The 72,089-nt window shown below is 42.6% G+C and overlaps 2 protein-coding genes across 7 annotated transcripts in view; both read right to left on the bottom strand.

Moving 5' to 3' along the window:
* Positions 1-28,172: 28,172 nt before the first annotated feature.
* Positions 28,173-43,326, bottom strand: CHRNA9 (cholinergic receptor nicotinic alpha 9 subunit). 2 transcript variants are annotated; one of them, XM_061583888.1, is made up of 8 exons: positions 43,250-43,326; positions 40,354-40,541; positions 40,132-40,209; positions 37,416-37,561; positions 34,850-35,004; positions 31,836-32,008; positions 31,476-31,583; positions 28,173-30,319 (listed from the first exon to the last, which is right to left on the bottom strand). In XM_061583888.1, exons 3-8 carry the CDS (start codon positions 40,187-40,189, stop codon positions 29,751-29,753), a joined length of 1,209 nt encoding a protein of 402 aa, XP_061439872.1. In that variant the 5' UTR covers positions 40,190-40,209; positions 40,354-40,541; positions 43,250-43,326; the 3' UTR covers positions 28,173-29,750. The 2 variants fall into 2 exon arrangements, with proteins under 2 accessions (XP_061439872.1, XP_061439871.1); XM_061583887.1 differs by having other exon boundaries at positions 31,476-32,008.
* A 25,094-nt stretch (positions 43,327-68,420) lies between these two features.
* RHOH (ras homolog family member H) overlaps positions 68,421-72,089 on the bottom strand; it is a 25,613-nt gene continuing 21,944 nt past the window's right edge. For 4 of the 5 annotated variants that reach the window (XM_061585509.1, XM_061585507.1, XM_061585508.1 and 1 more), the window contains one exon: positions 68,421-70,008. In XM_061585509.1, coding sequence (XP_061441493.1) covers positions 69,245-69,820 — 576 coding nt within the window. In that variant the 5' untranslated portion in view covers positions 69,821-70,008 and the 3' untranslated portion in view covers positions 68,421-69,244. Of the gene's footprint in view, positions 70,009-72,014 lie in introns of all 5 variants that reach the window. The other variant, XM_061585510.1, reaches the window with a different exon arrangement.

The raw sequence follows: 72,089 nt of genomic DNA, 5'->3' as shown, positions 1-72,089 counted from the left end.
GTGTCCTTGTAGCCAGTACACAGACCAGAATAAGGAAATGTACAGTAGTTGGCACATAGTCCTTCTTAAACTAGTTTTCCAACTTTTTGCAAGTAGCTCTAGTCATGTGATCTATAGGGAAAGAAACTGAGACTTATAATCATTTTTTCCACAAAGCAAGGTGCGTTTGGAAAATAATTGTGGCTGTTAGACTACTATAAATGTGGTGGTTTGACCACACACATAAAAGTTGATATAATTTTGTTATAAATCTTTTTTTAAAATTGCTTAGTGGGAACCTATTATTTTAAATTCTACTTTGACATTTAAATTCCCAGCACTGCCAATGGTGTAAAGTTCTTTTTAAGATTTTTCCAGGTTGACTGTCATTGACAGCTTATAGCCATGCAGTATATGCAACATGCATGGCAATAGTCCTGCTCAGGGGGTGGGTAGGATATGATGACTCCATGCTTGCATGCAATAGTGGCAGACAGGAAGGAGTATGCAGGACTGGCTAGCTCCTTCCTCTGCCCTCCATATCCCTGCACCTTGAAGAAAGCGAAGGCCATCATCATTCACCCACCCAGTTTCCATCCCATCTGGCTCTTTCTTGCCCAGCAGGACCAATCTGGAGGAAAAGGCTATGAGTAGCTACTAGCCATGATTCCTACGCTCTGCCTCCATAGGTGGAGGCAGTATGCTTTCAAATACCAGTTGCTGGGAACTGCGGAAGGGGAGAGTGTTCTTTGCACTTGGGTCCTGCTTGAGGGTTTTCCATGTGCTAGTTGGCCACTGTGAGAACAGGATGCTGGACTAGATGGGCCAATGGGCCTGATCCAGCAGGCTGTTATTTCTTATGTTCATCCCAAGTCATTTTCCACCTGGGGCAAAAAGTAGTGTTTCCACCCCCATTCCAGAAGCTGACTACACTGGCAGTTCAATCTTCTTTCAGCACTGGAGTTGGGATTGTGTCCTCCACCCCAAATGAGGACAGCAGGCTAGCCTGGGGGGTTCAGGGCACATTGATCTGTCCTCCAAGCCCTTGGCACCACTCTCCTCCAACTGTCCCAGCTCCCGCCCAAAACAAGTAACAGGTGGGCTTACTTGCAAGTAAATAAGAGAATGTTGAATATAGCAGTCTAATGGTACAAATTCAGCAGCTAGGAAAGAGCAGACTCTAGTTCAAGTGGTCTTACAAGGCAAAGGAATAGCATCAATAAGTCTGATCCAAGAGGAAGGACCAAGGTCCAGGAGTTCGAGATTAGCAGCAAAAATTCCAAGACTGCACTGGAAGTTGCTCCAACAATTTTCCTTGTCTACCCACCAAGCTTATAAGCAGAGGTGGAGAATGCCCTATCCCTGGAGGAATTCCTGGCCTTCAGGCAGGTGCTCCACCAAGAGGATCAGATCTCTTCTTTTCTCCCTGGGAGGCAACACCTGACCTGCCTTCCCCTCTGAATCCTCCCACTCTGTCAGAGCAGGTTGCACAACTGCACCCTCCTCATGCTCCATAGGCAAGGAAGGAGCAACCTCTGGGTCTCCCATCTCATCAGTAGTTCTGGGCACATCTAGAGGCAGGGGGCAGGAGCTTTGTCAAGAGGGCTCTGCTGCATAGATTCATCCCCCTTTCCTATTGGTCGAAGTCTTGGTCCACAAATGTCTCCCACTCCTGGTCTGAATCAGAGTGCTCAGAGGGAACCATGACATCCACCTAGAATCTGTCATCAGAGATGGCCATCTCACTCTGCCTAATGGTAGAGCTGGCACTATTGCCCAGCTTCCTACCCATCACTCTTCCTCTTGACAACAGCAAACAGCACTGCCAACAGCACTTAACTTACTATATGGAAGGTGCATGGCTGGGGACTGGGATGCTACATGCCCCAGTTGCTCTCCACACACAGAAAAAACTTACTTTTCAGAAGTATGCTACGCTTTAGAAGCAGTGGTGTGCATCAATAATTGTTCCATATCCTGCCATTTTAAAGCTCTGTGACAAGGAACCAAGTATCACATTGCAACTGTACAACAAGACAAAATCTGCTACTTACATTACAGTTTTAGGCTGTAAACACACTAGTCGTCAGAATAAAGCGTTTCCATTGGCCACACCTGGAGGGGGAACAGGTTGAACTGCCCATCAGTTGTGAAATCTCTTTAAAGCTGAATTTTAAAAAAACGCACTCAAGCTGCTCTGTTCAGGTTTTACAGTAAAAAAAGGGGTGGGGTTTGACTAGCGTTGTATGCCCCCTTTTCAGAAGAGAGAGGTGGAGATACACTGGAACTGGCAGAACAGTGAGTGTGTTTCTACCTTTAAAAGTTTCTTCTAAATGGCAGTTGTATATTTGAAGATCCACGCATATGTAATGTGAGAAATATCAACCACACGCACATCTCTGAGAGAGAACCCATGGATACCATAACTGGAAAAGCATGCTTGGAGTCTTTGGAGTTTTCTCCCATAGAAAACAGACGTGCAGTTTTGCTGTATGTGCACATGTCTTCAGAGCACACCTATTAAATAAGACTAAATGTAGCAGCTTCAGTAGAATGGCACAGATTAAATCCTGAAGCTGCATTAACCCTATATACTCTTAAAGAGGATTTGTGGTCGATTGTGCTTCCATTCTCATGGATATGTACTCTGAAAGATATTTCATAAAACCACCACAGTATAGATACTTTATTGTACACTTGTGCAAGAATGAAAGAAAATTCAAATATCTCGCATGGGAGTGAGACAGGGCCATCAGTGGGGATTTTCCTTAAAATGATGTTAGGGGTTTTCCAGGAGGTTTTATGTGCTTTGCTTTCAGTTCAATTAATCCCTCAGCCAATACTGCACTGGTTCCTATGGTAATGAAAATTAGCAAAATGAAATTAGTATATTGAAGCAGAATGGCAAAGAGGTAACTTTCGTTAACAGCATCCGCCTTAGCATGCAAACCTGTGCATGGGTATTGTGGAGTAAGCCCCATTGATTTTAATGGGGCTGATTCCAAAGTAAATGTGACTCCTAAAGCATTTCAAGCTGTGCTCATCTTTTGATCGGGAGAGATTTGAAACAGGACATAGGGAGCTGCCTTATACCGAATCAATCCATTGTGATCTGTATAGCTCCATATTGTCTGCACTACCTGGCAATGGCTCTCTGGGGTTTCAGATAGGGTTTTCTCCCAGCCTTTCCTGGAGATGCTGGGGACTGAACCTGGGATCTTCTGAATGGAAGGCAGATGCCCTGCCTCTGGGTTATGGCCTTTCCCCATAGTTTTTATAAGGTAGATGAATCTATGTCAAAACACACACTTACGAGTTAATATTTTGCTACAGGTTGTTCCATTTGGGCATTTACTACATTTTGTTAGTACTTTTGGGTATTTATTTTTTATTTTTGCATAAAGATATCCCATAAAACCCTGCTTGTGTTTACTTTTCTCCCAGTGAAGAGCTGAGTATCGCTTGAGAAGTGTTTGGCTTCCTGTTGTTTGGTGGTGGTGAGAACACACCTACCTCCAATGCTACTTTCATTTCACTTTTATCAACATGCTTCTTTCTAATGTAAATTAGCATATCTTTGCAAGGGATCATGCCTTTTAGCTCATCAGTCAAAGAACCTGATACCAAAATCATATAAGTAGCTGGAAAGTCTCATCTTGATTCTGTTAGTCTTTGGATTTGACCCTAAGGCATCATCAGCTTTGGAAACTAGTCATAAATGCTAGTGCAACTGGAAGAATAAAATAGTATGTGGCACATATGAAAAAGGTAAGGGCCACAAAAATGATGTGCAAGAAGTTAGAAAACTGAGAGAAGGAATAAACTCTAGCACCTTCATCTTTGGTCACATCCACACCATAAATTAAAAGCACATTTAAAACGCATGGCTTCCCCCAAAGAATCCTGGGAACTGCAGTTTATCCATCACAGAGCTACAATTCCCAGCACTCTTAGCCAACTGCAGTTCCTAGGATTCTTTGGGGGAAGCCATGTGCTTTAAATGTGTGATGTGGATGTGACCTTCATTGGTGTGTTACACCAGCAGTTCTATAACCTTCTTTTGGTGAGAAGGAAGATGACTGATTAATTAATTATTAATCTTGTCTTGCACATTGAGCCTTTTTTCAAATATAATGCATGTTCCAAAGGAAGACTGCATGTAGTATCAGAAGCTCACATGTATCCTCTGTGGCTTGGTTACCTTTAATGTATTTCCTCATTCAGTTCCTCCTTGGTATTTGCATAATTACACAATACCTAGAATGGCAATGCTTAGCTAATACCACACTGTTTCTTGTGAAGCACAGAGAGCACATTACAGGAATCAAACGTACCTGCATGGTTGGCTTTCCATTCTTTTCCTCAAGGTGGGGGGGAAACTACAGTGCTTTTGTCTTGTTCAAGTGTTTGCTTCACTTTTCCCTCAATACAGGGTGTTGTTAAAAAGACATATGACAACTAATCAAAGCCACCCTGTTTGTCATGATATCCTGCTATTTACTTTATATCAGAATCAGGGCTGGGCCCAGATATTGTACAACTCTGAAAAGAATCACACCTTTGTACCTATCAGTTTCTCATCACCTCTTACCAGATGTATCCCTTTAAACCAGAGCTGTGCTGAAAATGTTTTTTTTTTATGATTCGTTGGATGGGTGGGGGGCAAAAAAAACCAAACCTCCTGAAAGACTTATGTGGGGAATACATTTTTTCTGAAATATCCAGGGGAGGGGGGTGCCATTTATCTTCATTAAACTTACAAGATGGACAACAGTTTTCCATGTTTTCCTTTTTAAACTTGTTTTTTTAATTTCCTGTTCATATCCCTGCAAGCTGCACTTCCTGGACTGCTTTGGGAGTGACATCATCATCTCACAAGGCACTGCATTGCTCCCAAGTCATTCAAAGCAATATGGGCATTGGGAAGTGGTGACACAGCTTCCTGCCAGCCACACTTCCTTGTGGGACCCAGTAAGATCAGCAACAGCCCCTTCTCAAAACTTTCAGAGGTCAGGGTTCAAATCCCAGTGAGCTAAGAGGGGAATTTGGACCCTGATCTCTGAAGGCTTTGGGAGGGGCCTGTTGTTGATCTTACTGGAGCTTCAGGCTTGTCATATAGTTTAAAAGGAAGTGTCAAAGGGTATTATTGAAACTGGGAGGTGTGAGTTTACGGGATAATCCTTCTTTTCATTTATATAGTGCCTTTACGTGCACAATAGAATTAGCATATTCATTTACTTTACCACAGATTAAATAGAGAAAAAAGGAAGATGTTAAGACAAGATTTAGACAACATAGCAACGTGCCCGCATTGTTTGCTCTCTTTTTCTCAAACTGCTATATTGATGATAGGCAAAAGCAGCATGGCACTGTAAGACACTCTCAGGCTAAGAGAATCAACAAAATCTCAGCAAAATATTTGGGAGCAGCCCAGAGGATTGCGCTACAGCAAAGGGACCATTTGTGTCCAACAAACCATTTTTATTTTCTTGGCATGTTGTTCCAAGGTTTGTAGGCATCTTTTGTGCCCCCCCATCATGTAGCTGGCTGCCCTCCTGCATTCTCACAGCTGTTCTTCCTTATTGCAATCCAAAAACAAATCCAGTCTGTCAATATAACAAAAATAAGACTGGTGCTTTTTGTGGATGTATTCTGCAACATGTCATTGATGCAATAATGCTTTAGTAATGGAATTATACTGGCCTGTCCACACATCATTCCATTTTATTTGTTGTTCTGCCATGCTTTCCCAACGTTACTGCATTATTGCCATCTGGAGGGGCACTCTTGCAGTAGAGTGCAACAAAAGGGGAATGCGCATGCATGCACAAGCACACACACACACACACCCCTCTGGAACATTTGTGGTAGAAAAAGTTACAGGATTTCAGCAGGACATTATGGGACATGCATTGATTGGAAACAAAGCAATATGTCTGCCCCAAAACTTTTGCAACACAAACAGTATTGAAAGCAGGGTTACATATAACTGCACCGATACCACCATGAGTACAAATCATCATGAACGCACAATAAACAGGATGTTTGGAAGGGCTCACTGTTGGGCGTTATATTTCAATAGTGCTTTTGTGAGCATGATCATTCCACAATTAAATACTTTTAGCCTCACTGACTGAGTGTTAAGCACATGCTTAACAGCAAAATCCTTTGCATGCCCATGCAGAAGAAGCCCCACTGAGGTCTTTAGGGCTTACTCCCAAGTACCACAGAGGGTTGCAATGTCTCTCTCTCTCATTGAAATCAACAGTCCTAAATTGTATATTTCTGAATGTTGCTTTCGCTGGAAATGGTGTTATAAATAAATCATGTAGGTTAGGGAGTTTTAAAAAGCAACATTGACATCACTGGAAAGAAAATGTAATTTTGTGAGAATTGTGCTAGATGGAAGAACATGACTGGCTTGTATTGAACAGCTGAGTAAGCATTGCACATAAGCATGATCTGAGGACTCTACTTCTTTTACTACACCCAAGGAATTAGCGTCATCTAACAAACTGCAGGACTCCAATAAGCTCATGGAGCCCTAGAGCAGCAGAGGCTCCACATTCATTTAAGTAGCAGGGAATATCTAAATCTTACTGGATGCAAAGTGCACTTCTTAACATTGGCATAAATGGGGCAGCCAATTTAACTGAGCCTACATCCAGACTGCCATTATTTTGGAGAGAGATTCAATCACATACTGACAAATTCAGGTTGCACAATTGTAGTTGACTAGCATTCTCGTGCTTGCTGTTGCACAGGAATTCTAAGAAACCAACAAATCAGTGCAGTTTTAAAATCAGTGGTGAAAATCAGTGCAATGTTGAAAGATTCAGTCCACCATCTTAATTCAAAATGGTGCTCAATTGTATCTAAATATAGAAGAAACGCTGCTCCTTGATCTCAGGAACCATCTTGCAAGAACTGGTTCTGCTATCTTAAGAGGTGTTCAAATGCATAGTGAACAATTTTCCAAAATATATAGTAGACTGAGGGGTCTTGCACGACAAACCCACTTCTCTGAAAAGTCAGACTTTTTGTGATAGGGAAAATGTCAGGAAAATGCACTGGAAAGCATGGGGTAATATGTGCTTTGGTGAAACATCCTCTAGCCTTTCTCCAAACGAAGTGGAACAAATGCCCATTAAACAGCCAACTTCATCTAAGTTCCCTGCAACCAATTCAGGATGAATTCTTTATAAACAGTTCACCTGGAACTGCCATAACTGAACTGTCTAAACATTTTTTCTTGTATCTAGGTATGAATAACTGGGTCAGGTGGAGGGAGGAGAGAGGGAGCACAACCTAGGATCCTAAGTGCCTCTAGAACTAAAGCTTAATAATTTCCTCAGCAAGGAATTAAATGAATAAGAGGGGGGAAGTATTTTGTGGAAAAACTCAATGTAGGGTTTGAATGCCTCAAATATGTCACTCCAAAATAGGTTTGGAATGTCAAGGTCTGTTATAGTTCTTCAGTATGGACTCCTGGGAGGAATGGCAGAATATTAATATTAATATTAATAATAATATCCTATCAAGTGGTCTTGTACAGGAGGGCCCCACTTACCAGCGCTTCGCATTCCGGCATTCCACTAATGCGGTGGCTTTCAATTAGGGGAAATTCCCCGTTTTAAAGCCATTTTTGCACTTTTGCGGCATTTTCGTGGCATTTTTGCGCGATGCGTCCCATTATACTCAATGGGTTCCGCTTTATGGCGATTTCCACTTTACGGCGGCAGTCCGGAACGGAACCTGCCATATAAGCAGGGCACGCCTGTATTAATTCCTGAGACAAATGTCAGTTTCATTTATTCTCATGCCCAAGAACATATACACTCTCCAAAGGTTAAGAGGAATACAAGAGACACTAAGTGAATGAATAAAATTAAAACCATATTAAAAGGTGTTTGTATTAATGAAACCAGAAAGAAATAATATGGCACAGAGGAAACTGGAAAAACCTGCAAGGTGATCATTTAGTAAATGAAAGTAACAAAGGGCAGCTTTGTAGAGCCAGTAATGTCATTCTAGAAACCCAAGGAGCGTAACACAGTATGAAAACCGAGTCAGCTTAACAAAAAATCACAACAAAGGTCAGACCATGCTACAGGCAAACTGATGTAGAAAATTCCTCTCCCCAGGGACCTCTGGGAATTGTTAGAAGCCTGCATGTTTACCCTGCAGAGCAAATAGCAGCCCTTTCCCTGTAGGCAGTAGTGTGGGCTGTTCACAGAGGAGGAGGGCAAGGGAATGGGCAACAGCAACAGCAGTGAGGTAGAAAGAATCCCATTGAAGACATCTTGTGCTCCCTGCCCACCAAAATACTGAGCTGGCACTGGAAACTGGGAGCAGTTTCTTTTGCTACTTGGGGCCATATGAAGTGGTTTTGGAGGAAGGGCCGTTCCAGCTGGCAAGATGGCTGTCCCTGGCCTAAAGAAAGATACTCATAGCAGCTGTCATAACAACAAAGATAAACACTGGCAGATCTCGACAAGGACATTGTTCCAGGATCGACAGCCCTCTAAAAGTACTCTCCTACGACCTCACTGTCACCTCCCTCGTACAGGGAATCTTGAGGAGTGTTCCACCAGGAGACCTCAACAAGGAAGGAAGGGGAGAGCTATTGTAAAAAGAGAGGCAAACTCAGATATATGAAAGTCCCAGTTAACACAGGCATTTGCTACAAGGTAAGTAGAATGATTCTTCCGGAGAGACATGTGACAAGATCCTTCAGTACACAGTCATTGGCAAAACCTGTTCTGAGGCAAAAGTTAACATGCTTGAATTTAGAATCCAGGCATTTCCATGAGTGAATGTCAACGCTGACCTGTAAACCTGGGTGTGGGCTGTACCACTTCAGACTGCAGGGAGAGGCTCCCATGGTTCAATTCTCTGCCACACAAAACATTCCCTTGCATAGCTCAGCGGTAGAGCATCTGGCTTGCATGCAGAAGATCCCAGGTCAATCCCTGGTGTCTGCAGGAAAGGGTGGGCTATACTCCTTGTCTGAAATGCTGGTGAGCCGCTGCCTGTCAAAATAGACAATACTGAGCTAGATTGACCAACGGTCTGAATCAGAGTACAAGACAGCTCCCTGTGTTCCAATAATGAAAAAGTACCAAATCTAGGAGGAACGTCGGCTGACAGGAGTCTTGTTTTCAGGATGGAGGGAAAGTTGTGTGTAGAAAATCACAAGAGCCTCTGCCCGCAATCTGAAACGGTGTAGCCCAGACACAAGTATATTATTACCTGGGTGACAACAATACCTCTTTCTACGTGGCTTCAGGCAATGCATTAACGTATCGGGCATACTTGTCTCATCTATAACATGACAGCTCACATGCACCACAAACATTTAATATGTAAATGGTTACAAGGCCCTTTGAAGATAGGAAGTTCTATCTGAATGTTGAGGAGTATTGCATTCAGTCCATTATCAAGGTAATCGCGGTCTACTCCCTACCCTTTTCCCTGGCATGATGTACTTCAGTTGCTTCCCTCCCTTTTCATTACACAACTGGTTAGGTAGGTAATGTTTTTGTTTCACCGTTTATTGCCTCATCAAGCAAAGGTCATGACTGGAAACAGGCTATTAAACTATAAATTATTTGATCCAGTCACCAACAGATTCTACGACCCTACAATACTGTCACAGAGAGATGAAAAGTGAGCCCCAGAACTGCTAAAACAATAAATATGGAAAGGGAGATCTCTTATTTATCACATTTGCATCCAGTCCATCCTCCAAACTTAGGACAGTGGGGATCAAATTATCTTAACAAACGTCCTGTGAAGTAGGTTTGAAAGTGATGGCGACATTCTCACAGCTGCACAGTGAGGTTCATTGCTGAGCTTGGATTTAAGCCAAATCTTGCAGGACATTTGCTGTGTACATGAGATCACACTGGCTTTTTCTTTCTTTCGTTTGTTCATCTTCCCAGTTTAGATTTCACTGAAACAGCTGGAGAAGCAACAGGTATGGATGGATGGGCAACTATACCTTTCATGCATCCCTCAGTGGAGGGCAGTAGTATAGTGCCAAATTTAGAAGTGCAGGTTCCCTTGATGGTAGTCACAGCTACACTCCCTCCTCCCTTTTTTTGTTCATTTGAGAATGAGATCCTTGTTAAAGCCTTCTCCCACAACAACAGATGTTTCAAGAAGCCAATCATCATGAAAGGGGGGGAGTGTTAGCTACTGAGAAGAGTCTTTCATGGTGTTTGGCTCCAATCAAGAGGGAAGGACAAGGAAGCATGTTAGAAGATTCTTCTCAGTGGCTAATACACTCCCCTTTCACACTGATTGACTTGTAGGATGCTGGAGACATAAGGACCCTGGTCACAAAAATGTAAGGAGCTTAACCCCCCCCCCCGAGCCCAGACAACTACACCCCTGATAGAGGGGACATGTTACCTGTGAAGGACTTGTCTCATCTAAAGCTCCAAGACTTGAAAGGCTCAAGAAGCATGAAGCTAGACTTCACAAAGTCAACAAGGAAAGGAATATTAAATCTAATTCTCACCAACGGGTGTGATAACTTTCTGGGATGTACCACTTCAGACTGCAGATGGTGGCTGATATCACTGAATCCTCCTCAGTACCCCCCCCCAAAAAAGACCCTTCTGCATGTCAGGTACAAGATGGCCTCAAACACCCCCCACACACATATGTGCACACACATTGAAAGACTCTGATTGAACCAAGTCCCCCCCTCTTGCATGAAGGAGCTCTATGTGCATACATCGCACACTGGCTGAATATGTGGGCAATGGGGTAGGCATTCACTGCATGTCTTACTGCTGGGGAGCAGGATTAGCCTACATGGCTCCATGATCTCCCTCAATACATTGGGTGAGGGGCCATCTGAAACACCCTATGGTAAGCAATCAGCCTATATTCTACCCAGAAGAGAAGCTAAAAAATGGAATATTCAGTTTGGGGTGACAAATGAACAGTCCTGTGGGCTGAGGATGCAGAGTGTGTGTGAGGGTGTTTTACTGACGTATCTCTGGAGCCTGAAGTATACCTGCAGACAGTCTGGTTTGGATGGAGCCATTTGTCAAGTGAGCAAGGAGAGTCAAGGGTGCCATCTTTGGAGCCTTGGGCCTATCTCTTCGTAGCCAATAATTCACTGGGGAAAGCAGAAGACCAGCTGGCAAGCTTTTCGCTGCTTGAATGTAACCTGCAGTGCCCTGAATCTCTCATAAGAACGTAAGAGGAGCCCTGGTGGATTAGATCAAAAGGCTCATCTAGGCCAGCATTCTATTCTCACAGAATTTATTTATTAAGATCAATATATCGCTTAACTGTAAAAAAAACCCTCTAAGCAGTTTACAAAAGACATTAGAATTATCGACAAAACAGTTAAAGACAATTAAAACATTTTTCAAACAAATTAAAAACAGCAACAGACCAAATAAACACGTCAGCATCTATGCATCTGGATAGGCTTGCCTAAACAAAAAAGTTTTAAACAGGCACCAAAAAGAATACAGTGAAGGAGCCTGCCTGATGTCAATAGGCATGGAGTTCCAAAGCCGCCACACCAAAAGAATGATTTCTTACAAGTGTGGAAGAGATATCATGTGGCACCTGTAACAGTGCCTGTTCTGAAGATCAAAGTGCCTGAGAGGGCACATATGGAGTAAGCGGTCCTGCAAGTAAACTGGTCCCAAGCTGTTAAGGACTTTTATACCAATAGTAACACCTTGAACTTGACCCGGTAACACATCAGGAATCAGTGCAGATCTCTGAGCAGAGGTGTTATATGCTGACAGGGTCTCACTCCTGTCAGCAATCTGGCTGCAGCATTCTGCACTAATTAGAGTTTCCAGGTCAAGTGCAAGGGAAGCCCCCATAGACTGCACTGCATTAATCCAGTCTTGAAGTCACCAATGCTTGAACTACTGTGGTCAGGCTCTCCCAGTCCAGGAATGGTCATAGTTGTGTTACTAAGTGCAGTTGATAAAAAGCACTTCTAGCCACTTAGACTACTTGAGCCTCTAGTGATAGAGCCTCTAGTGATAGAGCTGGATCCAGAAGCACCCCCATCCAGGACAGGCAAATGACCAATCTCTCAGACATGGGAACCACTCACCCACAATGCTTCTGTCTTGACAGGATTCAAGCTCAGTTTATTTTCCTTCATCCATCCCACCACTGCGTCCAGGCACGAGCGTGTGCACAGTCTCTCCTGATTTGGATGTTATGGAGAAGTAGAACTGAGTGAGTGTCACCCAGCATACTAATGACACCTTGCCCCAAATCTCCTAATGACCGCTCCCAGAGGCTTCATATAGGTATTAAATAGTAGAACTTCCTATGGGAAGTTCACATGCAGGACCTGAGTGAGTCAGCTCAGCTGTAAACATTGGTACCAACTCTAGCCAAGGCTTGGAATAAAATAGATATTGTTTCCCCTTGCTTCATGGATTATAAATCTTGGCGGTGGTGCTTGTGGAAACTATATTTGCTTTGGATTCATATCCATCATAGATATTGGATCCCTTATGGATTGCCTTTTCCTCTTAATTTAAGGACCAGCTGCAAAGATTCAAGGATGCAGATATAAGTTATTAGATGTTAATATTATGTGAATTAATTGTGAGAAAACAATTTATTTTCAATCTTATTCTTAGAGTTATTAAAATATGTAAGATGATTCTAGTCTAAGGCTGCAATCATTGGTGGACTTATCTGGGTGTAAGACTTACTGAACTCAGGGACTTTCTTCTAAGTGTTACATTTCAGTGTCTGAAGTGTCTGGAGAAGACTCAAAAGCACTTTATTTATTTATTTATTACATTTATACCCCACCTTTCTTTTCATGATAGAAACCTAAGGCACTTTACATATGGTTCCCAGGCGGTCTCCCATCCAGGCACTGACCAGACCAGCAGACTGGTGGCTCAAGCTACATTTTAATCCCCATTTTCAGTCCTACCCATTTTGTTTCACAGCATCTTACCAGAAAACTAGGTGACACTAAGGAAGGTCCTAAGCTGCTCTTCTCCTTAGTTTTCTATGTGCACTGAGATCCTTTTTTTTGTATGGAGGAGTATGGAGCATTCAACTGTATAAGATTAACATGTCGTCCAAACCCTGGATTATGTTTAAGGTCTGTCCTCCTTAACCATGGCCTATAGCCAATTCTGGGCTACAGATCATGGTTAAGGAGAACAGACCTTAAACACAATCCTGGATTCAGATGACATGCTAAGCCAAACCTTGGCTTAGCTGTCTTCCTTCATGGATCTAAAAGGCCCAGGGAAGAGCAGAGCGGGTGCGAGCTCCTCTCTTGGTGCCAGCGCATTCACTTGGTCATGGTAGGCCACACTCTGGCTTACTGTGACATGAGAACCAGGCCACTGGTAGTTTACAAAATGATTCATACTGGAAAGGAGGACTGAAGCAAAATGAAAAGCAGCGTTAAATTCTGTGGCCAGGATTTAAAGAGTATTCTAACTGCACCATCAAAATGCAGTACTTCGTAAGAAACAACAGGATAGATACAGGACTGATATGGATTGTGGCTAACGTTGTGTGTACAACATTTCCCAGACCAGTGGTGTTAGCACACTAGATGCAGAGTAAACAGAGGTGTGGGGCGTGCGGTGTACATAGCCTGTGTGTGAGGAGACACAGCCAGTAAGTATAAAGCTAAATGGATCGATGTTCTGACTTCCTCTGCTTCTGATGAAGCATCTTCCTCTGCTTCTGAGTGGAAAAATTTAAAAAGCAGTTTGTGATATAGCATGGGGCAGGTGGGTGGGGAAGAGTGTCAAAGGGGGAAAAAATGACTGGGCTCATCTAAATAGTAGCTCTTTGGATCCCAGCTGGCAACAAGATAGAGAGTGCCACTTTTAGTTATGAAAATATGAAACCAAGATTCTTTATTACACAACAGAACCTGTTGACCTTTTATCCAACGAAGTGAAATGAAACTTCAAACTGTCCTGTACAGATCACAGATAAGATTTTCATCTATTTGTGTTTTTTTATTCAAAAAAATAGTGAACCTTGGAACTTTTTGCTTTGTAATAAAACTAGAATCTCTTATTTTAATAGCATGCAATTAAGTATTGCACACTAAAGATAATATTGCTCTTAAGAAGATATTGCTTAGGGGAAAAGTAAACAAATGAAAGCTAGAAAAGCTCCAGGGAAAAGTTAGTGATAAAGGTCTGACAAGGCTGTTTTTGTTCATCTCAAATGGGCACAATCCAGTATTTTAAACCCAGCAAACTTACATGGGCTTAACCGTGTGATGGATTGTGGCTCTTGTATGTGAGAGAGATTTCTAGTTTCTAACTCTGAAAAGTGATTAGCATTCATTTTAGAAAAAGTAAAGTATTTGTAATAAACTATGTAAATAGTAAAGTAAATGTAATATTAAAGTAAATGTAAAGCTGCTTTACATACCAAGGGAGATCACTGGTTCCTCTAGTCCGTTAATGCTTTCTCTGACTGGAAATGGCTCTCCGGTGCAGTTTATTCTAAGCTTCTTTTCCTACTGCACAAGCAGCCAGCACACTGCCCGCCCCTAAACTTGTCAAGTAATTTGTCCCATAACATACTATTTATGGGGCTTTTTTGTGACAGTACTCACCAGTATGGAGTACCTGCACCTCTTTTTTTGCTGCCCATGCCAGCCATTTGGTTCTGGCACCCACAGTACTTTTATCAATATAGGAGTACTGGCACCTTGTTTTTCACCCCCCTGAAAAACCACTGACTAGCAGCATAAGGTTATGAAGATTTGAAAAGAACCAGTATTTATTTTAAGTTTCTATTTCTTTTTATCTTTTCTCATCTATTTCATTTTAGAAACTACTTAGCTCTTTATTAAATCCCATGTGTTGAATTGCACAAAAACTTATTTCACACTGCACAATTTTTTTTGACACTGCACAAAGTGTGTCTAGCTGCACATTAGAGTAAACCTTGCTCCAGTGTCTTAGGCAGAGGTCTTACTAGGTGACACTAAGGAAGGTCCTAAGCTGGTCTTACAACAGTTCTTCCCCTTAGGATCCATTTAATTGGAGATGTCAGTCACTGAATTTGAGAACTTGGGAACCTGTGTGACAAAGTGGATTGATTCTAACTGTTAGGAGTGTCAGACTAGGACCTGGGAGATCAGGATTCAAATCCCCACTCAGCCATTAAGGTCACTCTCAGCCTAATTTATCTCACAGAGCTGTTGTAAGGATAAAATGGAGGAGGGATAACCATGTATGTTGCCTTGAGCTCCTAGGAGGAAAGGTGGGGTATAAATGAATTAAATTTGCAGGAAGCCAGATTTCGACTGGACATCAGGAAAAACTTCCTAACTGTTAGAGCCATACGACAATGGAACCAATTACCTAGAGAGGTAGTGGGCTCTCCGACACTGAGGCATTCAAGAGGCAGCTGGACAGCCATCTGTCGGGAATGCTTTGATTTGGATTCCTGCATTGAACAGGGGGTTGGACTTGACGGCCTTATAGTCCCCTTCCAACTCTACTATTCTATGATTCTATGATAAATAAATAAATAAATAAATCTCCTCATGCAAAGCATGTGCTCTATGCCAGTGAGCTATGGCTCCTCCCAAGCAACTTATGTCTCCATATTTAGTCACTCTACAATTAGACCCATGTGTAGTTCATACACACCTTAAAATGGGGGGGGGGAAGACCTGTGGCTCTCCAGATATTAGTGGGCTCCAATTCCCATCAGTCCCAGCCAGCATGACCAATGGCCAGGGATGATGGGAAATGCAGCCCAACAGCATCTAAAGGACCACAGGCTCCCCATCCCTGCCTTAAAGGAAAGGACATATCTGTACTGCAGACTTAAACTGGTTTTACAGTCATGGCGTCTTCCCAGAGAATTCTGGAAAACAAAGGCTGCATGTGCATCATACATTTAAAAGCACATTACTCTCCCCAGAGAATTCTGTTACGGAATCCTGTTAAGGGTGCTGGGAAATGTAGCTCTGTGAAAGGTAAACTACACTTCTGAGGATTCTTTGGGGGAAGTAATGTGCTTTAAATGTATACTGTGTTATGTATGCAGTTACAGTGCTCTGGTGGGGAAAGCTAGCGTAGACCTGAATAAAACAACTCATAGGAATTGACAGATATTTTTGGATCATTGAAGAAGAATGTCTTCCCTTTTTGGCACTCCTTGCAGAAATGTAATACAATTCTACACATGTGTTTTCAGAAGTAAGTCCCATTGTGGTAAAAAAAACATTACTTCCAGGTAAGTGATTATAAGATTGCAGCCTTGTTATTGTGTGCCCTCAGTGACATCAACACATTTTGTGATGTCATTTATTTATTTTATTTTATTTTATTGCACTTGTATACCGCCCCATAGCCGAAGCTCTCTGGGCGGTTTACAGCAATCAAAAACATTAAAACAAATATACAATTTAAAACACATGTTTTAAAAACAATTTAAAACACAATTTTAAAATTTAAAACAATATAAAGACAATTTAAAACACATGCTAAAATGCCTGGGAGAAGAGGAAAGTCTTGACCTGGTGCCGAAAAGATAACAGTGTTGGCGCCAGGCGCACCTCATCAACATCATTCCATAATTTGGGGGCCACCACTGAGAAGGCCCTCTCCCTTGTTGCCACCCTCCCAGCTTCCCTTGGAGTAGGCACCCAGAGGAGGGCCTTTGATCTTGAACGTAGTGTACAGGTGGGTTCGTATCGGGAGAGGCGTTCCCTCAGGTATTGTGGTCCCAAGCCGTGTAAGGCTTTATAGGTCAAAACCAGCACCTTGAATTGAGCTCGGAAACACAGGCAGCCAATGGAAGCGGGCCAGAATCAGTTTTATATGTTCGGACCGTCTGGTCCCTGTTACCAATCTGGCCCCTGCATTTTGCACAAGCTGCAGTTTCCAAACCGTCTTCAAAGGCAGCCCCACGTAGACCGTATTGCAGTAATCTAATTTGGAGGTTACCAGAGCATGGACCAGTGAAGCCAGGTTATCCCTGTCCAGATAGGGACGTAGTTGGGCCACCAACCAAAGTTGGTAGAAGGCACTCCGTGCCACCGAGGCTACCTGAGCCTCAAGTGACAGAGATGGTTCTAGGAGAACCCCCAAGCTACGAACCTGCTCCTTCAGGCGGAGGGCAACCCCATCCAGGACAGGTTGGACATCCACCATCTGGTCAGAAGAACCACCCACTAGCAGCATATCAGTCTTGTTTGGATTGAGACTCAGTTTATTAGCCCTCATCCAGTCCATTGTCGCAGCCAGGCACCAGTTCAGCACACTGACAGCCTCACCTGGAGAAGATGAAAAGGAGAAATAGAACTGCGTGTCATCAGCATACTGATGGCAACGCACTCCAAAGCTCCGGATGACCGCACCCAACGGTTTCATGTAGATGTTGAACAGCATGGGGGCAGAACTGACCCCTGCGGAACCCCATACTGGAGAGTCCAGGGTGCCGAGTAATGTTCCCCAAGCACCACCTTCTGGAGGCGACCTGCCAAGTAGGAGTGGAACCACCACAATGCAGTACCTCCCACTCCCCACTCAGCTAGTCTCCCCAGAAGGATGCCATGGTCGATGGTATCGAAAGCCACTGAGAGATCAAGGAGAATCAACAGAGTCACACTCCCACTGTCTCTCTCCCGACAAAGGTCATCATACAGGGCGACCAAGGCTATTTCCGTGCCAAAACCAGGCCTCAAACCTGACTCAAAGGGATCCTGATAAACGGTCTCATCCAAGAGTGTCTGGAGCTGGCCTGCAACCACTCGTTCCAGGACCTTGCCCAGGAATGGAACATTTGCTACTGGCCTATAGTTATTAAGATTTTCTGGGTCCAGGGAGGACCTCTTCAGGAGTGGTCTCACTACTGCCTCTTTCAGGCAGCCAGGGACCACCCCCTCTCACAGAGAGGCATTAATCACTTCCCTGGCCCAGCCGGCTGTTCCATCCCTGCTAGCTTTTATTAGCCAAGAAGGGCAAGGATCCAGCACAGAAGTGGTTGCACGAACCTGTCCAAGCACCTTGTCAATGTCCTCAAGCTGCACCATCTCGCTGTGTGATCCCTGGTTGCATGGGACAGCCTATTAATCAAATCCATGTAAGGAAAAAAACCCCATGAGACAAGAATAGCTCCTGTGGAGAAGCAGCCACAGAAAACTGGTATTGTTTAGGATTGGCAGGTGGCATAGTTGAACCACTGAAATGGAAGAATGTCTGCCACACAGAAACTGCTAGCCAAAAATCAAAAGTGGAGAATGTTCAGCTACTGTCTACCAGAATTGTTTCTGAACCCTCATCAAATTACAACTCCCAGGGTTGTTTGCAGAAGCTGTGAGGATGACCCCTGTATAACTATAAACCCAATCTACGTTTGCAGAGTTGAGCTCTTAAATGGGAAGATGTCAGGACCAAAGAGGGAGAGGTTTATACCATCTCCTAATGTGGCCCAACCCTGGATCATCATTGGATATTCCTTTCCAACACTGGAGTTCTCTTTCTGATATCAGAGGAAGTTCTGTTATGTTCTATGGCCCATGGAATGCCCTTCCAGGGATAATAGGTTTTCAGCCTAGGAAGCTGGTTTGCTGCATTGTTTTTCAAACAGTGGGACCAACCAGTAAGCCTTGGACCGCTTTCAAGTGAGCCACAGTGCCACAGCCTGCCCCACCCCTTGGCCTTTTGGTTGGTCCAATGTTGCAACTCTTATCGTGTGTAATAAAAGTGACTGGAGGGAGAGAGATTTGGGGGGGGGCAGAGAAACAAGGTCTCCCTCCTCTGAGGGGAAAGAACTAGAGGAGTTGTTGAGAAGGAAATCAGAAAGAGAAATACAAGGCCGATATCTATTATCATTATTTGAAGGAAATTACAACGAAAGATAAAAGGTTAACATTTATTATCGTTATTATCTGTTAATAAACTGGGAATAGCAAGGAAGAGGGTAAGAGAGGAAAGCTGTTATAAGAGGAAGAACTGAATGTAAAAGGACCAGAAAGAAGGTTTGAAGAAACTGGCTAGTGTGTGTTTTTTTTGGGGGGGGGGAGAATAAGGTACAAGTTGAATGGGAAAGGAGAATGGGAGAGGCAGGAGATGGGTAAAAATTACAGGAGATGGGTAAAAATACTTTGAGAGGCATGTGGGAGCAGAAAGGGAAAAATATAAATGACAAAGTCTTCCCCACTTAGAGTCTCTGATCAGCAAATTCTACTTCATATGTGGAAACTGAGTCACACTACCTCCAGTACTTGGCTTAAGGAAAGCTGAACAAGGGAACTCCTTGCCACAAGGAAAACACTGTGGCAAAGAATTTAGCAATCTCCAGAGGCGAATTAGTGAGTAATTGCCAGCTGGTTATGCTAAACTCTGCCTGCATCTGCCACCATTTTGTGACTGGCTCTGCCCCTGCATCACCATTTTGTGACTGGTGGGCCTCAGTAAATTTCAGCTATGTCCAAACAAAAAGTTTGAGAGGCCCTGTCTTACTGTACAGTACACATTGCTTTACCCATCCCTCGGGGAAAGGAAGTTACATATTAGGAAAGGATGAATAAAGGCAACCAGGCACAATTTGACAGGTCTGCATTTTTAAGAGTGGCATGAAAGGCAGAAATTTAATGGATGAAACTTGTCTGGACATGGAAATACAGTGTGAGGGAAAGCTTCATCTGTTGAATTTCTGCATACCAAGCAGCTGCCAAAGGCCCAAAAGTTGTGCCAAAAGATAGCAACAAGAGGTCTCATACAGCATTAATCTGCTGCCCACAGTTTAAACATGTGCTGCCCAGAACCACATTGCAAAGAACCAGGATACCACAATGTACTCCTCTCCTATTTTAACAGATATTGAAAATACAACAGAAAGTAGTCTTGTAACTAATTCGCAGTCTGTTAAAAACAACATATTCTTATTTATCATTTTATCCCGTGTAAGCCTTCCCTTTTCCCTTTACTGTCACAATCTGAGCATAAAACATGCTTTGTCTTGTTCATCATATGGTATCTTTATTAACTGGATATTGAGATCCCCTCCCCCTTTATTAAAACATTATAACCCTCTCACTTTCATTTATGCTTTTAATTGCATCATCACAAGAAAAAAAACAAAAAATTAAGATTAACAGAGGAAAGGAGGGATTTTAACACAAGCAGGGGCGAGGGGATTACAATCATACTTCATTCCCTAGGCAGTGTTCAGGGCCCTCATTCAAGTAATATGTTTTTGAGAGTCCCAGGGTAAAGGAGATCTGGTTTGACTCCATGAAGGTGGTTCTAGGAAAGCACATTTCTGCAAAAGAAACAGATTAAGTGCAAGGGCAGTCTGCTGTACGTTGTACAAGGCTCTGTTTGCTTTGGCTGCTTTTTCTGTGTGGGGCTGACTCTGGGCAGGGTTTTCACAGCCTTGATTCTAGCAACCGCAATCAACCTGTTACCAAGTTCGCCTTTCTGCTGACGTGGTTGCTTGGCTGCCAGGCTGCTTGACTTGCTTGTCCTCTCTCCCCAACCCAGGAGGGGCTTCTTTTCCCCTGTGACCAGCAAGCATATTTTAAAATTCTCCAATCAGCTCCCTGGGTGAAAGAGCAAGCAAGAAACTAATTGAAGTGACTGCGCAAAAGAAGTGCATTGGAACCAGCTCTAGAAGGAGGGAGGGAGAATCACTTTATGATGTTCCTGTTTTTTCCTCATTCCTCTCATCTAGTATTCTAAGACTATAATTTTACTTACGTGCCTCCAGTACACTAGAGCCACTTAGTGTGTGGCAACAAAACAAATTGGTAACATAAGCCAGTTACCGCAACTGGATTTAGCCAATACAGTTCTGTCTCTCCAATCCAGGATGGATTTCCTCTCACCTGGCTGGAAATGACAGAAGAACAACAAAAATACAGAATGAATGCTTCCAAAGAAGTGAAGACCGGTGTGATTAAAAAAACATTTTGCTGTTGTTATTTATGGTGGTGGCTGGTGCTCATTGGAACTGGTAGGGCAGAAGGCAGGGAGCCCAACAGTAGGTGAAACCAGAGGCAATGACAGACAGAACTACCCCCTGGCTGGCTGTAAGTATGAAGGCAGGGGTTGGGTGACAGCAGCCTGAAGTTGGTAGGGCTGTACCCCATTCACCTTAATAGACCAGCCTCCACTGATTATTTATAAGGTTCAAGCTGCAACAATCATAGCTGAGTTGTTTGGTTAATCTAGCAAAGTGGCCTTGGTTTTGATTCCCTGGCCAGGAAAGGTAGAGCATATGAATTTCAACTGAATTTTGTTCCACTGACACAGAATCAACGGGATTCAAATCACTTTGAATTAAAATTCTCCCAGCTTCAGCGGCTTGGGGATCAAACTCTGCAGGGTCATCCAAAGGTTATGCTGCATCAGGAGCTCTGTTTGAGCATATCCTGCTTAATCCTAAGAATGGTTATTCAGAAGCACATTCCATTGAATTTGGTGGACCTTCCTCCCAAGTAAGGGCACATAGTATTGCAGCCTTACTCTGATAAGGTTTGGACCATTTTATATGTATATATTGGGGTAGATAAAGACAGCAATGAATCTTCTAAACACAGCAATGAATCTTCTTCAGTGGAGATCTCCTGGAGTCCCTTATGGCCTCTCTCCGGCCTGGTGTAGATCAAGGGTAGAAACACACTCACTATTTCACCAGTTCCAGTGTGTCTCCATGTCTCTCGTCTGAAAATGGGGGCACATGATGCTAGTCAAACCCCACCCCTTTTTCCTGTAAAACCTGCTGGGAGCAGCTTGAGTACATATTTTTTTAAAATCAGCTTCAAAGAGATTTTGCAACTGATTGGCAGATCAACCTATTCCCCCCAGGTGTGGCTAATGGAAACACTTTGATCTGGCAAAGAGGAGTCTAACGCTCCTCTTCCCTTCCATGGTTTTCTTTTAACCATCTTTAAACATTCCATTGCTTAGTAGCATGGCACATGGTTCTGCCTGCAAAAGGTTCCATTCCTCTCATTTCCCATTAAACGTAGCAGTGATGTGAAAGGTCTCTGCCTCAGCTCCTGGATTGCTGCTGCCAGTCAGAGCACACAGTGCTGAGCTAGATGGACAAAAACAGCTGACAAAATAAGGCAGCTTCCTATATGCCAAATAAAGGGCATCTGCATCGTTTGTCTGTAGGAGATGTGCAGTGGTTTCCCAATTCAAAACAAAACACTCAGGAATACTTTATTAGTCACAGCATCAATATGTTTCCTACACTGAGATAAGGTGTCAAATCTGTCCTATTTAATGGCACAATCCACCATTTGTATTTTAATTTGTATTTCATATCCACACCATAAGTTTAAAGCATATGGCTTCCCCCAAAGAATCCTGGGAACTGTAGGTTACCCCTCAAACAGCTATAGTTTCCAGCAACTTAATAAACTACAGTTCCCAGGATTTTTGGGGGGAAGCCATATGCTTTAAATGTGTGGTATGGATGTGAAATCCAAATTAAACTACAAATGAGTGCACTATTTGTTTTAATTGTTATCCAGTATTCACAGAGAGAACATAGTGCACATTTACCCCCTAGTGGTCACACATATTTTAGAACATGCATTGTTGTGCCTGTACATTAACATTATACGACTGACCGCAGAAGGGTGTGACCTATTTTGCTATCAAAGCACAAACGTTTAAACTAATTAATGTGGCACTACAGAATACTCAGTTTTTTTCAATGGCATATGTATGATGCATTGGCTGAGTAAGAAAACAGACTCTTTGTTGCTTCTCTGTTTCCCTTTGGGACATAAATGCTAAGACTTCAGGAGTTCACACAATTTTATCAGCAGAAAAAGATCATTTCAGCCTAGATAATCATACATTGGGAAGGATAGATAACCACCCTGGGCTCCTGCCGGGAGGAAGGGTGGGATATAAATCAAATAATAAATAAATAAATATCTAAATGGCAGATTAAACCAGTTAGCCAATCTATAATGTATTGTGCTCTGGGCAATGATGCCCCTGCCCGACTGGATGACCAGGTATGGTTCAGTTGCTCTGAGAACCAAATAGTTTGCAGTTCACATTCTTTAAAGGAAGGGAGAGTTGTCTCTTTGACTGGAATTACTTGAAGGAGCTCCAGTTCCATGCTGTAGAATACTAGTCCAGCAGTGATTTGCAGGCATCCTTGCTGCAATAACTTTCAGACATTTCTTGAAGACTTTGAATGAAGGAAGGAATGAATCTTTATTTTTACCCCGCCCTTTTCCCAAAACTGGAACTCAGGGCGGCTTACAAATAAAAAATACACATAGGTTAAAAAAACATACAAAAATATACAATTAAAATAGAATTAAACTATTCGTGACATTAAAACCATGAAACATACACTTAAGATACTAAGACAATTTAAAACATTAAGAATAGGACCATAGAACAATACAACAGACCTTATGAGGCCCTATCTTAAACATCTTCTAGTCCAAAAGCCTGTCGGAACAAAAAAGTCTTTTTAATGCTGACAGGCCTATTCAGCTGTTTACTTTCTTTTCAACATGAGGCAGTCATTTTTTTGATTTTGTATTCTTTTTATGTATCTTATGTTTTATTGTATATTTGTATATATTGTTGTACACCAACTTCATATTTTATTTTATATATGGTTAGCCACTGTAGAAACATAAGAACGTAAGAAGAGCCCTGCTGGATCAGGCCAAGGCCCATCTAGTTCTGCATTCTGTTCTCACAGAGGTCAATCAGATGCCAATGGGAAGGCTGCAAACAGGAACAGGGTGAAATCCCCCACTTGTGACTACCACCAACTGTCATTCACAGGTATATTGCCTCCAACACTGGAGGTAAAACATAGCCATCGGGGCTAGTAGCCATTGATAGCATTATCCTTCATGAAATTATCTGATCCTCTTTTAAAACCATCCAAGTTGGTGGCCATCATTACATCTCATGGGAGCGAACTCCATAGTTTGTGTGAAGTAGTACTTTCTTTGATATCCCTTGTAAAGGGAGCATAGGTCTTTTGTTAAAACCACCAGCATTTTCTTTATTATGCTTTCATGATGACTTGTGTTCATGATGCTATTAGGGCGGTCACACCTGATCTGGTTCCAAAACTGTTTGCGCATGCAAGTTTCAGGGGAGATATATTGCTTTGCTTCCACTCATCAATATATGACCTGTAGCTACCTGCTGAAATCCTATAACATTTTAATATCACAAAAGTTTGGGGAGGGGGGTGCCCTTCCAGATGGTAGTAATGTGGTAACATCTGGGAAGCATTGCAGAACAACTAAAAAAGCAAAATCAAGTGCATGCAGTCCAGCAAAAATCCACCACTAATGCACTATTATCGTGCTAATGACATGTTGCAGACTACATCTGCACACACACACACACAAAGTCCGGAAGAGCCAAAAGCAAAAGCTGATCACTTTATTGGCGACTTAACTTTCTTGACAGCAGGGGGAGCAATCTTTGCTTCTAGCACCATAACACCTGTCAAAGCATTGCAAAAAACTCTTTGAATATGTTGCTATGTCTAAACTATCAAAGAAGGAAAAGCAGGCAGGAAAAAATGTATTCCTGAAACACTGGTCTGTACCTATGAGTGACTGACAAAATAATAACCAACCTGCTTTTGTCATTAGATTTAGATACTGTTAAAACAGGGTGATGTATCTTGTAAAACAGGATCTTCCTTGTAAATATTTGCATGCAAATACAAATATCTCAACACATTCTGAAAGCTGAAACCTCTCACAAGATACCTCTCATCCCTGAGCTGTATAACAAGGGGGAGAAACCTCAGGGCTAATTTGAGCACCTACCATGCTTTTGCATAGGTCCCATTCATTTCAACAAGAATATGCCCTGCAGATGAAATCTGTCTCCCATCCTTAATGCCACCTCAAATCTATTTGAGGCAACCACCTTACCTTGCCCTACAAAGGCCTTTTGAAACAATATCTACTTTGGGAATCAGAAACTAGAAATCCTTGAGCCAAATCAGCCCCCCTGGACAGTGCTGCCATCATCCCCAATTTGTCAACCCTGAGGCAAGAAAGACTAAAGATTGGACAGATATACACAATTTTGAACCAAAAGCAGCTTAGGTGCTTAGCAATGTTTTTGCTCTCCTACGTACACAGCAGAAACAAATGTTTTTTTCAAACTCTTGGGCTGGATTTGTCTTGATAAGTCAGAAGCTGAGCAGGCCTTACCGAAATAATATGTGTATTTTAACCACACAGGCCAGCTGTACTAATTGTATTATTTACAAAGGACTGTCCCTGTTTTCTGATAAAATAGTGCCTCAGTTTTGTCGCCTTTTGCTGAGATGTTTAAAATGTTGTTAGTGTGAGTTGCTAAACTTACTCTTCTTTAGGTCCCTCCCCAGATCTCTAGCAATTAAATACTCTGCTTCTCCCCCATATCTAATTTTAGTGCACATACATGTAAATGCAAGCCAATGGTCTAAAATACCACTGCGGTCCTTCAATCCTTGAATAACCACCTATTCCGCGAATCAGTGTTGCTGAATGAATTACAGGTTATTCTATAATTAAGACAGACAGATCTATTATGAGATTAAACATTCTGTGAAATGCTTTCAAGAAATTAAGTGAACCTGCTTCAGAAGCAAGCACTAGTCAAGCTATTGAAAAGCAAATCAATAAATGCATAGACAACCAGGTGGGGGGAAAATTGGTGGTGGCAGCATATTCCAACAGTAATCCTGTGCAAATAGGTGTTACAAGTATGTGTGTCCCCCACTGCCCCTCATGAAGGTGAGCTTCATGTAGCATTAAAGGTAGTGTAGAGCCAGTGTGGTGTTGTGGTTAAGGTGTTGGACTACAACCTGGGAGACCAGGGTTTGAATCCCCACACAGCCATGAAACTCACTGGGTGACCTTGGGCCAGTCACTGCCTCTCAGCCTCATGAAAACCCTATTCATGGGGTCACCATAAGTCGGAATTGACTTGAAGGCAGTACATTTACATTTTTAGAGCATGATGAGGTTCAGTGTCTAATGCCATATTACACCTTGATCACAGCCAATTTGCAATGGATGAGCTTCACAAACTCTGCTAATGTAATAGGGTGGCAGCCTCTGTCTCCTCCCAATAATTCTTGATGTGCTAAGTCAACTGTGGACAGTAGAAAGGGGAGACATAGACCAATCCCTAATTTCTCTGTGTATGAAGGTGTGCTCTTTAATATTAGGTTATCTCTGCAATCCTAAGCATCCTTAAATTAGTCTCATTGAACTGAGTCAGACTTACTTCTGAGAAAACACGCTTAGGATCAGACTGCAAGAGGCAAAGGGAAGATCTCAAGCTTCCTACTCCTGCCACACAGTTCTGATAAGTTATTTGAATTATGTATTCCATTCAATGTCTAGTTCAACTTTTTATTTCAATCTGCCCTGTGTCTTAATGTTCTCTTTAGGTTAATTTTCCAGCAGCAGCACCACATTGTTGGTTTCCAAGGATGGTGAAAAATATGCTGTAGTGACATCAGATGTGAAATAAGTTGAATGAGGCCTCATGTGGGAGAGAGCCCTTGACATGGCAGTCCCTGGTTATTTTGTTGAGGTATTTAAGCAGAGGCTGGATGGCCTTCCGCCAGGATGCTGTAGTTTCAAGATTCCTGCAGTGGGTTTGACTAGATCAGTCTTCTTCAACCTTGGATCCCCAGATGTTTTTGGACTACAACTCTTATCATCCCTGACCATTGGCTGGGGATGATGGGGGTTATAGTCCAACAACATCAGGGGACCCAAGGTTGAAGAACACTGAACTAGATTACCTCCAATATTCCTTCCAACTCTATAATTCTATAACACTGGAATTTATTAATTGGTGCCCAGGACCAATGTGGCAATCCTCTATTTGCCTCCTTGCACATCGTCCTGCAAGAATCATGAATGCACAAGACAGAGTATTCTCCATCCTTTCTTTTCCTTTCGTTTGTCTGCTCCTGCATTTATAGTTAGAGTGCTCCTCCCTTCTGTCATCAGAGTTCAGTTGAGGAAAATGTGACTTTGGGGGAAAGAAGATGCCATGAAGATAAGCGGTGGGGTGGGGTGGGGAGGGAGAACGTTAGCATTACACACACACACACACACACACACACACACACACACACACACACACACACACACACACACACACACTCCTTTGTAATAAAAACTGGGCTCCTCTCATACCTCCTGTAGTATTGGAAGGACTGATAGACTTGCTTTTTACCCCAACAGCTAATTGCACACTCCACTGAGTTGTGTGATGTACCTTCTTTCAAGGTTCATACCCTTTTGCAAATGAGGACAGTGGACATTTTTCATCCCCTTGTAACTGATAAGCTTGCACTCAGTGTGGCCCTTTTCTGTATGCTACTTTTAACATTAGACCTGGCCTTTGAGGCTTGCATTATACATGAGAGTCCTGATACAGTTACATCTTTAATTATTCGACACAAAAGGCAAAGCCTACCATTAAGAATGCTATGTTTCATTTATATGATCATCTAGATCACCTTCCTCCAATGAGTTTTTAGGGTGGGGCAGAGGTACAAAGGACAATTACGAAGGCATAGCTTTGCAGCCTGGTTGGACCTCGCAGCATCTTAAATTACAGTTTCACCAGCATGTTCCCATTAGCTGCAACAATTATGAAAAGTTTTATCACATGACCTCTTGACTGGGATCTCTTTTCGGTGCCACCCTGCATTGGTCCATCTAGAATATCAGGGTTTCCAAAACTACAACACAGATAATTTAACTTGTTTAAGAGAATGCTTAATGGCATCAGTTTTAAACTTAAGCTACATTTGTAATTTAGAGCATGCTGCACTAAAGCCTGAATCCAGCTGACAGATTCATTGTAACATGCAAACACCAATTTCCAGATTTTGTCCAGCAAATAACAAGGTAGGAATTACAATGCATACAAAACAGATTAGACACACACAATAGGAATTTAGGAGGCTCTGCTTAGCAAGTATAGCACTTCTACAGTCTCATTACATAGTTCATTTTAAATATTGGCGAGTCACACCCTCAGAGAAGTTGGGCTACACATATGTTGGCATTAACATAATCTGGAGAGCAGCAGAAAAAGAAGCTAATTGGGATTTAAAAAATGAAAAATGAGTTCCTGGCTGCAAGTTGAGTTAGTTTAAAAGTGAGCCTCGAGTCTAGACATTTTCAGAAGGCCATGGGTTTATAAGGCATTGTTTATTTTGCTTGTATTTACATTAGAAACTTTTACTATACAGATGAACATCAAGGAGAGCTCATCTCATCCAAGAGCCATGATCAATCTAAGCATCATTCATAGCTATCATGTTTGGGCTATGGGATGTCAAAGAGGTAAAGAGCAGAACATGGGAAATGCAGGGTTTTTGAGCACAGCATACATATGGCAGAATGAGGGCGGGGCATGATCTGTAAAGCCAGTACTGGGCTGTGGAGAACTCCAGTTATCTTTGTCATCCATACTGGCTTATTTCAGTGCCAATATTCACACGGCTCACACCTTCACCATGCATTTAAAGCACATCCCTCCCACAAGAATCCTTGGAAGTGTAGTTTACCCCTCACAGAGCTAAAGTTTTCAGTACCCTTAACAAACTACAGTTCCCAGGATTCTTAGGGGATACCATGTGCTTTAAATGTATGTTGCGGATGAGACCAACCTTTATATTAGCTGATGGGGTTTGTCAAATCAATCATGTTTTTCTTCCACATATCAAAGTTGTACACACAATTCTCAGCTGAGCAATAGTTGTAGTCTTTGATCTACTGGATCCATTCAGAGAAGATAATCGAGGGTGCATACCAAAAGACATAAAAACAGGAACCAACAGTTTTTATCTCTTCCCACTCCTTTCTCTCTTCAAATTACAGGTTTACCTGAAGTTGCAATGAACACTGATACTCTCTCCAGTGTGGACTCTTCTTCTATGCTTCGTGTGGGTTGCCTCTCTTTTATGCTTTGTGTGTATGATTATATATTAAACAATCACACAGCAGCTGTTTTTTAAAACGACCCATTTCTTTGTTTACAAGCAGAAAACAGCCTACTCCTTAGAGTGGGGAGAAGGGCACTTTGTGATATCAAAGACACTCAGCTAATCACTGTTCTGCTTGGTTTCTTCTCCAAAGTGGTGTTCCCCTCCGAGCTGGATCCTCATGAGAAAATTGTACATGTTGCAACAACATGGTGAGAGTACTTCCCAGAGATTAATGGCTCCTTTTTAAATGTACATTTCTCCTCTTACTTATTCTTTAGATCTGCTCTCTCCAAGGAACTTGGGGTCAATGTCATACTATTTTATCCTGACACCAACCCTGAGAGAGAGTGGCAGAGAGTGGCTGGCAGAAAGCTACCTAATGAGCTCAGTGAAGATATGAATATCAGTATCCCCAGTCCAGCTCTAGCATTCTCTTCTCTATCCCGCTGAGTTTTCTTGGAGACACTGGATTTCTGTAGCCTCTTTCTTCCCCTTAGGACATGTCCATCACAGTTGGCAAAACTAAACATGCATCTCAGGTCTATACTGATTTACTTGGGAGTCCAATGCAGTTTATTTCCAAGTCCAGGGTGTTTCAGCTTGCAGACTTTAATCCTAAATGCACATAATTTGCCCACTGGGAAGGAATGGATTAGAATGAAGGTTTTTTTGAGGGGGGGACATGTCACCCACTTTCATCATGACCTAAGGTTTTTAAATATAACACTATGGGAGGACCTGAGGGCTATGTTGTCTAGTTATAGCCCTGGCTATATTTCTTATTAAAGTGCTTTGCCAATAATCAAAACACTCATGAAAAAGACCATAATAAAAAAAATCCACATAAAGAATCTGTCCATCACTTTTGCTACTTTTTTCCACTCCACTCCTTTTGCGTGGTTGGCTTTGTGGCGCCTCACACAATTAGCAATATATTCAATATTCTTGATCAGTGTTCTGTAACAGGAACAGCAGCTAACAATATCCCTGGTATTTTCCCTCTGGACTCCATAGCCATCACAAATATCATCTGGCAGTTTCTTTTGGAGGTCAGTGTCATTATTTCTGATCTTAGCAAGTTGTCTCCTTGCCCCTTCATATTTTTCTTGCTCTTTTGGACAAATATTCATTTTTTCCAACTTTGGGTCTTGCTCTTTCAAACCTTGTGAACTTGTGCAATTTTCACCAACATCATAAACAAAGAAAATCTTTGACATGTAGTCCAAAATGACCACCCTTGCCCACTGTGGAACAGGTTTGGCTCCCGATCCACAGTAATGGATATTCATTATAATGATTGTCAGTGCTGTGGATGCTGTGATCATTGTCATAGTAGCGATGTAATATTTACCTATGATGTCAAACAAAATTTTGCTAAGACAGTTGAGTTAACAAAAAAAATCATATCACAATAGTCATAACCAGAATCCAATGTTATGATGGTGTTAACAATTACCAGAACTGGTATTGAATTTGGCTAGCATTATCAGACATTAAAACCCACTGAACACTAACCATCAGTCAAAATGTTATCTGCATCATTAAGAAGATTCTGTATTGTCACATTGTGTTTTGAAACTGCAACATTTCTTTTTTAGGAAATCTGCCTATTTGTGAAATGTTACTTTCATAAGAATTGCCTTATTTATTATCTATGTATATTCCACGTTACCTCCAAGGAGCTCAAGGTGGCATATAAACATGGTGTCATCCCCCCACCGATTTTATCCTCACAACAACCTGTGAGGTAGGTTTGGCTGAGAGATAGTGACTGGCCAGTGAGCTTCATGGCCCTATGGGGATTTGAACCCTGGTCTCCCAGCTCCCAGTCCAACATGCTCACCACAATACCACACTGGCTGTCAAACTAAAGGCTCCCCCCAGTGAACTCCTCTGTCTAAAAGCAACCAGCCAGATTGTTTATTTTAAAAAAACTATAAATGATTCCACAGCACTGTAGAACATGCTAAATTAAATAAAATACAAAAAACAACTGCAACAAATCAAGTATTACCAAAATGGCAAAAGCAAGAGTCAGACCTAATTACATTAAGGGAGCAATCCTACCCTCACAGGCTTAAGGGTAGGAAGTAGCGTAAGTGTTGATCTGCTGGTGGAGACCTTACTAAACCGAGGGTATTATCCCATCCTTGCAAGCCACTTATACTGGGTACATTAGGTTGGACCAGACTTAATCATGCTTAGAGCAGTCCTATTGATTTCAATGGGTCTACTTCAAGCATGGCTAAGTCTGCATTCAACCCAATTAGTTTCGAAGCAATGCATTCAATACGAGGAAAGTGACTTGCATATGTAAGTTTCATTATTATATGAAAGGTTCATAACATCTTCGCTCCAAGACCAAGGAACCGAGTTCAGTGTCATCACTTATTCCAGGGACCTGGTTTGCTACTTAGCAGGCATCATCAAGTAATAGGCCACTTACAGTTTAATTGTGTAATTGCTGTTTTTTTTGTCAAAAATAATATAAACATGCAAGTACCTACCGATCAAGGGCACATTTTCAGAAGGGGGCATGCTCTCTGCAACCATTAGCTGAAACACGGTCAAAGCAAGCAGAACAGTAACTCCTAGAGACACTTTTTCTCCAGAGTCTGCCGGAAGGTAGAATCCCAGTGGAGCCAGAAAAGATATCAATAGACAAGGAAGCAGCAGGTTAAATATATAGAAGGATGACTTCCTTTTCAAAATAAGGGTGTATGTAACATCTGGATAAGGCTCTGAGCAGCAGCCATAGGTTATCACGTTCTTAACAGCTGGCATGCCATGAATCTCCCACTCCACATCTTCTATAAAGTCTGAAAGGTCGCCGCTGTCTAAAGAATTGAATATATCTACCTGATTACCATTGTAGGTCCAAGAACCAAAGGTTAGATTGCACTGCTGGCTATCGAAGGGAAAGTAAGATACGTCCACCACACATGAACTTTTTGTTATAGCTGGTGCATCCCAAGTAATCTTTCCATCATACCTCAATACAATATTGGTGTTCACTGGTTCAGAAAAGTCATCATCAGCCCTAACAAACAAACAAAAACATCCCATAAGCACACATACAAAACAATAAGCTGGTGCAGTAGAATAATTAAGGGCAACCCTTAAGGCTTAAAGCAGCCCTTCTTCAACTGGGTGTAAAATGCAACACTGTCCAGAATCCTCATTGGTATTACAAATGCCTCAGCAGCAACCTCTTTCATATTAACAAGGATCCAACATTAACATTAGAGTGTTCTCAGGTAAGATGTCTGAATCTCCCTTGGGCAATATTTATGTTAACATTTGTTTCTTCATACGGAAGAGAAAGCAGAGGCATTTGTAATACCAAAGAGGATTCACTGTAGTTAATATTACATTTGCTTACTAATACAACTGAAGCAAGAGCCATTTTAAGGCTGCAGCCCTAAACCTACATCTGGGAGTAAGCCCTAATGAAGTCAATGGGACTTACTTCTGAATAGGCATGTATAGGATTGTGCTGTAAGCCTCATGTGAAGAAACATCCATACATAGAATTTATTTTTATATAAATCCCATGATAGGATTTTGCTGTAAGCCTCATGTGGAGAAACACCCCTAAACAACACAAGAGAGGCTCAAAGGTGATTTAGGGCACAGGTGGCTCAGGGTATGGTCTAAAGGCACATGAGGCCACCACATTCCTGAAAATAAGCAGGTCTGGTCCATGCCTGGATGGGAGACTGCCTGTGAACCACATGTATACTGCCTTGAGTTCCTTGATAAATGAAAGGCAGGATATAAATGGAAGAAAATACACAAATAAGTTTCCAGTTCATATCTCACCTATGATTTTAGGAGGACAGACTTCACACATCATGTTGAAAGTGTTTTTGAACCTCCCTCCTGCTGTTGGTGTGCATGTGTGAAGGACAGAAGTGTTGTTTTAAATGTGCTTATAATTAGGTTTTTAAACTGATTGAAGGAGATGTGGGAAGCCAAATGAGCAACCACCTTTCAGTTGTATGTCCTTCACCATCCTCATCCTGCTGCCCATATAAAAGATAAACTCTACTTAAAAGGTCCCCTCACTTCCCGTCCTCCCCCTTACATGTACACATTGTCTTGATTTATTATGATTCATTTTATATTGTTTGACTGTATTTAGTTTTTTTCATTTCTTTTTGGAAAATTCAATAAAAACTATTAATAAAAACTGTACTTAAAATGTTTTAGATTCTGAAAACACTCTGAAAAGGTTTACTAGGAGTCAATATTGTAATGAACAGGCCAGGGTGTAAATTGGTATCAATAGGCAGATTCAAAGCATACTTATCTGTTTGCTAGACTGAAAGTGAGCTTTTCCCTTTGCACTTTTTAAGCCGGGCCCAGTGGCTTTCAAACACCTTTCAGTATAGACACATGCAATTTTTAAAATGATGGTATACATACTTTTTCTTATGTAGATAAAATATCATATATGGCAACCATATTGTGTCAGTTTCAAGGGGCTTATAGTCTAGAAGTAAAGTTCCCTGAAGGGACACAAAAAATCTAATTTCCTATCAAAGGAAAGGAAATAAAAGCTTTGAGCAACTAAAAATCACATTACTTCATAATTTGGCCAGATGAAAGAAAGCAATAGATGGCTTGCATGCCTTAAGTTCACAGGCTCATTTAAAACTGAAACTACATACATACTTTTTAATGGCTATATACCTGTTGTGTATAGGCCAGTGGTGGCTGGCGGCTCCATGTCAGTGATGCAGTGGGATCAGTGGATTGCAGAGTGCTGCAATTTAGTCTGAAATTCCAAGGAACTGTCCACGGTGCTGAAGTACCTTGGGCAGCTCATTGAAAGTTCAGACTAAAACCTGGAGTGGATCCCATTGCGCCACTAATGGAGCCACCAGCTGCCACTGGCCTATACACAATAGGTTCTTGAAAGTTTGGACTAAAACCCAGAGTGGATTCCACTGCCCCGCTGACATGGAGCCGCCAGCCACTACTGGAGGAGAGTGAATGGTCTCAGCACTATTTTGGGGTCCTGAATACCTCTGGGCACTGCAGCTGATGCATTTCATATGAAGACTTACAAAAACAGCAGATTGGGGGCCACGAACATCATGCCCAATTTGTTTTTCTTCCCTCCTTGTTCTGTTTTAACATCTAACCCACTACAGCATTTGGGAGAGCACAGAAGCATCTTCACCACTTTGTGACATTTGGGTTGATCCTAATAAATGTAGTACCATCCTGTGGACCAACATGGCTTCCTATAATTTTGGCATTCCCTGCTTAGGAATCTTGATGGAGAGTCCCCCAATGACTTAGAGCAGCCTTCACAAACCAGGCATCCTCCAGATGTTTTGAACTTCAACTCCCATCAGCCTCAGCCAGCTTTTGGGAAAAGGTTTGTGGAATGGATGTTGTTCCTTATTTTCAAGTGTTCCTGCAGGCTGCCAACTACCTGAACCTATTATTCTCTGGTTTTTATTCTTGGTTTGGCAGTGCAGTTTCATCTGTGGCCTTTTGCTATTGATTCTTCTGGGGTGATTTAATGGAAACTGGACCCAAATGATCTGGCACAATATTTCAATTGCCTTGGTTCCTGCTGATGGTTGGATCTTTTCTGAGAAAGGTAGTTTTTTTGGGGGGGGGGTTGGCCAAATCCTTTCTTCCTCTTAATCAACGTCCCCACAGAACTGCTGCCCCTGGGCAAGATCATTTGTGCTATTAGTACTGCTGTCCTAATTATCATAAAGCTCCCTTCCCCCAGAGGCTCACCAGATCCCAAACATGAATAATCTTGGGGTTGGCTTTGAAGAACAATGAACAGACAAATAAGTGAAGTGCTGTGTTCTTGTTTGCACATTTGTAAGAAACCTTTCCCAGCCAGACTTACTTGTTATAAAGGACAATATCTGGCCTCCATACAAGATTGCTAGGAATCCGGATAGAATCCAGCCCATCATAGTCATCTTTGTCCCACTTCAAATAGGCATCATACCATGTTTGTCGAATCCATAGGTAGGCAGTCAGAATTTGGTTTCTCTCATCCTGCAGTTTGACAGTAGGCCTAAATTTAGGAACTTAGGAAGCAGTCTTATCCTAAGTCAGACCATATACTCTCTACCCCAGGATGGGCAATCTTTGGCCCTCCAGATGTTGTTGGACTACATCTGCCATCATCTTTGACCATTGGCCATGCTGGCTGCAGATGATGGGATCTGGGAACCCAACAACTTCTAGGGACTACAGGTTGCCCACCCCTGGGATACACTGACTAGCAGTGGTTTAACTGCCAGCGTTTCAAAGCCCTAACTGGAGAAGTCCAGGATTGAACCTGGGACCTTGCACATGAAAAGCATGTGCTCTAACACTGAGCTACATCCCCTGTCCATGAGTGTGCCTGCAATCAATGCACACAGAGATTTTTAACAAATGTAGATCTAAATGTGATTGTACTATTCTGTAGCGACAAGTAATGCTGATTCACAGAAAATTTAACATAGTTATCAGCTCCGTAATGGGATTGTGGATTGTGCTTTATTTGTCACACAGTGGCAGCTTTCCATCATGTACAGACACAATGAGTAGCTGCAGCCAGTCCTAGCTGCCTCGTACATGTACCTTTACAAAATGTGCATCTACAAACACATTTTCTCTTCTCCCAGGCATTTTAGCATGTGTTTTTAATTTGTTTTTAAATTGTGTTTTTAAATTGTTTTTTGTGTTTTAAAATTTGTATAATTGTTTTTAATGTTTTAATTGCTATAAACCGCCCAGAGAGCTTTGGCTATGGGGCAGTATATAAAAGTAATAAATAAATAAATATTTGCTATATGCATGCATTACATTTTTGTGGGTTCATAAAACTGAGTAGAGCATAGAGGAGTCACAGCTCAATGGCAGCTTCATTCATATATACTGCCTAAATCAGCCTTTGCCAATCTGGTGCCCTTCAGACATTTTGAACCACAACTGGAAATCAAGCCCTATGAGGAGAGACTAAAAGAACTGGGCATGTTTAGCCTGGAGAAGAGAAGACTGAGGGGAGATATGATAGCAAGTTGCAGGAAGCCAGATTTCGACTGGACATCAGGAAAAACTTCCTAACTGTTGGAGCCATACGACAATGGAACCAATTACCTAGAGAGGTAGTGGGCTCTCTGACACTGGAGGGATTCAAGAGGCAGCTGGACAGCCATCTGTTGGGAATGCTTTGATTTGGATTCCTGCATTGAGCAGGGGGTTGGACTTGATGGCCTTATAGGCCCCTTCCAACTCTACTATTCTAAGATATGATTCTATCAGCCCCAGCCAGCATGGCTAGTCTAGGTTAACTGAAACTAACATGACTGATTGATTTCAACAGGATTTAGGCATTACTAATTATTGGCACACCGGGAAAGAATGTGAATATGCCAACCAAGAATAAGTACTGACCAGTGTGAAGGGCCCACACAATCCAGCCCACTGATATGATTACAACATTAACATTATTGCAATATCACACCAGAGAAGGTGTGTGTGTACGTGCCTGAGTGCGTGCGTGCATGTGTGCGTGCATGCGTGTGTAAGGGAGAAAGAGGCAGAGACAGAGAGAAATGGGCCCCAAATGTCTCCAGATTATGATCAGTATATTCTTAGGATGGAAGTGCTTGCCTGATATAATCAATATTGAATGACAAAAAGATATTAACTCATCTGTAGCTCAACTATTGCTTCTTCGTATAATGAATGTGTATACATTTCCTAGTGGAGAATTGGAAATGAGAATACATTATTTTATTTATCAAAATTTATATACTGCTTGTTTGTAATAAAACCTCTAAACAGTTTACAAAAATGTTAAAATTATCAGTTAAAACAGTTAAGAACAAGTCTTTAAGACATTTAAGATAGTTAAAATTAACAGTGAATATTTAAGATCAACAAAATTAACAAGCTAAAAAAGATTAAACATGTCAAGTTACTGAAGTTAACACATGAAAATGCATTCTGCCCTCTTCCTTCACATAGTATTATCCAGTATCACCAAGTAGGCCCCCACCCTCTGGAACTCTCTCCCTTATGATCTTCGTCATGCCTCCTCCCTGATGGGTTTCCGCCAAGCTTTAAAGACCTGGCTATTCAGGCAGGCCTACAAGAATTTTGGGGTAGATTAGCTTTTTGATATATTATTGATGGTTGATGTTAGAGTAATTGATGATTGTGTTTTTATATTGTATATTGCATTTTATTGTACATTGTATTTTATTTTATATTGTGTAAGTCGCCTAGAGTGTCCGTCAATTCGGACAGATAGGCGACTAACAAATAAAATTTATTATTATTATTATTATAGAACTCCTAAAATATGAAAAATCAGAAATGCAAAAGCACAAATGGTAAGCTCCTGAGATTCAGAGTTAGCAAACAAGATCTGGGGCTTTTCCATTCATAGAATATTGACCTCTTATACTTACCATGTCTTTTATTTGGGAAAGAGTGATCTGAAGGGTGACATTCAGGACCGTGTCTGTATCCTCCACTGGTCTGAGAGCATTTGAATAGCTTTCAAAAAGTTCATTAAAGAGCATTTGAGCGTATTTTCCTTGTGCTGCATCAGCAACTGAATGAAATGAATATATTCAATTTTAGGTAGTTCAAAGAAGTGTTAATTGCATACTTATTTGGATTCAGGATCTCTTACAGGAATGTAACTTCCAGAGGGGTAATCATATAATCTATTGCAGCAAAACACCAGAGTGTTGTGGTTCCTTAAGGGCTAACATATGTATTATGGCATAAGCTTTTGTAGACTAGAGTGCATTGTCACCTATTATTTTTATTTATTTCATTTATGAATCACTTCCCAGCAGGCAAAGGTTGCCAACCTGTTGCCCATTGATGATATAGCACCTGCATAGGCCTTCAGTGGCACTCTAGCAGGGAGCCCAGACTCTGAGCTTTCATTTTAAAAGAAAAAATAAGGCTCTAGCCCTCCTAGAAAAAACATTATGGAGCAAAAAGTACAGGTACCCTTCTAAGCAATTTCTGTGTAATGAGCCAGCCTGGCTGCTACTGTCTGTCAATGTTGTAAGCCAATGAGTGAAGAAACAGCTGTGATTGGTAAGTGAGTTATTTGGACACCAGGCAATAAGAATCCCTGGGGTCCTAAAGAGCTGCTGTTTTGCCCTCCCTTTTCTGTACCTTTCCTTCTTTGGTTTTTTTCCCCTAGTCCTTGGAATCCCCATAGCTTGCCCTTCCATTTCCCCTAGCAACCAGGACGCATCTTTCCTGTGCTAGGCTTCCCTGAGATCAGGTAGCACCTAGAAGTTATTTTTGCAAATACTGCTACATAATAAGTGCGGGTGAATGTTAAAGAACTCCCTCCCTCCAGAAGGCAAATGTGAAAACTTTGCAAAGAGGCTTAGGCATGTCCCCTGTTTTGCATGAGCTAAAGACCAGGGACTCATTAAGAATTCACTATGTAATTATGGCATATGTGTCTACTCAGAAGTAAGTCTGTTTGTGTTAAATGAAGCTTACTTCCAGGTAAATGGGTACAGGATGGCAGTCTAGGCTTTGATTTGGGGAAAACAGCTATATGGCAGGCAGAAATTCAACAGATTGAGTCTTTTGTAGTATGGAAAATACAATTATGGGAAAAGCTTGCCATTACTACTTTCTAATTTTGTGTTATGCCATGCCCCCTGTGGCATAGGCTTGCCAGGTCCATGGCCTGAGACTGATCCTGTATCTTTAGGAGAAGAGAAAGTCAGCCACGTGCAGGTGTTCTTGCAACTCTGTAATAGGAAAAACCACAAGGTGGAAATCTCCTTCCCCCCTCCACAACTTTTAAAGATACAAAAGACCTCTTGGAGGCCGGGCCCACTTTTATGCTGCAAATTGATATAATGGCAGTATATCAATATAGTCCACGATTATCTGTGAAAACCAAGAACACTGGGCCTGGCAACCAAGAGGTCTTTTGTATCTTTAAAAGTTGTGCAGAGGGAAGGGAGAATTCCACCTTGTGATTTTTCCTATTACAGTGTTGCAAGAACACCTGCACTTGGCTGACTTTCTCTTCTCCTAAAGATACAGGATCAGTCTCAGGCCAAGAACCTGGCAACCCTACTGTGGCAGCCATTTTGTGTTATGTCATGCCCCCATAGCAACCATTTTATTAATAGTGCCCCCAGTGCTCTCTCAAAATTTGAAATGTGCCCTCTAGTCCAAAAGGGTTGGTGACCCCTGCCATGAGGCATCCTGAAGCAATTACAGAGACCTTTCATCTTCCTTCATCTGTCACCTAGAGGCAGCATCAGGTTACCTGGACTGTTTCTATCCCAGGTGCTAATTGCCAGAAGGATAACTTTAAGAACTGGTGCCTGCACTTGTTTTTTCCTCCTCCCTTCCCATCCCATTTTCCTTGTCTGTCATGTCCTGAAGTCTGTTAAGCTTGAGGGCAGGGGCTGCTTTCATACTGATTTTTCTTAGTCACTCTGGTAGACTTTTTGGCTAAGGTATATGATAAAAATGTTTTCAGAAAAACTGCTAGAAGGACAGCACATGACCAATTCCTGTACCCAATAAACTAAAACAGGTGTATTTTGTAGGATTTTGTGACTCTTTTCAGGACAATGAGGGAGGCAAGTAAAGAAGACCTTTTAGAGCCTGCTCCAGGTGAACTCTTCCCTCTCTCTACACAACCATCTACCCAGTGGTTGCCTGTGGGAAGGATCCTGATTACTTTTTTGTTGATGCTTGCTTGCTGTGATTTTTAATGTTATTTGTAAGCTGCTTTCTTGGAAGGATTTGTATTTTGGAAGGTGGAATAATAATAATAATAATAATAATAATACCTCTTTTCCAAATAAAATACTACTACTACTACTAAATCATAATAGTTTACTAAGCACTTAAAATGATGGCATGTCTACACTAGAAATGGAAAGCAATTACAAAGCTTTTTTACTATTACAAATCCAGCTCAAGGGATCCTGGGCTGGATCACTAATACAGAATTCTCAGAACCTCCCAAAACAACAATTCCCAGAGTTTTAAAGGAAGCCATGGTGGTTAAAACTGCAGGTGTTAAAATTCTGTCCTAATTCCATTTCCTTCAGTGAGACCACAGGGCCATATACACCATCACCCTCCTTCATGCATCCTGCTGTAGAGGAAGTCTCTTACCATGAAGAATTCCTGTTGTAAATACCAAGGAGAGACAGCAGACCAAGCTGGTCTTCATCGTGGAAAAAGTTTGTTCCTCTAGGTGTAGAGAAATAAAGCCATATATATCTCAAGCCCATCTATGGGTGGAAACATTCATTCCCACTGCACCCCCCCCCACCACCACCAAGCATAAAGCAATAGATAGAATTAAGTGCTGTGCTTAAAGGCTCCTTCCCCAACCTTTGGCAGCCTGGTGGTGTCCTCCGGAGCGCCAGCTGTAGTCAACCACCCTATGTTTTCTCGATCTGTCAAGGCCCTTACAGAGCTGGTAACCTGAGAATTACGTGCTGGGTGACAGTGAAGGGATATCACCATGAAACAATTCTGCTAGAACTCATTTCAATCCACACTGCTCACATTTCTTCTCTCTGTCAATACAACAGTAAAAGCAAGAATAAAATCCTGTTCTACTAGGATTGCCAGGTTCATGGTCTGAGACTGATCCTGTATCTTTGTTTGCCAAAGAGGTATTCTATATCTTTAAAAGTTGTGCAGGGGGAAGGGAGAATTCCACCTTGTGGTTTTTCCCATTATTTATTTATTTATTATTTATTTATTATTTCAATTTATATACCGCCCTTAGCAGAATAGCTCTCAGGGCAGTGAAGAAACAAGATAAAATACAATATATCATAGTAAAAAATCACAAAAACATGTACAAACAAACAACAGAAAGCACAACAAAAATTAAATACAACACAAATTAAGAAGGATACATATTAAAAGTAGAAAGATTAAGAAAATTAAAAGATTAAAATGCCTGGGAGCATAAAAAGGTCTTTACCTGGCGCCGGAAAGATAGAAGTGTAGGCACCAGGCGTACCTCTTCGGGGAGGCTGTTCCACAACTCAGGGGCCACCACAGAAAAGGCCCTAGATCTAGTAACCACCCTCCGGGCTTCCCGATGAGCTGGTACCCGGAGGAGGGCCTTAGATTCTGAACGAAGTGAACGGGTAGGTTCATAGCGAGAGAGGCGTTCCACAAGGTATTGAGGTCCCACGCCGTGTAAGGCTTTATAGGTCAAAACCAGCACCTTGAATCTCGCCCGGAAGCAAATAGGGAGCCAGTGCAGACGCGCCAGAATAGGTGTTATATGCGAAGACCAACTGGTCCTCGTCAATAGTCTGGCAGCCGCGTTGTGCACCAGCTGAAGCTTCTGAACTGTCTTCAAGGGCAGCCCTACGTAGAGCGCATTACAGTAATCCAATCTTGAAGTTACCAGAGCATGAACAACGGAGGTGAGGTTGTCCCTGTCCAGATAGGGGCGTAGTTGGGCTACCAGACGAAGATGGTAAAATGCATTCCGTGCCACCGAGGCCACTTGGGCCTCGAGAGACAAGGAAGAATCTAAAAGAACCCCCAAACTACGTACCTGTTCTTTCAGGGGGAGTGTAACCCCATCCAGAACAGAGTGAACATCCACCATCTGAGCAGGGAGGCGTTCACCAGCAGTGTCTCGGTCTTGTCTGGATTGAGTCTCAGTTTATTAGCTCTCATCCAGTCCATTATCATGGTCAGGCAACGGTTCAGCACATCAACAGACTCACCTGAAGAAGATGAAAAGGAGAAATAGAGCTGCGTGTCATCAGCATATTGATGGCAACGCACTCCAAAACTCCTGATGACCGCACCCAGCGGCTGCATGTAGATGTTGAAAAGCATGGGGGACAAGACCGACCCCTGAGGGACTCCACAATGGAGAGTCCATGGTGTCGAGTGATGTTCCCCAAGCACTACCTTCTGGTGACGGTCCATGAAGTAGGAGCGGAACCACTGCCAAGCAGTGCCCCCGACACCCAACTCCGCGAGTCTCCCCAGAAGGATACCACGGTCGATGGTATCAAACGCCGCTGAGAGATCAAGGAGAATCAACAGAGTCACACTCCCCTGTCCCTCTCCCGACAAAGGTCATCATACAGGGCGACCAAGGCTGTTTCGGTGCCAAAACCGGGTCTAAAACCGGATTGAAACGGATCTAGATAATCGGTTTCATCCAAGAGCGCCTGGAGCTGGCCGGCAACCACCCGTTCCAAAACCTTGCCCAAAAAAGGGACATTTGCCACCGGTCTATAGTTGTTCAAGTTATCTGGGTCCAAGGAGGGTTTCTTTAAAAGAGGTCTCACTACTGCCTCCTTGAGGCTACCAGGGACTACTCCCTCCCTCAAGGAGGCATTAACCACTTCCTTGGCCCAACCGGTGGTCCCAGCCCTGCTAGCTTTCACCAGCCAAGATGGGCAAGGATCCAGAACAGACGCAGTTGCCCGAACCATTCCAAGCACCTTGTCCACTTCCTCGAGCTGCACCAACTGAAACTCATCCAATAATGAAGGACAAGGCCGTGCTCCGGACACTTCAATGGATTCATCTGTCGCAACATCGGAGTCAAGATCCCTGCGGATACATGCGATCTTATCTTGAAAGTGTCCAGCAATTTCATTGCAGCGGGCTTCCGATGTTTCCGTAGTATCGTGGGGGCCAGAGTGTAAGAGCCCACGCACGACTTTAAAAAGCTCCGCTGGGCGGCATAGGGATGATCTAATAGAGGCAGCAAAATAAAGAACACCTGCGCTTGGCTGACTTTCTCTTCTCCTAAAGATACAGGATCAGTCTCAGGCCATGGACCTGGCAACCCTATGTTCTACTATTCCCCCAAGTTTTTCTTCCACCCCCACCCCCAGACTGTGCTCAAGATGCTGTGCCTTCTGCAGCGCAATGAGCATGCTGTCTTTGGCAGGCCATTTTGGACTTGTGATTACATTTTCAAATTTAGAAGCCAATATTGTAAAACAAAGGGAGTCCCTTACTTCTACATTATCTGTAGGTAGGCCTGGGCCATTGCCCTACTAATTATATATGCAAGAGGAAGCATATTAGTATGTAGAGGTTGCAGGGGGGATTCTAGGAAGAATCACACAGAGAGGGGTACCAAAGATGGAATTTCCCCCATCCTCTGAACATGAGACTACTGAGGTCTAGGACTAAATTGGTGGCTTCCTACTCACAGTAAAAAGGCAAGGCAGGCATCCCTGGATGCATTTTGGAAGAAGACTTCAAGTGGTATGTATGCAAGGCTTACCTGACCTGGTTGTTTCCATTTCAGACATGGGTATTGTTAGTTTTCAATAAAAGGTTTGCTGAAATATGTTGAACTGCTCTTCTTTTTTGTGGTGTACGAACCATTTCCATGTTATTCTTACCTTTGGTACCAAAGCTTCTATTAAAGAAATAATGTCCAGGAACACATTTCCTTTGTTAAGTGAGGTTTTACTGTATAGACCAGAGGTGGGAAAACTTTAGCCCTCCAGATGGCCAATAGCCAGGGATGATGTGAGTTGTCATTCTGCCAAAGGCTCCCCGCACCCCACACCTAGTGCAGACATACACTTTGTCTCAGTCTTTGAAGGGTGGAAGTAAGAGTTACCTGGAAGAGATAAGCAACCAGAGGTGGTGGTGTCCACTGTACACTCTCAAAATTCTAAATGCACCTACAGGCCCAAAAATTGAAGTAAAACAGCTCAGAGCAATAACTAATAAGGGCAGCCCAAGGTCACCCTGAGCTAGGAGCCAAATCCTGAAAGAACCTATATCTTAGGAGACAGATCCTAGGAGAAGGAAGCGTATAGAAAGCTAGTTTTCAACACCACCCTAGCAGGAAAGCTTCAGGGGACACTGTAAACAAGGCTAAATTCCAGTCAGAGAGAAGGGGGAAAAGGAAACGCCACCGATACATACAGGGAGAGAGTCAGCTCAGTCCTTGCTAAAAAGGGCAGCTTCAGCCTTCCTGAAACACAACCACAAGCTCTGTTTCCCTAGGTTAAAGAAAGGTCAGGCTGTTCTAGCTGGGAAAACAACAAACACAAAAGACTTGCCTGGAAGGCGCAGCCCCTTGCTGAGATTAAAAGCAGCCAAAAGCTTAAACAGCCCCGCCCCTCACTCAGGAAGGAAGCCTGAGAGAATACTAAAGAGTTAAGCCCCAGCTGATAGCCATCAGCCTCAAGTAACACATCATTGGCTGGCAGCAGTAGCTGGGAGGAACCAGCCACACATATAAAGTCAGAGCACCCTAGCGAGGGAGCCTGCTCCACGAGCTAGAAGGAGCCCCAGCTGACGAAGCGTCAAGGCGAGTTAAGCAGCAGAGCGAGTTCGGCAGCAGGGCAAGGAGGCCAAGGCCCCCCACTCTGCCCATCTGTTTCCTGACCTCAACTAAACCGCAGTCTCCAACCCATTGACGTAATAAACCTTAAACAAAACTATGCAGGTAAGAAGCCAGCAGGGGTGTGGGGGCTTTCCAGTGTTTTGCACCGCCTGCAGCATGTACGACTATCTGCCTGTTGGACAGAAGTCGTGGGTGTGCTCTCGGTGCAATGAGCTCCTGGCTCTCCGGGAACGACTTCATTTCCTTGAGGCCAAGGTGGCGGACCTGGAAAAGCTGAGAGAGGCAGAGAGGTGTGTGGAGGAGGCCTTCAGGGACGTTATAGCTGTGTCCCACTCCAACGATGATAGCTCTCCTGCTATCATGGACAACGATGGTCTCGGGGAAGGAGAGCATCCAGCTGAGGAAGAGGGAAACGATCCCTTAGAAGGGACCCATTCCTTGGGGGATGAGCAGCTATCCTCTCGTGCCGAGGATATATCTCCAGGGGGTGGAGGAATCCTTGTAGTGGGTGATTCGATCATTAGGAACATAGACAGTGGGGTGTGTGATGGGCGTGTAGACCGCAAGGTGTTTTGCCTGCCTGGTGCGAAGGTTGCGGATATCGCCCGTCGTTTAGATAGTTTGGTAGACAGTGCTGGGAAGGAGTCAGTGGTCGTGGTGCACGTTGGCACCAACGACATGGGGAAATGCAGCCGTGAGGTCCTGGAAGCAAAATTTAGGTTGCTAGGTAGGATGCTGAAAGCCAGGACCTCCAAGGTGGCTTTCTCTGAAATGCTACCAGTTCCACGCGCAGGACCAGCCAGACAGGCCCAGCTTCGCAGTCTCAATGCGTGGATGAGACGATGGTGTCGGGTGGAAGGGTTTGGATTTGTTAGGCACTGGGGAACATTTTGGGACAAGCCGGGCCTGTACAAAAGGGACGGGCTCCACTTGAACCAGAATGGAACCAGACTGCTGGCACTTAAAATTAAAAAGGTGGCAGAGCAGCTTTTAAACTGACTGAGGGGGGAAACCCGACAGGAGCTGAGAAAGGTCCAGTTCGGAATAAACCTCCCCCCTCGGATAAAAACCAAAGAAATGATGAAATTTTAAAAGGGGTAGGCCTAGAAGTAGGCATTGTGAGAGCAAGGGCACAGGATATAAATTCAGAAGAGCAAAATTACCACAGGCCTAACCACAAGTGCCAAAGACACTTGAAGAGAGACACTGCTTACAAGTGCCTGTACGGTAATGCTAGGAGCCTGCGAACCAAGATGGGAGAACTGGAGTGCTTGGTCTTAGAGGAGAGCATTGATATAATGAGCATAACGGAGACCTGGTGGAATGGAGAAAACCAGTGGGATACGGTTATCCCTGGATATAAACTATATCGGAAGGACAGGGAAGGACGTATTGGTGGCGGAGTCGCTCTATACGTGAAAGAAGGCATTGAATCCAGCAAGCTCGAAACCCCAAAAGAGGCAGACTCCTCCACAGAATCGTTGTGGGTGGTGATACCATGCCCCAGGAGGGACTTAATACTGGGAACGATCTATCGTCCCCCTGATCAAAATGCTCAGGGAGACCTTGAGATGAGATATGAAATTGAGGAAGCATCCAAACTAGGAAATGTGGTAGTAATGGGTGACTTCAACTACCCGGACATAGACTGGCTGCATATGTGTTCCAGTCATGACAAAGAAGCAAAGTTTCTAGATATTCTAAATGACTATTCCCTAGACCAGTTGGTCATGGAACCGACCAGAGGGACGGCAACCCTGGACTTAATCCTCAGTGGGGACCGGGACCTGGTGCGAGATGTAAGTGTTGTTGAACCGATTGGGAGCAGTGACCACAGTGCTATTAAATTAAACATACATGTAACTGGCCAATTGCCAAGAAAATCCAACACGGTCACATTTGACTTCAAAGGAGGAAACTTCACAAAAATGAGGGGATTGGTAAAAAGAAAGCTGAAAAACAAAGTCCAGAGGGTCACATCACTCGAAAATGCTTGGAAGTTGTTTAAAAACACTATATTAGAAGCTCAACTGGAGTGCATACCGCAGATCAGAAAAGGTACCGCCAGGGCCAAGAAGATGCCAGCATGGTTAACGAGCAAAGTCAAGGAAGCTCTTAGAGGCAAAAAGTCTTCCTTCAAAAAATGGAAGTCTTGTCCGAATGAAGAAAATAAAAAAGAACACAAACTCTGGCAAAAGAAATGCAAGAAGACAATAAGGGATGCTAAAAAAGAATTTGAGGAGCACATTGCTAAGAACATAAAAACCAACAACAAAAAATTCTATAAATACATTCAAAGCAGGAGACCATCTAGGGAGACGATTGGACCCTTGGATGATAAGGGAGTCAAAGGTGTACTAAAGAACGATAAGGAGATTGCAGAGAAGCTAAATGAATTCTTTGCATCTGTCTTCACAGTGGAAGATATAGGGCAGATCCCTGAACCTGAACTAACATTTGCAGGAAGGGATTCTGAGGAACTAAGACAAATAGTGGTAACGAGAGAGGAAGTTCTAAGCTTAATGGACAATATAAAAACTGACAAATCACCGGGCCCGGATGGCATCCACCCGAGAGTTCTCAAAGAACTCAAATGTGAAATTGCTGATCTGCTAACTAAAATATGTAACTTGTCCCTTGGGTCCTCCTCCGTGCCTGAGGACTGGAAAGTGGCAAATGTAATGCCAATCTTCAAAAAGGGATCCAGAGGGGATCCCGGAAATTACAGGCCAGTTAGCTTAACTTCTGTCCCTGGAAAACTGGTAGAAAGTATGATTAAAGCTAGATTAACTAAGCACATAGAAGAACAAGCCTTGCTGAAGCAGAGCCAGCATGGCTTCTGCAAGGGAAAGTCCTGTCTCAGTAACCTATTAGAATTCTTTGAGAGTGTCAACAAGCATATAGATAGAGGTGATCCAGTGGACATAGTGTACTTAGACTTTCAAAAAGCGTTTGACAAGGTACCTCACCAAAGACTTCTGAGGAAGCTTAGCAGTCATGGAATAAGAGGAGAGGTCCTCTTGTGGATAAGAAATTGGTTAAGAAGCAGAAAGCAGAGAGTAGGAATAAACGGACAGTTCTCCCAATGGAGGGCTGTAGAAAGTGGAGTCCCTCAAGGATCGGTATTGGGACCTGTACTTTTCAACTTGTTCATTAATGACCTAGAATTAGGAGTGAGCAGTGAAGTGGCCAAGTTTGCTGATGACACTAAATTGTTCAGGGTTGTTAAAACAAAAAGAGATTGCGAAGAGCTCCAAAAAGACCTCTCCAAACTGAGTGAATGGGCGGGAAAATGGCAATTGCAATTCAATATAAACAAGTGTAAAATTATGCATATTGGAGCAAAAAATCTTAATTTCACATATACGCTCATGGGGTCTGAACTGGCAGTGACCGACCAGGAGAGAGACCTCGGGGTTGTAGTGGACAGCACGATGAAAATGTCGACCCAGTGTGCGGCAGCTGTGAAAAAGGCAAATTCCATGCTAGCGATAATTAGGAAAGGTATTGAAAATAAAACAACCGATATCATAATGCCGTTGTATAAATCTATGGTGCGGCCGCATTTGGAATACTGTGTACAGTTCTGGTCGCCTCATCTCAAAAAGGATATTATAGAGTTGGAGAAGGTTCAGAAGAGGGCAACCAGAATGATCAAGGGGATGGAGCGACTCCCTTATGAGGAAAGGTTGCAGCATTTGTGGCTTTTTAGTTGAGAGAAAAGGCGGGTCACAGGAGACATGATAGAAGTGTATAAAATTATGCATGGCATTGAGAAAGTGGATAGAGAAAAGTTCTTCTCCTTCTCTCATAATACTAGAACTCGTGGACATTCAAAGAAGCTGAATGTTGGAAGATTCAGGACAGACAAAAGGAAATACTTCTTTACTCAGTGCATAGTTAAACTATGGAATTTGCTCCCACAAGATGCAGTAATGGCCACCAGCTTGGATGGCTTTAAAAGAAGATTAGACAAATTCATGAAGGACAGGGCTATCAATGGCTACTAGCCATGATGGCTGTGCTCTGCCACCCTAGTCAGAGGCAGCATGCTTCTGAAAACCAGTTGCCGGAAGCCTCAGGAGGGGAGAGTGTTCTTGCACTCGGGTCCTGCTTGCGGGCTTCCCCCAGGCACCTGGTTGGCCACTGTGAGAACAGGATGCTGGACTAGATGGGCCACTGGCCTGATCCAGCAGGCTCTTCTTATGTTCTTATGTTCTTAACCCCTGCTTCAAGCTGTTAGAACTCAGCTCTCTTTACAGGTGAAAGAAAGAATCTTTGAAAGGCTGATTAATTAGGACAGAAGGAAGCACCTTTTCTCCTAATTAATCCTCACACATCCATCCAGAATCTGCCAATAGGCAATACCTTTACTTTTTGTAATATCTAGCCTGAGGAAGAGTTTCTACTTCCCCCACACCCCACTAGATGACAATGCCAAGAAGCCAAAACTATTAGAACTAGCACTAGCATATTACTATGCTGTGTGTGGATAGTTGGCAACAGTAGAATCCCACGCACATTTATTTTAAAGTAAAAGTTGCTGTGTTCAGTGGGATGTCCTCCCAAACAAGCATGAACAGAATTCTTTTCTCAAGTTTTAGTTCTACCATACTTGTCAGAAATGAGCTCCACTGAACTGAATAAGGCCTGCTCCCACAAATGTTTTGAGGATTGGATTGCAAGTTTTATTTTCGAGGATGGTGTGAAGGATGGGTCTGCTGCACAGTTTCCCACCTGCTCAGGGCCCTAATCAACAGGGCTCACAGGGAGAGGATGACTGGGAGGAGGCAGACCTGCCAGCAGGCAAGATCTGTAGCTTCCCCTCTCTGTGGGGTGGCCGGAGAAGGCAAATAGGAATCAGCTGGGAGGACACAGCTATTGACCTTGAAGCTTCAGGACTCCTTATAATTCAGAAGGACTGGAGTAGGCTGACTAAGAGCCCCAGCTGAGCAAAAACTTTTGGGAAAAGCTTGAATACAGAGCTGGCAATGAGGAGAGGCATGAGGCTACCCTTAAGTGTTGTTCTGGCTGAAAATTTAAATGGAAGGAGGCTGGGGCACCCTGGGGCCTTGTCTGAAGAAGGCAATTCTCCTGAGCCCTTGAAGAGGGCAAGTACTGCCTGGGACTCAGACCTCATCAGCAAAAGGTTTTTCCTTCTGTGTGCTGACACTAGAGAAGGCGGAGGTAAAGCTGGCAGACGATTGTGGGGGTATTGTATAAAACCCTGATTCAAGGAAGCTGCCTTAATGCCCAGGAGGATGCACTGCTGGAATTGTCTGGGGTGATTAGAGAGTGCCAACACCCAATCCCTAATAAAAGCTGTAAATTGAGCCTTCCCAGTGACTGTGGCCATTTGTGCAAAGAAAGATGTGGAAATGGCAACAGGATCTTCTGATGTACCCCTGCCTATGGAAGCCCAACAGATGGGTAGTAGGAAAAAGCTTCTCTTTAATGGAAAGGCTGATCATTTCTTTTTCTAAAGTGAGCAAAGTGTGTGTGTAGTTTGTATGCTCACTTGCTGTTGATCAGTATGCCAATAGTACATACTTCCATTACAAACTAAGCCTACAATCCAATTTACTTATGCCTGGGAGTAAATTCTATTAACACAGTGGGATATCCAAGCAAATGTGCATACATTGTGCTGTAGCGCTGTGAGACTTTGCATACTTCCTTTTGAGCAAGTCCCATGGAGCTTACTTCCATATAAATGCTGTAAGACAAAAGGGAACAAACATCTAAAAACCCCAGAAGCAAACGTTTAAAGTGGTCTGTAATTTAGCAATGGAGTTTGCAGGCTGGGTCTGGATGCTTTGAGTACTACTTGAAATCAGTGGGAATTCCTCTTGATTCTACTTAATTCCTCTTGGATCTACTCCATGCATGACTAGCAGTGCAATCCTATATGTGCCTATTCAGATGTAAACTCCATTGGGTTCAATTAGGGTTACCAACCGTACTCTTTTTGAGATGGTGCAACAGCATACTCTTACTTTTCACTTATCGAAGCCAAATGTACTCTTTTTGAAATAACAAAATGATGGTAACCCTAGATTCAATGGAGCTTTCTCTCAGTAAAGTGTGTTTGACTACAGCTTAAGTCTGGATCCAAATCTATAGCTGGAGATGAATTCCAGCCCACAATAGGGTAGATGCAAGTACTTTTACTAGGGTGAACATTTAATCCTTGTGCCAATGATCTATTCTCCTTTCAAAGGATAGAGGGATATATGAATATCCTAGGAGCCAGCAGTAATAAATTGTCTCGAGTAACAATGAAAAATAAAGGGGGGGGGAGTTACTGGATAACTTTTTAGGGCTGGACAGCTGAGAAGGACAGAGTTGTGAAACACATACAGCTTTAAAAGTTTGCTTCAACTAGATTCAACCAAGTTTCTACAGAATATTTATTTATTGTAAAAAAACTTTTTGCAAACAGTTTTTATAAATATATATACAAGAGCAAGGCAGACAAAGGCCCAACATCTAAATAGGCATAATGTTTTCAATGTTGCACGTGTGCAAGATAAAACAGTTGCAGTATTAAAGTCAGAATATAATACAATCAACATTAAAAAGAAATTTGCATTTTATCCAGAAATCAAATCTAGTACCATTACTACTCATATATTGCACAGTTCAATGTACCACTGAATACTCTAATCATATATTGCACAGTTCAGTTTTGTCCACCTTGCAAAGAGTAAAGTTGCAAAAGTGAAAATAAAACAATTTGAAAGTTAATACTATTAAATTTTACAAACACTATTTAAATACTAATAAATATAACAGTGCAGAGTTTCTCACCTTTTATCCTCACAACTACTCTATGAGGTAGGTTAGGCTGAGACAGTATGTCTGGACTAAAGTCACCCAGTGGCCTTCAAGGACAAGTAGGGATTTGAACCTGCAGTCTCCCTAGTCCTCATCAGATACTTTAGCTATTACATAAAGCTAGCTTTCAAAATTGTAACAATTGTTTAACAGGACACCTGTATAAAATCTCTCTAGCAAAGGAAAACAAACTAAGGATATCAATAACATGTCTCCCAAAAATTACAGCACTAGAAGATAATTCTCAATAAACTGTACTTGGGTTCTGGCTATACCTAATGCAAAATAAATGATCCAGTAAACCAGAGATGGGAACCTGTGGCTTTTCCCATGTTGGACTTCCAACTTCCATCAGCCCCTACTTACTGGAAGCAGCAGGGTGATGGAAGTTGTAATCCAACAACACGTGGAAGGCCACAGATCCCCAACTCTGGTCTATAGCTGCCTTATGTTTGTCCTGCAGAACAGCAAATGTGGCTTCTGTCTTCTGATGTTTCAGTGTTGGCCATCTTGTCTTCTTGGAACACCCCTAGGTGGCCACCTTGCCAAACGAAGAATCAGTCTCTCAGGGCATTGATATCTTACAGCAGTTGAGAGAGATCCTACCCACAAAGTCTCAATGCTATACTGCTGTGGTGGGAGGTCAAGTGTCCTCAAGGCAGAATAAAAGACAACTAGGAATCGTTCCCTGGCCAATGGATGTCCGTTGCCATATATGAAGAGAGGCCCTTCACCATGGGGCCTTGCTGCCAAATAAAGGTGACGTACATAGATCCAACACACATAGATTAAGGCCAGTGCTATTCTGTTGGACTTCCAAACAACTTAGGCACAAGAGGTCTCCCGGATGCGTAATAGAACAATGTTCAGCTGCTATCTCCTCAGGCTGAAGTGCTCCAAAGAAAGACAGTATGAACACTGCCTGGAATAATAAAAGTTCCTAGAGGCAGCAACTGTTTCAATTGTTCCCACGAGACACCAAAGCATCTCTATGGTTAGTGGACTTGGAGGTCCTCTTTGCAAGCCTGCCAGCATACAAGAAGTAAAGAAGTCCTGAATAGAGATGTAAAATTTCCAGAAATTTTGAAGACATGAAAAAATGGAAATTTTCAGAAAAATTGAAAAAATGCAATAGTAGCACTTTTTACAGATTGAAAGTCACTTTGTTACTTCAGGAACATCAAATGTAATTACGTACAAGTTGGTATGGCATAAAATTATCACATTTGGTATATTAGAAGTACATTTTATTTATTAAAAAGTACATTTTATTCAAACAATTATTACAAATTGAATTTACTTTTTTAATTTTTTCTTGTAACAAATGGATCTACAAGATCCTGAGCTGTAAGGAACCTCTTTAGTTTTGCCAGTTTATGAGAAGCAGGCAAAAAACAACTTTAAAAAATGGAAGAAACCATCAACATTAATAACAAAGAAAATTATTTATGTCTCCGCTAGTCCTCCACAGTGTCAAGCAGACATAAAGCATCCATTCCATAAAAAGAACTGAGGAAAAAAAGGGGGGGACCAAGATTCAATGACACATCTTATTCATCATTCTAAACAAAACATTCCATAATCCATTTTTCTTCATGTTTTCAATTTTTTTGAAAAATAAAGCAAAAATGGCTTTGGGAAAAAAGGCCCCGTTACATACATGAACATCTCCGGTGAAGATAGGCCCTGGAAATCCATAGATGCCATGAAGCCTCTGATCTGATTCCCTGGAATTGGCCAGGCTGAAGGTAATCTTGCTGCTTTGCAGAAGGTTGCAAACAGACTCAAGCCCATGCCATAAGCCTTCCAAGTCCTGGGGTGCTCTGTGCACTCCAGTAGCCTCAGTGCTGCCAGAGACCAAGGGCCCAAATAATGTTGCCTGAAGGCAAGGCCAGCTTTGTTTCCAGATACTGTAGGCTCACCTGGAATAGAAAAACAAACAAACAAAACCATCAGGAACAATTCATAGGAGCCAACAAAGCAATTTAAGAGCATGTTTTACAAGCTTTAAAAAGCAGGACTGTAGCAATTAGTTGACTAGACATTACTTACAAATCCTTTTAAATTGCTTTTAAGATGTGTTTTCCATCAATTGGGCAGTAATTTTTTAAAAACATGTTAATGATTTTTAATTTATATAAACTGTAATTGGCAGGCAAGTGCCATCTTAGAAGAGGCATCCCCTTTCACACAGAGAGGAAAAAATGCATCTTCCAAGTTGGTGCCTGCTGCAATATGGGTACACCTGCCTTGTATTCTATACCTTGCTTGGTAGCTGTGTCCAACAAGAAATTCCACGTGGGCAAGTACACAGAATTCCATGTAGAGAAGAAATGGATCTTTTCAATCCTCCTCTGCTAGCCTGCTTAACAGGAGGCAATCCCCTCCAGTCTGCTCAGAACCCTTGTGTGGTGTTCACTCCCCTCCAGCTCAGAAAGAAGCTACTAGTTTCTTCTTAGCAATGTAGTTTTTAAAAAGTGAGTAAACTGCAGGATAGTGTACATCATCTAAAGAAAAGTGGCAGTAAACTTTCCTTCACAAGCATTGTTGCTCATGCGTTTAACAGACTAACCAAACAAGTACACTTAACACAAAAATTAAAAAAAAATCTTTAATTGGTTTCAGCCCGCTTAATAGTGGCAATTTCTCTGCAAGACGGGAGAGTGGGTTACTTGGGAACATGGGAGTCCAAAAGCACCTGAAATGTATTCCTCTGAAGCTTGAAAATCTTAGCACTCTGTGTGTGTGTGTGTCTGTCTGTCTGTGTAGGACAGTCCAAAAGGGATCAGTGGGGTTTCTTTACTTCTTCGCGTTGTGTTCATCATGAAACAAAGATTTTATTTTGCAACCCTCCACCTTTCTAATGTATTAAGGAAATAATGAAGGCGTTTACAGGTTCATATCTCCTTCCAGGAGAACACAGGTGCAGCCCAACCCTAACTTGAAAATAAACCTCACTAGTTAAGGTTCACTTTCAAGTAGGCATGCTGATTTTTACATCATCAACCCAAACTACGCCGCCATGGGGGGAAAAAGTTTACGAAGGGGGGTGAAAGGGACTAGAATCGGCCACGTCGGCCACCGCGGGGTGAATTAAATAGCCCCACCAAAGGTAGTATTTGCTGTTCGGAGGAGGGGAAGCCAATACCAATACCTGATGTCTTTGCATTTTTGCCCACAAAGTAAATAGTAGCCGGGGACCGGGAAATGTAGGTCAGAAAACAGCAACGGTGGAGGGGTTAGCCGCCCACCCCCAAAAGACAGCGCTTCTGGCTGCTCCCATTCACACATCACGGAAACGTAAAACCACCACCACGGAAATCCAGCCGCAGATCTGACATCTACTAGTTTGGCCCTTGACGTAGCTGTTTGTTTACATAAATAAGCAAACATCCAGTGTGGAGAGCAGAGGCGGATCGGGGCCGTTCCGAGGGCATCTTAACACTTTGTTGCAATCGGAACCGGCCGCCGCTGGTTTCGCCTTCCTTTCCAGGCAGCAACGCAGGGAGGGAGGCGAGATGCGACTGAGCAAAGGGTTACAGCCTCTGTCCCCATCCGACTCGCCCTCCTCCGACTATTTAAAACAACATCAGCACAGCTACGGACTGGCAAACCCTGTGACCGGCGCCGCCCCGCACACAAGCACCGTAAAAGTTTCCCGCACGGAAAAAACACAAAAATTCCACCCCACCCTCCGACTGCTTCACCTTTGTGCGCATGCCCAACAGCCTCCAGCGCTCTTCCAAAACGTGCACTACACAAAACTCCGCTTCAGGCATGCGCCAGGCAATCTCTCAGCCTCCATTTCTGCGCATGCGGACAGGGGAAAGCCGAGGATTCCGCTGCCTAGCACGCGAACGGGACGGTCCCTTCCTCAGCGCGTGCCTCGCTTACCGCGGCGAGCTTTGAGCCTCCAGAGCGGTAACTGTTAGCGCTTACCGTTTGAATTGCGGTTTCCTCCTCTGCCCCAAGATGAAGCATTGCCGGTTTGAGGTTGTCTCGGTAGAGCGGCTTCCTGCGTTGCTGGTATTGCAGGGTCGTCCTGGACAATGGAGGCGGCTGTTCGAGGGAAAGCCGGACCGGTCACTTCCGCAGGAGAAAGGACCTCTCGCAGCCAGTGCCGGTGCCAGGCTATTTTGCGCCCTAGGCAAGGCTAACTACTTGCATCCCTCAAAAAAAAATTGCTAACTTCAATTTTCAAAAACAGATGTCTTGTAGAAAAAATGAAAAGCACAAAATTGAAACTGCTAAATTTATTTTAAATTGCAATAATAAGTAATACAACAATCTTTGATTATCTTTCTCAAATACAAAAGAAAATGTTTTAGCACCCAAATCATTTTGAGTTATCTTGTGAATTGTGATGTTAAAATTTAAGTCTCTTAATAGTTTCAATTTCAGGCACATTAAAATCTCACTTTGCATGCCTTTTCCTTTGCAAGTTTTGTCACCAATTCCTTCAGGTCAAATGCTGATGCAATTGATATAGTTGCCGAGCCAACTAGTCTCTTTTGCAACATTGTTGAGCGTATGTAAGTTTTTATAAGTTTCAGCTTGAGAAACTGCGTTCACCACTTGCCACTGACCCTGGAAATGTGAGAAGGATCCTTAGAGCAACAGAAACATTAGGCACATTATCCAGGAGTTTTTGTTGTAGTATGAAGAGAAGTACTCCTTGTGGCGGCATAGACTTTGGACTTCTTCAAGCTATTGCTATAAGTTCACAGCACAGATCTTCAGCATCAATATCTTTGTTTCCGTTGTGCATCAATGGTATTTCCAAATTCTTGCAGGCCTTCAGTAGATTTTTTGTTGATACTGTATATATCATACAGGAAACCAAATAGGGAATTATATTGTTGTAGCTGTTGGAATCTCTCTTCAACAGATTGTATGGCCATGTCTAAGACAGCATAGTAGAAAGCTAGTGTGAATTTCTGCTTTGGATCTTGCGGTGCCTCTTCTTGGGCCTCATACTCAAACTGCCATTTCTTTCACCTTTTTCTAACCTGTTCTGTCTCAAAGTTTGGTAGTATTTCTAGCTCCTTTGCAATCTCAGTAGCATCTATCAAAACTTGTTGAAAACCCTCATCACACTTGCAGCCCACAAGGTAACTCTTGGTCACTTGCAATTGGCTTGTAGGTGAATTTAAATCAGCTTCCTTATTTTGTAGTAGCTTGCTTGTAAGATTGACTTCAAAAAGGATGTTGTACCACAGCCTTTCCCAACCAGTGTGCCTCCAGATGTTGTTGGACCACAACTCCCATCAGCCTCAGCCAGCATTGCCAACGGTCAGGAAAGATGGGAATTGTGGTCCAACAACATCTGGGGGCACACTGGTTGGGAAAGGCTGTTGTACCATGTAACAAGGGATACCACAAACTTGAACTTACAAATTGCATCAGAAAGGGCCTTAGCTTCAATTTGGGAAGTATTTCCAGATAAACCTTTTAGGCTTGTGTCATCAAAGATCTCTAGTAAAGCATCATATATACTACCAAGATGATGTCTCAGTGGTTTCAAAGCATCAATCTGACTCTCCCATCTTGTTTCACTCAATGGCTTAACAGTTATGCCTAAGTCTGATACATGGCTAGTTAGAATTTGCCAATGCTGAGTCAATGCAGAGAAATAATTATAGATCTATTGAACCAAACTGAAGAAACTAGTTGCTTCCAGACAACACTTAGTGGCATCATTGACTACCAATGACAAGAGTGTGCATTGCAGGGCACAAAAAAGGCACGTGGGTTTATGTCCAGGACACTCTTTTGTACACCATTTTCTTTGCCTTCCATGTTACTCCCATTATCATAACCTTGACTACACAGATTCTCAATTGGTAATCCCATTTGCTCAAGCTGTCCAAGAAGAGTTTCTGTCATAAAGGCACCTATAGTCTCCTTTTGTGGAACAAATCCCAAGAAATGTTCTCTTATGATAACCTCAGGCTCAGACATCTCATTATCTGACGGTATGATTACGTCAACATAACGTACAATCATTGTCATTTGTTCAAAATGACATCAGGTGTGCAGTCCAGAATAATTGAGTGGTATTTGGCTGAGTTTGCATGTGCTAAAATTTTCTGCTTTATAGCACCTGCTAGAAGCTGTATAAGCTCATTTTGGATATCTTTTCCTATTTATTTAAAAAAAATATTTAAAATACTTATACCCCGCCCTTCTTCCGAGGAACTCAGGGCGGCTCACAATTAAAACAATAAACAATCAGAACAACCAATATACATGTTAAAAACAATTAAAAATAGATTAAATCAAAATAGATTAAAACTATAACATTTTCAGTTAAAAGCCCGCCTAAATAAAACAGTCTTCACCTGGGCGCGAAAGGATGATAGCGAGGAAGCCAACCGAACCTCGCTAGGGAGGGAATTCCACAATCTAGGTAGTGAAACATTTTTTCTTGATCTTTAACTCTATGTAAATGTTCATTCATGATAGGATCAAAAAGGGCTAGATATTCTACAAACTTCTAAAAATTTCCATTGCTAGTACTGTACAACTTTTCAGTTCTACCACGGAATGTTAAGTTTTTCATGCTAAGAACTCTGACCAAAGCAATCAAGTGTTCCAAGATTTGTCACTAATATTGTTCTTCTTGCCTAATTTTCTGCTGGTTAATATCGTCAATTGTTTTTCCTTTAGATAAGCGCAATTCAAGTTCTCTCCAGGTCTGATAGTTTTCTAAATGGTCAGTCTTCCTCTCATGTGAAGAGAGAATTGCTCCAATGTTCTTCCAGTCTTTTGAACCTGTTTCTTGTAGGGTTGATGCACCATTTAAAAAAAACTAATCTGTATAAAACTGTGCCCCTCAAAGGTCATACTGCGCCCCTCTGAGGTCTGCGCCTTAGGCAGCTGCCTAGTTGGCCTAATGATAGCACCGGCCCTGCTCGCAGCCACTGTAAGGTGGGCTCCCTAGATAGCAGGACCAGCATTTCCCAAAACTCAGCGCCCATGTTGTGGGGCCTCAAAGGCTGGTTGCTGTTGTAGCTCATCCTTGAGCGAGGAGCAAGGAAGCAAAAGAGTAACATGTGTTGGCGATGACAATAGCACGAGACGGGCGCATAAAGGGTTAAGTGCCCAGGCCCACTTTATATAGATGAGCGGGCATCTCTCGAAAGCCCATCCGAGTAGCCCGTGCTTCTTTCCCATTGGCCAGATTAATTGCATTCAAAAAACACGGGGTTCTGATTCTTCAGGTGCCATCGCATTTTGATCAGTCTGCGAGTTGATAAACAAATTCTTATTATGTAGAGCTAGTCATGGAAGCTGCCCTATTGGGGACCTAGCCTCAAATTACAGATATTTTAAAATACACAACTGCTCTGGGAGGTGTGAAATAACTATTATTCTAAATAGGTATTTATATCTGTGTCCACTCACTGGATCGTCACCTTGTAATGGTGAGTGGGCTTGCATGTTCCAATGAATCCTGTGAGTGATGCTGTCGGGAGTCATGTACTCCCAGCAGTGTCATCCATGGCGGTAAGGTCAAGGGAAAGGAACCAGACAAAGAACAATCCAAGAATGCCCTCAACGGCAGAACAGGCGGAGGATAACAATGTGTATGTTACAATGGCTGTGAATGCGGATGAAAGCTGCAGCAGATAAAGAACTTCCAATCGTCGTGGTATCCATGCCATTGGATCAAAGCCTTTTTCTGTCAAGATTGTGTGTTGATCGTTGTGTGCTGATCTCCCCACAAAACAAATTCACGCACAGGCGTCTTCCAACCAAATTATCTTGGAAGACAATCTTACTCATCCACGAGTGATCGCCAGTGGATATCTGTGGATATCAGCTTCCACCAAAACGTATACCAATTTACTAGCTGATGGTGCTTTTGGATTCATGAACTTCATGTCCTTGATGTTGGAACGGTTTCCAATGAAAAACAAAGTCCTACATGAATGTTTATTGCTATTCTCTAGCAGAAGATAAGGAAAAACTAGGCCAAAAGTCAAGCCGGTCCTCTTTTTTTGTTTGTTTCCCAATTCATAAAAGAATTCACGTACACATCAAAAATAAACAAATGAAACAGCAGCTCAGAACTTGTTCTGGATAACACAGAGTAGACATTTAACAGAAGAAAAGCTGGTGCTTTTCAGAACTCTACCCACAAAACAGGCAAAATACCTATGCACACCCCCAGGCAAACAAATTACAAATGCGCAAAAAGCAGACATCACCCTGCAAAAAACAAATTTTTAAAGAAATGTTAAAAGAGCTTGGTGCACAAAGGGGATTGCAAAGATTCCCATAGGTGCCACATTGGGGATCCCAGATCATGGCTTTGATAACAAGCCAGGCTTGCTCTCACTACCACCATCACTTTACCTAACATTTAGCTTGTGCTCGCTCATTATTTTATGACATCTTGGTTGGTCATAATGTGGAACTAGGTCCTCCTGAGTACAGTCACACCCTGGAAAAAACTGCAGTGAACACAGTGGAACTTGCTTTCAAATAAATGTGCACAAGTGGGAGCTGCAACAATGCTGGAGTCTGACATAGGGGCTTTGCAGTGTTATTTAGACCTAAGAGGAGATTCATAATTGAGGGAAAGCTGTCACTCAGTGGGCCGTGGACCACTTTCAGGTGTGCCTCAGGGCCACAGCCTGCCCCCTCACCTAGCTATGTCATAGCCTTTTGGTTGGACCCATGCCAGCACTAGAAATTCTTTGCATGCTGAGTAAAGGTGACCAAAAGACTTAAAAGTTCATTGGCAGAGGAAGGAAAGAAGGTTGATTTCCCTTCTCTGAGGTATAAGAGCCAGAGGAGGTTTTGAAGGAAATAAACATGGGGGATAAAAGGTTAATATTTTTTATAATTACTATAAATAGAGAGCCAGTGTGGTGTAGTGGTTAAGGTGTTGGACTATGAGCCTGGAGACCAGGGTTTGAATCCCCACATAGCCATGAAGCTCACTGGGTGACCTTGGGCCAGTCACTGCCTCTCCGCCTCATGAAAACCCTATTCATAGGGTCGCCATAAGTCGGAATCGACTTGAAGGCAGTACATTTATATTTTTTATCAATAAATAAACTGGAAATAGAAAGGAAAGGGATTAGAGGAAATCTGTTGTGGGAGGAAGTCAGTATAAAAAGACTAGGGAGGAGGGATAAACGAAACTGCCATGGGGGGTTGCGGGGGTGGGATAAGGTAGAAGTGTGAAAGGAGAGTGGGAGTAGAAATTACAGGAGATGAGTAAAAATACTTTGAGAAGCATATAGGGTGGGGTAGGAAAGCAAAAGGTGTAAAAGTAAAAGTCTTCTCTTAGAACCTCTGCATCACTATATTCTGCTTAAAATGGGAGGCCATCACAATACCTCCAGACCAAATGTCTGTACTTCATTTGAGGAAAGCTCAGCTCAGCTTGTCACAAGGAAAACACTAGCAACTAATTTAGCAATTTCCAAAGATGGCTTATATATCAGGAGAAAGTGATGTCAATAATTGCCAGCTGATTGTGCCAAACTTTGCCTGCATCTGCCATCATTTTGTGACTGATGGGCCTCAGTAATTTTCATCTGTCTCAAGTAGGCCCTGATGGGTAGAAAGTTTGATAATTTGCTATTGAGGGTAGTCAGTTCTGAACCCGAGCATTTTGCAGCTATAGGGGAAAGAGCAGAGTGTCAAACCTAATTCCTCCAGTGGGCTAGTTCCTTCTGTCTTCCATGTTCTTTTTGGGCAGGGGAGAGGTTGTTTTCAATTGACAAACATACCGTGTCTCCACTACTCTCAACCATAGATTGAGCAGATTAGCACATGGGCTGATGCAGCAGAGCTCCAAAGTTCAGAAGCCTGGTAGACCAAATGATTTATAATAAATAAGAGTTTTCACATGAAAATCTCCAAAGGAGAGAAATAATACTTGGTGCAATGTTACAGTGATATACAGCAGACTCCACTGGATTTTTCATATAGGTCTTAAACATAGTTCAGTCTAGTGCAAAAGCAGAAGGTTGGTGAATGGGATGGTGCATACACTAACGGAAATAGTCTAACCACAGAAATGTTTTTCTTTCTACACCGGAAACACCTGTCCAAAAAAAGAAAAAGAAAAGTTTCACTCAAACTCTCTGTAGAAAAGAATCAGAATAATCCTCCTCTTGCAAATTTGTTCTAAATTAAATTGAACCTCCACAGTTCATTTCAGACAAATTCCCCAAATGGAAATGTTGCAGATCTGGGAAAAACAGAAACAGGATTTTCAAAGGCTCCAAATAAGTATGCAACAGGTAGACACTCCAAAAAAAAAAAAACCTAGCAGTTACAAGAGCACCAATCCCACAATAAACACTCATCTGGAACATTGTCCAAGACCCACAGGTGGGTGTCAGCCCACTGCTTGCAAAACTCTGCTATAAATAATTTTACCTGCTGCACATCTATGGAAGCCAAATTAGATGGTATTACTTAAGTGGTTTGATGCCACATATTTCTCCCCCCCCAATCTAACTTAAATTCTTTAGGTGGTAGAAGATAATTCCTCTCAAGGATGGCAACCTGTAGTATTCTTCAAAGTATACAAAAATCATAGGTATGAACATTGGTCCATTGGAAAAAAATCCAAAGCCACAGTAGGGTTTTGTTAAGGTCAACCAAAATGTCTAAAGAGACTTATTTATTTATTTATTATATTTATATCCCGCCCTTTCTCCCAGTAGGAGCCCAGGGCAGCAAACAAAAGCACTAAAAACGCTTTAACGCATCATAAAAACAGAGTTTTGAATATATTAAAACAAAACAACCATTAAAAACATATTAAAATGTAACATCTTTAAAAACATTTTTAGAAAGCTTTAAAAACATCTATTTTTTTTTTAAAAAAAGGTTTAAAAACATTAAAAAGCGATTCCAACCCAGACGCAGACTGGGATAAGGTCTCCACTTACAAGGCTTGCTGAAAAAGGAAGGTCTTCAGTAGGTGCTGAAAAGATAACAGAGATGGTGCCTGTCTAATATTTAAGGGGAGGGAATTCCAAAAGGCAGGTGGCACTACATTAAAGGTCTGTTTCCTATGTTTTGCAGAATGGACCTCCTGAAGGTGGTATCTCCAAGAGGCCCTCATCTGCAGAGTGCAATGATCGACTGGGTATATAAGGGATAAGACGGTCTTTAAGGTATCCTGGTCCCAAGCTGTATAGGGCTTTGTACACCAAAACTAGAACCTAGCCCGGTAGCTAATAGGTAGTCAGTGCAATTCTTTCAGCAGCAGGATGACATGTTGACAATACCCTGCCCCAGTGAGCAGTTTCGCTGCCATATTTTGCACCAGCTGCAGCTTCCGGACCAACCTCAAGGGTAGCCCCACATAGCTCTGGACCAACCTCAAGGGTAGCCCCAGCCTCAAGGGTAGCCCCACATACCAAAGCTGGTAAAAGGCACTCCTAGCCACTGAGGTCACCTGGGCCTCTAGTGACAAAGATGGATCCAGGAGCACCCCCAAGACTACAGACCTGCTTTTTGAAAGGGAGTATGACCCCATCCAAAGCAGGCAACTGATCAATTATCCAAACTCGGGAATCACCAACCCATAGCATCTCTGTCTTGCTAGGACTGAGTGTCAGTTTATTGGCCCTCATCCAGCCCACCACCAAATCCAGGCAGTGGTCCAGAGCTTGCATGGCCTCTCCCATTCGGATGTTACAGAGAAACAGAGCTGAGTATCATCAGCGTACTGCTGACACCTTGCCCCAAATCTGATGACCGCTCCCAAGGGCTTCATATAGATGTTAAACAGCATGGGGGACAAGATGGTACCCTGCGGCACCCCACAGCACAACTGCCAGGGGGCCGAAAGACTATCACCCAATGCTATTCTCTGAAAATGACACTTAAGATAGGATTGGAACCACTGTAAAACAGTGCCTCCAGTACTCATCTGGCCAAGTTGGCCCAGAAGGATACCATGGTCAATGGTATCAAAAGCCACTGAGAGATCAAGTAAGAATAACAGGGTCACACTCCCCCATCCTTCTCCCGATAAAGGTCATCCATCAGGGTGACCAAGGCCGATTCAGTCCCATAGCCAGGCCTGAACCCAAACTGGAATGGGTCAAGATAATCTGTTTCATCCAAGAGTGCTTTCAATTGCTGCACCACAACCCTCTATCACCTTCCCTAAGAAGGGGGTATTTGTGACTGGGCAGTAGTTGTTGAATGAGTCCAGGGTGGACTTTTTCAGAAGCGGTCGGATCACCACCTCTTTCAGGGAGGCTGGAACCACTCCTTCCCACAAGGATACATTGACCACACCCTGGATCCACTCGGTCAACCCCCCTCAGCAAGCTTTAATAAGTCAAGAAGGGCAAGGGCCGTGAGGACACATTGCCAGCCGCATCATTGAAAGCACTTTGATTGCAAGCATCGTTGCAGGATAAGCAATCTTTGAAATTCTACAGAGTTCTTCAGGTTGGTTAAACAAAACTCTATGGAGAGAGAAAAATAAGACATAGTGTAAAGCCTCCAAGTCTGCAGATGGTAACAATCTTGAGAGACAAAGCAGGAGGAATTGTATATACTTAGATTTGCCTCTCCTGGGTGCTAAACTAAATGTTTTGAGTTGTCACGTGCATGGAAATATTCTGTGCCTTTAATAGTTACATAGCATACAGAAACCAAGAGGCAGAGCTTTTCCCATCCCTTTACTCATACCACGATAAGCTTCACCTATTAATTTCTGCTTATTATACAACTGATGTTGAAGGTCCAGCTCTTTATGTAAAAGGCAGCAATCCTATGTTGCATTGCAATTTTTTTTTTCTTGGGACTGTTACTGTAAAAGTGGGTAAAACACCAAATTCACTGGTGTATAGCTTTCCCCAGCATGGAGATGCAGCAGTAACGTTAGCTTTACTTGTTGAATTTCTATTATGCATTCGATAACATTGGCTTTTGCCAGGAAGAAAAAAACCTCCAGCAGGCCTCAGAATTTGCTAGCTCTAGCCCTGGAGGGTACAATCATCATTCTGTTGTTCTGTCTTTAAAAACTAGATAAGATTTAGGTAATCCCCTACTTTGTTGATTAGATTACCTCTTGTTTCTGTTAATGCGATTATGAGTTAATATAATTGCTAAAGGGCAAAGTTTTATCTGCTCTGCTGCTGCACAAATAGAAAGGTGTTTTGAATGGCATTGTTGTGCCTGGCCTGGGACTGATATGATGTAGAGCAGGTGATATATATATATTTTGAATAATATTTTTATAGAGACTTTTCAAGAAATGCATAGACGAATAAAGATGGCGAACGGGAAGAAAACAAAAAACAAGCATGACAACAACAGTAAAATACAGTGTTGCACACTTGTAAACGTTATTTTGCCAATGGAAGACAAGCTGCAATTTACAGAACCTTTTGGGGATGTTAGAACAGCTATTTAATCTAAAGCCCAGAAGTGCTTTGGAACAGTCAGTCCAAAAGGATTCTGGGGAGGCTGGTGGTAATATCACTCCACTTTGTTGTACTACATACACTGTAAAGGTGTACCAGTTTCTGTCAAAATTATGCTTCAGTCATAAACATTTTTAACAATCTGAATAAAAAATCTGCATTGACCAGATTGCTCAGCTGCATTGTAGATGTATTTATTGAAGCAAAAAAGCAAGATCGAGGCTCAAAAGAGATTTCAGTCTTGCATGAAAAAAGCTGTATTTACAGCCAAATTCTATATAACGTTTTACTTTTCAAGGGGTCACTAGGAGTAGAGTTGCCGCTTGACAAGTAGTGGCTGGTAGGGCAGCATTTTTTTATTTATTTATCTATTTGATTTATCAGTCGCTTCATCCCCGAAGGTCTCCAAGTGACTTACAAATAATTAAAAGCCAAAATAATATATCATACACAAACCAAAAATAAAATAAAGCAATAACCACCCCCATACAGCCACAGAAAGCTTTGGCAGCACACTACTGGCTACCAAAGCAAAAAACAAAACAATACCTCACCCAACCTTCAGCAGATTAAAAGTAAAACACAAAGAAAAACATACACACCCCACCGAAGATGAGGTGTGTTGTTCTGGGAATTTTCCATCTCTCCCCACCCGGGAGTCTTGGCCTCGAAGCCAGCTGCTGCAATCAGTGGTGGAGTGGGTCTTCCTCCAGGGGTGAGCTGACAGCTGTCCTCTCTTTTCAGAGAGGGCAGTTGTAGTAGGTGGCAAAAAGTTTGCTCTGCAGGTGTTCCAGCTATTGCACCTCTCCTGTTGCTGCTGAGGGTTGAAGACACAACCACTCAGGCTGGACATTTATCCTTCCCCGTGGGAGGGGAGCTGTTGACCTGGCTTCCCAACACCATGCATTGCTGCCAGTTTCCAAGAGGAGGGTTGGCAAGGCAGCAGGGAGCTTGATGTGGGTGCAGTGGTGAGAATGTCTGATGGGCTCCACTGCTGTGCCCGTGCCAAATTCTCCAGTGCCTCCCCCCCCATCTCAGTAACCAGCAGTAACCCATGGTGTTGGGAAGCCAGGTCAGCAATGCAGCCCTGCATGGCACCACTGGCTGCTACTGCACTTGACTACACACAAGAGCTCATTTCCATGCTCCTATCCTTAACGTAGCAGTTAGAATGTAAGGAGAGCCCCACTGGAATTTACCAAAGGCCCATCTAGTTCTCATCTCATAGTGGCCAACCAGATGCCTATAGGAAGCCTGCAAGCAGGACCTGACTCCCCTTCTGCAGTTTTCAGCAAGTGGTCTTTAGAGGCGTACTGCCTTTGACACTGGAGGTAGAATGTAGCCATCATGGCTAGTAGCCAGATAGCCTCATCCACACAAATGGTCTTTTCCTCTTTTAAAGCCATCCAAGCTAGTAGCCATCACTACATCTTGTGTGAGAAAATTCCATGGCCCCTGCTTATGGGAGAGAGAGAAACTTTTCTCTAATCATTTTATCCATGCCAGGCATAAATTTATGCCCCTTTATTATCTCCTCCTTGCTCACCTTCTCTCTAAAGTAAAAAGTGTCAGATGTTGCAACCTTTCCTTATAGGTGATTTGCTCCATCCTCTTGGGATCATTTTAGTTGCCTTTTTCTGAAACTTTTCCAGCTCTAGAATATCATTTTTGAGGCTAGGCAACAATTCAGCAGGTGAAGCTTTATCCAGCACAGATGCAAAAGAAATATTAATAATCCCATTTTGTTTTCAACAAAGAGAGTACTTTTGCCTTCTTTCTGTTCCAGATAAGTTAGTTGATTTACAGTGTAATCCTGTGCAGTAGATTTCAGAAATGAGGCAATGGAATTAAGGAAATTTTGTGGTACATACTCTGCAATCAGTCTCATCAGATAGAAGTTTCACTTCTGGCTTTGCAGACATTAGCACGTGATCTTGCTTATCTCCATGCCCTAAAAAGTGGTTCAGCTGACTTCTGTAGACCAAGCTGTTCTACAAAGGACAGAAACAATCCAGCCAGGTTTTGCCTTGTCAGTTAGTAGCCCCAAGCAGCCCTCCTTAAGAAATGAAAAGATGCTCTTTGTCACAAATAACTTTTATTATAAAAGGTTATCCACTTAAAGAAAACTAGAGTTCAAAAACATATATATGAGAAAATGGGGTATACACTGTTTTAGTGCTCATTTCAAATTTTCCCTAACATTCCGAACAGAAGGTTGCAACCCATAGCCCACCTGTTCCATTGAAATCATTAGCACTACTCTAGGTGGCTTAAAAGCTTCCAGTTTGTACAGGAAATATAATATATGAACACTTTCCTTAACCTCTTCCACCTCGGCGCCTAATTTAAGCACAGTCTTGACAAACACCTAAAAGCAGGAAGCAGTTTCCATTCTGCCCACTCACACATCTGAGGCTTTGGTGTTACAGTCAGCAAACAAATTCTTGAAAATTAAATATGGATAATCTCACCAGAGTAATCACCGGTAGTTAAACTGAGACCGCAAAACATAGGTCGTGATAAAGCACTGAAAGGGTGTTCAGGATGTTCTGGTCACACGCCTAGATGACAGACTGAGAATGCAGGAAGTTATTTGTGATACTAATTCAAATGTACAGGAAGTATCAGAGTCCAACTCCTGCTGTGTAGACAGAACTTAGACTCCCAATTGAACAAGTTTTTTTTTTTTAAAAAAACAGTCCTGGCCTGAACCAGTGCCTTTCACACCTGCAGAAATCAGGTTAATTCTGGCACTAAGATAAGTGATGCCTGCAGGTCAACCTGCTGTTAAAGGCATAGGAGCAGGGACTGGAGTTGGCAGTCCCATGCAGGAATTCCACACTTGGATTCACCTGTGGTGTGGACTGGTAAGGCCAGGCAGGGACTTCCAGGATATTTTGAATTCCAAAATATATATAAATAATTGCAATAACTGCCATTATTCCAGGATATAATTCTTCACACAATGTATGGCTTATGAAGCACATCAATGGTTGTAAATCATGATACCTCAACAGAGTTGCCACATGCAGAGGCAGTTTACCTGCGAATAACTGGTGAAGACAAACAAGAGAGGAGGGCTGTCACCTTCATGCCCTGCTTGTGAGCTTTCAGAGGAATGAGATGGGCCATTTTTGGAAACAGGATGCTGGGCTAAATAGATGGATCCTAGTTTGACCTCCTATTGCAATCCTTATTAAATGTGTGTAGATTGTGGGGAAGAGCGGAGTGTTGGAGGCAAATCCATCCTTATTTAAAACTGCTACCAGATTACACATACAAATATTCCCACTGAGCTTCAATTAATGGGAGTTAAATTTCATCAGGAAAGCTTAAACGGCTTTAAAAAATACAATACACTTGTTAGTTTTAAATTTGCATATATATATATATATTTGTTTTTATTTTGCCTTTAGCTTTAGACCCAGCTTTCTCCAATAAAACCATGCATTTGCAAATGTTACTCCCCTTTTTCCGGCTCCTAATACTTTACAAACTCTGTGCAGGCAGAATTTCAGCAGCTGTGGCTTGGTCAGGCATGGGACAGGGCTGAGGAACGCTTGGAGCCTATGATGAACATGTGTTACACAGTAGCCCTACCAGAATTAAAGGTGGTAACCTTACTTATTCCTGGGTCTCTGTATCCCAAGACAGACAGGAGGGTTGCCATTTCTTACAGAGAGAATCAGTGTTTTCAGCAGCTGGAGAGCATCTGTTTTGCTTGCAGAAGGCCCCAGGTTTAATCCCCAGCATCTCCAGATAGGACTGGGAGAGGCTCCTGTCTGAAACCTTGGAGAGCTAACTGCCAGTCAGTGTAGACAATACCAAGCGAGATGGACCAATGGTTTGATTCAGTATAAGACAGCTTCCTGTGTTTCTATGGATGGCAGGAAGAAGCAAATAAGTGTAGCTTGTCTCATCACAATACCACCAAGATAGTTTGTGGGACTTATTTCTTTCTGCCACATAGCTATTAAAAACAGGTACCACCACCAATCTTAGTAGCTGTGCTAGACTGATAAGAGCTGTCCTCTATATTGAGTACACAGGGGATATTTCTGTCTGATATTTTACACTAGCACTTTGTTTCTGGAGCCATCAAGGTGACACCAAACCCAGGACTAAATTTAAGTTATAAATTAAACCAAGTTAAACAAAATTAACAGGTGTATCTATGCCATTAATTATAATGGTTTGGCAGTTATTACCCACTCCACAGGGAATCCTGGGGACTGCAATATAAGAGGAAGATTGGTTTCAGTAGCCAGATCCTCAGCACCCTCATCAAATTACATCATACTCTGAAGAAAGCAATGACACTGGTAGAAAGCCAACGTAAGTCTGACGTGTAGATATTCACCAAACATCTCCGATGTGGAAAGCAAGCTGTGAAGTTTCACTGAAAAGCTACAATGATAACAATGATGGTGCTGCTGTTCAAAAGTCTCCAATTCAGCTTTCCTTCAGTTTATGCCTCTGGGAGCCAAATGGGACCATTACATCTTCATGGGGAAGGGCAGTTTCACTTTGCTCTTTGTGCAGAAAGTTCCCAATGCCAATCTGAGTGGCCCACCACGAATGCTAACAGAACTCCCTTTTTTTCATCTTTGCATTGAAACCACTCTGCTGTACAACAGAAAAGGACACCAAGTTGAGTTTAAAAGACCTTGCACTCATTCACTGAAAAAATACGCCTCCTGGCTCGTTTTCTTGCTTGATTCACGGCTGTCCGGACAGCACACTCAAACACCTGCTGTACTCCCCTGTTGATGAGAGAGGAGCACTCAACATAGCCCTTGGCCCGGAGGTCCTTGGCCAATTGCTTCCCAAGCAATGGACTGATACAGGCTGCGCTATGAGGTCCTGTTTCCCTCTGGTCAATCTGGGTAGCCACCACTAGAATTGGGATGCGAGGCAAATGAGTCCGGATCTCTGTAACCCATTTGTTCCTTAAGCTGAGGAATGAGTTCTGATTGGCCACGGAGTAGCACATTAATATCACGTCAGCCTGTTGATAGGAAAGAGGACGGATGCCTTTGAAGGAATCACTGCCAGCAGTGTCCCAAAGGCCCAAGCTAACCTGGACACCATCCAAGAAGACTTCAACCCCTGTGTTTTCATAAACTGTTGGTCTGTAAGCATCTGGAAAAGTCTCGGAAGTAAAACGTAGCAGCAGTGCCGTTTTCCCAACAGCAGCATCTCCTACCAGAACGCATTTGACTGAATCCAACATTTCCTCGAAGGCTGCTTCTTCTAGAGCAGAGTCTGGAAGCACAGTTCCCAAGAGCTTGCTACTGTGAATGCCATTCAGGAGGAATCCATCTAGGTGTCTGTGGCATGTCTAGGGAGCTTTGCCCAAGGTGTCAAAATCTTCTGCTCTCCCCCACAAAATCGACACTTTCAATGAGTCAAACTCATTTTCTACAAGAAGAAGAGAAAACAGATGCAATTTTTGTTGAAAATCATGGGTAATGAATGATTTATCATTATTACATTTCCCCTGTCACCTTCCAAAGAAGCCAAAACAGCATGCATTATTCTCCTCGCACCTTCTTGATCCTTACAAAAACCTTGTGGGGTAGCTTAGATTGTGAGATACTGACTGGTCCAACAAGATCACCCAGTAAGCTTTGTTCCCATGCATAGATTTGAAGCTGAGTCTACCTGGTCTAAGCTCATCACTACTATCATACCATGCTGTCTCCCTGTAGTTGAAGCAGGGGTTTCTCTTGCCTTACTTGCAGTCAGTATTTGCAGTCCAAGTCCTCTTTCATCAACTCAAACCATGCTTCTATAAGTGTACAAGTTAACAAAATGAAGCAAAGCCCAAAAAGTACTGGCAGAATAATGGCAACACATCAGGCAGACATTCTGTAGGGGTAGCCAATGTGGTTTCCTCCAGTTGTTAGACTACAATTCCTGTTGGGCCCAGCTAGCTTGGCTAATGGTCAGGGATGATGGGAGTTGTAGTCCAGTAACATGTAGGTTGGCTACCCCTGAGAGCATTAGAACCTTGTGTTAGCATTCAGGTAGGCAGCTGAGCTCTACAGTAGCAGTGAAAACCATTTAAAGCAGAGAAGCAGCAGGGGTGAGGGAGTGCTGAACCCTTCTCCTACATGCCAATTTTGCCTCTCACAACTCTTCTCCACAACTGAATTTCCAGGCTCCCTGAATTAACAGTTACCTGTAGCTGAGAATGTGGCAATTAACTTTTATGTGAGCGGCTTTCATTTTTCTCTTCTTTTATAAAATGCTGTTGCTGTTTTTTAAATTTAGATAAAAACAAACACAAATTGAAAATCATACAAAATTATCAATTGTGAATTCAAAGAGAAAGCATAATTAATATAAAGGTGATTGTATGATTTCAGGATAGTAATATCAGCCACATCTATTTTCTGGCTGAAGGCAAAGTCCTTTGACCAGAGATTTCCTAGAAATGGTTAAAACAGAGCTGGCGGCTCCTCCTCTTTACTTAATGTAAGGATCATTCTCAAGCCCAGTGAAATTTATGCATGTTTTTAGTTTCTAAGTGGTATGTCCCACTTATCCTTCACTTAGTCTTTTAACAAATCCTGTATATCTACTGCTTGATTATAACAAAACTTCTAAGCCATTTACAAAAATTATAAAATCATCAATAAAACAGTTAAAAACAGGTAATTAAAACATTTAAAAGACCATTACAATCAGCAATAAACTAAAAGAGATTAAAACACATCAACATCTATGTGTCGAGATAGGCTTGCCTAAACAAAAATGTTTTAAGCAGGTGCCAAAAAAAAGTACAGCAAAGGCACTTGCCTTTGACATCAGGCAGGGAGTTCCAAAGTGTAGGTGCTGCCACTCTAAAAGAATAATTTCTCAGAACGTGGTAACAAGTATTACGTGATCCTGTAACAATCCCAGTTCCACAGATCGAAGTGGTCAAGTAGGCACATATTGAGTAAGGCAAACCTGTAAGTAAACTGGTCCCAAGTAGGGCTGCCAGGTTCATGGCCTGTGACTGATCCTGTATCTTTAGGAGAAGAGAAAGTTGCCAGGCCTGGCCTCCAAGAGGTCTTCTGTATCTTTAAAAGTTGTGCAGGGGGCAGGGAGAATTTCACCTTGTGGTTTTTCCCATTACAGAGTTGTAAGAACACCTGCACTTGGCTGACTTGCTCTTCTCCTAAAGTTACAGGATCAGTCTCAGGCCGTGAACCTGGCAACCCTAGTCCCAAGCTGTTAAGGATTACACCCTAGGCATGTATTTGTTTGAGTGTGTCACAAATTCTCTCTTTCTCTCACGCACACACGCACACACACACACTTGCACACGCATACCAGAGCCTAACAACTTCCAAAGTATTCAGCTGCCTCTCTGAATTTTCCTATGGACTTCAACAGGAGCTAGATAGAACACTTTGTTTGATGGGCAGTTTACCTACCCTTGTAATTGTCTGCAACTCAAATGCCTTCTTTCCCCATAACAACCAAGTAGAGTGTGAAAGGCAGAATATTCC

Source organism: Rhineura floridana, chromosome 9, assembly GCF_030035675.1.
Source record: "Rhineura floridana isolate rRhiFlo1 chromosome 9, rRhiFlo1.hap2, whole genome shotgun sequence".
Classification (NCBI taxonomy): domain Eukaryota; kingdom Metazoa; phylum Chordata; class Lepidosauria; order Squamata; family Rhineuridae; genus Rhineura; species Rhineura floridana.
The sequence above is the reverse complement of the archived record's forward strand: the minus strand, read 5'-3'. Positions and strand labels throughout refer to the sequence as shown.

What these genes read in the sequence shown, in the direction of transcription:
- CHRNA9 (XM_061583887.1), bottom strand. Translation starts at nt 40,189, where the DNA reads ATGAAGACCAGCTTGGTCTGCTGTCTCTCCTTGGTATTTACAACAGGA. An exon ending in GATATTGTCCTTTATAACAA is followed by an intron (nt 32,009 to 34,849) that starts GTAAGTCTGGCT and finishes TTTGTTTGTTAG; the next exon opens with GGCTGATGATGACTTTTCTG. An exon ending in TGAAAATGTGCCCTTGATCG is followed by an intron (nt 30,320 to 31,475) that starts GTAGGTACTTGC and finishes TTGACATCATAG; the next exon opens with GTAAATATTACATCGCTACT.